The 53,678-nt window shown below is 32.8% G+C and overlaps 4 protein-coding genes across 4 annotated transcripts; 1 reads left to right on the top strand and 3 right to left on the bottom strand.

Annotated features, from left to right (window-relative positions):
• The first annotated feature begins 7,676 nt into the window (after nucleotides 1-7,676).
• LOC128205533 (uncharacterized) lies at nucleotides 7,677-15,736 on the top strand. The gene is made up of 3 exons (XM_052907264.1): nucleotides 7,677-8,072; nucleotides 12,388-12,531; nucleotides 15,029-15,736. Exons 1-3 carry the CDS (start codon nucleotides 7,874-7,876, stop codon nucleotides 15,214-15,216), a joined length of 531 nt encoding a protein of 176 aa, XP_052763224.1. The 5' UTR covers nucleotides 7,677-7,873; the 3' UTR covers nucleotides 15,217-15,736.
• Nucleotides 15,737-17,880: 2,144 nt separating this feature from the next.
• On the bottom strand, nucleotides 17,881-26,276 carry LOC128204666 (receptor-type tyrosine-protein phosphatase alpha-like). The gene is made up of 18 exons (XM_052906064.1): nucleotides 26,204-26,276; nucleotides 25,717-25,836; nucleotides 25,323-25,468; nucleotides 24,934-25,021; nucleotides 24,622-24,686; nucleotides 24,318-24,354; nucleotides 23,994-24,100; nucleotides 23,673-23,798; nucleotides 22,771-22,919; nucleotides 22,068-22,203; nucleotides 21,552-21,680; nucleotides 21,191-21,293; nucleotides 20,899-20,975; nucleotides 20,393-20,527; nucleotides 20,139-20,276; nucleotides 19,714-19,868; nucleotides 19,224-19,359; nucleotides 17,881-19,001 (listed from the first exon to the last, which is right to left on the bottom strand). The coding sequence occupies exons 1-18, from the start codon at nucleotides 26,274-26,276 to the stop codon at nucleotides 18,909-18,911; spliced, it is 2,013 nt and encodes a 670-aa protein (XP_052762024.1). The 3' UTR covers nucleotides 17,881-18,908.
• LOC128205529 (cell death abnormality protein 1-like) lies at nucleotides 25,713-30,696 on the bottom strand. The gene is made up of 6 exons (XM_052907261.1): nucleotides 30,684-30,696; nucleotides 28,856-28,926; nucleotides 27,181-28,725; nucleotides 26,834-26,948; nucleotides 26,580-26,665; nucleotides 25,713-25,836 (listed from the first exon to the last, which is right to left on the bottom strand). The coding sequence occupies exons 2-5, from the start codon at nucleotides 28,914-28,916 to the stop codon at nucleotides 26,587-26,589; spliced, it is 1,800 nt and encodes a 599-aa protein (XP_052763221.1). The 5' UTR covers nucleotides 28,917-28,926; nucleotides 30,684-30,696; the 3' UTR covers nucleotides 25,713-25,836; nucleotides 26,580-26,586.
• A 19,644-nt stretch (nucleotides 30,697-50,340) lies between these two features.
• Nucleotides 50,341-53,147, bottom strand: LOC128205031 (cystatin-like). Its single transcript, XM_052906424.1, has 3 exons — nucleotides 52,914-53,147; nucleotides 51,849-51,908; nucleotides 50,341-50,619 (listed from the first exon to the last, which is right to left on the bottom strand). The coding sequence occupies exons 1-3, from the start codon at nucleotides 53,097-53,099 to the stop codon at nucleotides 50,512-50,514; spliced, it is 354 nt and encodes a 117-aa protein (XP_052762384.1). The 5' UTR covers nucleotides 53,100-53,147; the 3' UTR covers nucleotides 50,341-50,511.
• Between the last annotated feature and the right edge of the window lie 531 nt (nucleotides 53,148-53,678).

Below are 53,678 nucleotides of genomic sequence, written 5' to 3'. Positions count from 1 at the left end.
CAAACGTTGCATATGTTTTAAACGAATGATCAATTTTATATCACATAACATTTAAAGTGACAAACTACTTATGTGGTAATGTCACTTTTGGAGAACCTTGGAATCATATGTCTTATTATTACCATGGCGGCAATGTTTATCGTTTTCGTGACGCCATATTGGGTAGTTGATTATGGTAATTACATCATGAAACCGGTGCATAATGTTTTTTAGCGAATTGTGCGGAGAACATGACTGTATACTTTTTTAAGGATGAGTGAATTATCAAAACATTTCTAGGTAGAGTATTGTTTTGGTTGTTGTAAGTATTGAATCATGTGACATTAGTTTAGAAGTTGACATCAAAGACAAAGATAGAATATCGCTCAAGCAGCTGGAATATGGTGTAAAGGATGGGTTTTTGAGCGTAGTGTTTATACCATTACTAACAGTGACGCTTCCCAATGAAACCTTTATATTATGCAATGTGTTCCTTTCATAGTTGCTATGACGTTTGCAGGATGCTGTTTAGTCCAGATTTGATCTAAAGAAACGTTTTGTTCTTACCATTTATATCCCGAATTGATAGACGTACTGCTGGATTGGCATGATCGTAAATAGTAAATCCTACAATCTAAGATACAAGCACATGATATGATAATACTTATTTTAAACCATACACAAGTATGGGTCCAACAGTTAAATAATAATAAGAGCTGCCTTATAATATAAAAACATATTCTAAGAAAATCGTTTCTTTTAACTCTGTTTCAATTGTATTGTGAAAAAGTATTCTCCCCACGCTGCTAATCTAATTACAATGGACTCACTTCAAACGTATGAGCATAACAGGACACAAATGTGTTTTCTGTTCCCTTAAGACTTGTGGTTCCGATAATGACCCAGGCCTGCATTGTTTAAGTTATAATAATGTCGATTACTAATACGTTTTAATGTAAAGCGAACTATTTAGTTTTTACAAGTTATTTTGATAAACGCTGTAGATTTGTTTTTGAATTCATTACTAATTTGGTTATCAAGGAAGAAAAACATTTAATTTAAGCAGTATGTTTATGAATCTTGTTTGTTTGTGTTCCAGATATTCAAACATCGCGTGCAAAAACAAAATAAAAAAATAATGGCAGAGTTTGTCTGCACGCAAGTATAATTTGTAATTTGTCAGGCATTGGCAATTTATTTAATTATTTGAATAAAAAGGTTACCTTTTTGTCTTTCATAAAGCGTAAATAGAATACCATGATGCAGAATAAACAATCTGCAATTACCATTTCACATCAGACGCAAAGGTTTGAAAGCAAATTTTGAGGAGGACATGTGACTTGGATATCCGTGTAACGAAAATAACTATCAAGAGCCGATCCAGGAGTTGCCATCAGAGGGGGTACAAAATATAGTGTGCGCCCCTTCGTCAAGAAAATATAAATAAGAACAAAATGGCTGTTTCAATCAGAAATTTAACATTATTTTTATTTGACTTTTTTTCAATGACATTGCATAAACATTCATTTGCAAAAAAGTTGACATAAATCCGCTGGTGCTTTTTTTATCTAATTTGTTTTCAAAGGACAAACGAAGGTAATGATACTGACAGAAGATTATTTTTTGTAGTTTTTAGTACTTGACCACTTGTGAAAAAAAAATGTTGTATAAAACGAATGACCGTAATGTAACATTTCCTACGCTCGTTTTATCGTTGTTGATAATATAAATCCTAATATTCTGTGGTGTTCATGTTAACACTATGTTAAGTAATATGGTGTTATCACGTTTGGCTTGCTCAATGAGTAAGTAATTATTCAAATTTATTTCTCGTGCGGCTTGCACAAGCATAGAGTAATTAATCAAGTGTTATGTCATTTGTGAAAAAAAGAAAACGAGACGTTGTTGGTCTCGATTCAAACAGTTGATTGTCTGATTCTTCAATCATTTTTATAGAGGCATTTCTTATTTTGATTTCAAACTCTACTGTAAGTGTGCTAATGTACACAAACTAAGAATTGCTTTGAGTCAGTTGAGAACATCGTCGCATCGTCAACATATAGATGTTTGTAGATAGAATTATACTGTTTTAGAACAAAGCTGTTGACCACATTGTAATGCCTAAAAAGACGAATGATATCTATGATTGAATGCAACCTATAACCAATTATTAGGTATAAGTATATTTCACGATTGTATCGTACTCGTCAAACTATGCATACAACTAAAGAAATGTCGAATACAGAAGACTCTTTACATATTAGGGTATAAAGCATTTGCTCAGAGAAAATAAATCATAACTTTGCAAACATGATTTGTTAATTTTGATTTAGTAACAACTATTAAAAAGATACAACAATCGTACGTTATACTATTTCTGAAATGGGGTACAAAAACCATATATGTTATAGTAAAGCATTTCAAATTGTCATAAAAGTTATATAAACCGCCATCATATCCATATATTTTATGTGTATAAAGGAAACTCGTTTCATCTGTTATATAATACTACAAGCATATGATGTAAAACGCTAAATAATTATGTAATAAGCCAAACGCAAGTTCGTTACTTTATTGAGGACTGTTGGGATCAGTGTGAGGTGGTGCACACTAACTTGATTTAACTCCCACGCCATTAACATGTTACTGCCAGTTCCAAGGCGGTATCAAACACTCCTTTATAGTCACCCCTTGTTTTATATATCATATATGTGGTGTGGTGTTAGTGTAGTTATGTGTTGTTGTTCCGAGATTCTGGTTTGCGAATGTTTATTTTTTCTTTCTATTTTGTGTCCTTTTCGTTGACGCTGTGCCATTGAACGGGTTTAATGTTTAAACGTTCTACTACTGGAGTTTTTTATGTAGTTTTTTTTATATAAATTTAAACATATGTGTGCCTGAATAGGAATTATTTGGAAAAAAGGTGACACATGACTGAAGAATGAAAACGGTGTTCCCAGTTGCCCAACAAGGTGAACTATATAAATGTATTGGGTCAACAAAAAAGTGCTATATAGTTGTGCTGGTATACGTTTATTGCAACGTTTTTGTGTCTTATTCTTAACGCTTGTTGATTGCTTACTATGGCTTAATGGAAATGAATAAGTTTATGACCTGCATTCTCATCCGACTTGTGCACGTATTCATAAAGCAGCTTTTAACTTATTCAAAAAATTCCATATGTTTTACGAGAGTTTGAATACGTATACAAAAGACCTATTGTTCGATTTGTTTTGTTTTTAACAATTTACATGTCAATGTGTTAAACTCAAAAATAATGTTAGATAAGCTGAAAAATTCAAACCCCCATAATAAGTTTGTGTCTCTATTTTGTCTATTCTCTATTAAGTTGCTTCCCGCACGGGGACCCTACCCCAATACGTACAATTCAGGTACCGACCCTGTTTTTTATCAATTCTGTAATATTGATTAATTCTTATACGGTATGCCGGGCGTGTTACTTTAAAAATGGCGTCCTACAATTTACTACTTTTTTAGAAATAGCCGAGCGTAAATTATCCTGACCAACACAAGGATGAACATTTTGAATGGTTAACCCAACAACATTGTGATAAGTGTGAGCACTTTAGTTGATGTTCTAAGTCACTGTGGTTTATTGTTTCTTTCATATAATAATTATTTGTTATCTTTGCCATAATTAAGCAGGATCTTTCAACCTATTTCACTGTAGCTCCAATACAAACTCCGTCTAAACATGAATACTTGTAAATGACTGTTACGTTCATATCAACGTGGTAATCTACTTCCAAATATATACATCTTATTTGTAGAAAGTTGCCTTTTATTATCTTTAAAATGTTATATACTAGTGTTAAAGTGTTGACTTAACATATTTGTAACTTGTTCCTACATGTATCTTTAAAAAAAAAACGAATACTACACGGACAAGTCAAACGCTGAAATAATTAAAATGGCATATTTACAGACACAATTTAAAGGCTTACTTTAAAGAACAACAAAGACAGCATGCATACAACCGTCATCGCAAATCATCAATAAGTGTAAGATATAATTATAAATAATTTTAGGGTCAATAAAAACACAATGAAATTAATTCGGAGCTTAAACCATGATAAGTACTCACTTTATATTTGTCCAAATTTTATAAATAAAATGCATGATTAACAATAAACGCATATAAACTCGATTGTTATTTAGTTCAAAGCATTTAAGGAATGTTCTTATGACCAGGGCGATACTTTCGGTAGTTCTGTTCAGCAAAGAGAAACTTATATGGTGAATCACTGTTTATCTCAACTTTGTACAACATCTAAATGCTTATACAGTTAAATACATTTTTACTAAAAGTTCACTCATATTGACTATCTTTTCCACATTTCATTCTCGTTAATTGACAAACTAGACATGCATATGTCATGACACTTGAAATTAAATTGGAAAGTCATAAAGTCCATGCATACTTTTACGACGTTTCTGTCAATGATGATTTATTAGACGCCGATTACAGACAACATCGGTTATAGAGTATTCAACCAAATCATCACTCTTAATAGAAGATTCTATTTCTGTTGATTTGTTTAACAGCGTTGAGACGTTTCTTTCCCCGTGAAATTTAGGTTCTTATAAAATACGAAAGAAAACCTATAAAACCTGACACTGGAGAAGTCACATGCTGAACATTTCTATATTAGCCATATGAGATGGATTTGCTATTGGACATGTTTGCAGATGTTTTCTCCTGTCAGATATTGGATTTCTTTCATTGTTATATTTTAGTCTTATGTTTACGGATCAATTTTATTTTGTTTTTAAAGTCATGAAACAAATAGAAAATCAGATAATTGTTGAGAAAAATAATTATAAAAATAAAATAAAATAAATAATATTTGCTTTATGTATATGTTTATTTTATTTATCACTTAAATGTGCGTTTTACTTGGACAGTGTTACTGTGTATGACACGTTTTCTAAGTTGTTAACAGATATTTTTAATTTGTATGATTTGATTGGTATATTGTTGTTATTGGATTAAGAACATTGACGTCACATATGGAAAATGTAGAATGTATATAACTGGCTGTAAATAGCGCAGCGATATTCGAAAGCGTTGTGACTTTATTTTATAACTAAAAAGCATAGCAATTATTGTAAGAAACGCTAAACATCAAGAAAAAGTGTGTACACAATGAAACATGACGTCATGTGTGGAAAATGTAGCTTTTATCTCACTAGTTATAACTGATGCAGCGGTATTCATCAGCTTCGTGACGCCATACTGGGTGGTTTCTGACGGTGATCTCACAACAGGTCCTGTCCATAACGGTCTTCTTGCCACGTGTGAAAAAGACTCGTGTACCGTGATTTACAATGACGGAAGGATTGGGAGTGAGTTTCCAGGTAATCTTAGCATATGTTCTTAAAAATATTGTATAGCATGGATATAACAAGTTCGTCTATCATTCGTTCAAACAGTTTAAGGTAACTATAGAATATCGTGTTGTTGTTGTTGTTTTTAAAAACATGGGTGCGACATGAGTGTACGAGGGTTATTCGAAAAAGATGGTACATTGTTTTGATTAACATTTTGATATTTGGCAAATAAATATTTTAAAATGTCTACAATAGTGATTTACCCGAATAAAGGAAGGTTTGGTACATAATCTTGCTTCTCAACAAAATAAAAAAAAATATAGCATACACACCTCTCTATCTTTTTGAGAGATGTTTGTGGGAACAAAACACTATTAACTCGCTTGCCATGATTTCAAAGGTTCAAAAACACGTTTAAATATGATCTCTAAAATCTTAGCCAATCAAGGAATAAATTGCGTTATTGATGTCATTATAGTTTTTTTATAGCAGTTTCGTTGACAAAAGTGTTTGATGTTCAAAAGGTCCGAGCGCACTTTAACCAGCCCAAATGTGTTCATACCCCCGATGACGATATCCGTCACGCAATTCGTCACTTATATTTACACCAATACTTCATTATTTCTTTCCATAATCGTTAATAAAATAAGTTATTTCATTTATAAAACGTTTCAGTAATTCCTTCTAAACATTACCGTAAATAAACGGACCCAATCGGTTAACACAATTTATTGCTAAGGACAAAACACAGTCCAATAATAAAATCAATTTGTAAAGTAAACTATTAACTATTAACGCTTATGACAAAAAAACATTTAACAAGTCATAGATTAAAACTGTTCAATATGTTGATTTAAAATATTCGTGGGCTGCTAAAAGATAACAAACAAAAGTACGCGATTAATATAAATACGCGATGCCTCGCGATCCGAAAATCTTCTAAGCTGATGCATTCATCGGAAAATAAAAGCAATTTCTGAAGGGCTGTTCATTGTAGCTGAGGTTTAAATATTAAAGCAAAAATATAATTATTTAATTGTTGAGATTTTTGGCTGCAACGTAAATACACTCCAATATGCTCACAAATTTACTTAAAAGTGTAACATTACGAGTGTTACATATCGATTATTCAGAGATCTAGCGTTAAAACGTTGTTTATTATTCAACAGGCGCACAGTAGAAGCCTGCTGCCATTTTTTCTCTTTTATTTCTATTTCTTTTTATTATTTCTAGGTGATTTTTAAAAAAAATGTATTCGATTTTGAAGACCCTTGAGCAACATTCAATGACCCCTCAGAACTTAAGAAATGGGTAATTTCACTTTAGATATGTAGGCAGTTCAGTTAAACTTAAGTATTAATGACGTAGTCGTAATGTTTGGTTTCCGTGCGATTTTCACTTTGTTGATACCAAGTCATGTGTATGGTATCGCTGTGTTGTTTGTATTTTTTGTGTGTGTTGTTTGTTATGCCACAAATATTAACCCTTAAGCAGAAAATGCAGGTTTGTAAAATAGCAGACATAAATATATGTTGTATAAAACCGACCATGCAGTGAACACGAATCGGTAGGTTGTTGGAGACCGCCTGGGGATAAAAAATACCTTCGTGCAATGCAGCAATGCTACGACATTAGTACAGTAGGCCTTGAAATGTCAATCAGCACCAACTGAGAACACCATTTACATTTGATTCCGCTATAATGCGAGGCCAGCACTATTAAGTGTCTATTTCGTCAATGATTACAATGATATTAAAGTGCTACATTGGCAATGTCCGCTTAATGGGTTTTCTGTTTTCAAGAATCACCGTAATAGACAACGATTCGAAGGAACTAAAAATAAGTGAATGTGAAACTTGATATCTTAGCTATGCCCGTGTAAGATCTTCTGTGTTTTATTTAGGTATTTGATAGTATGCTTACTTGAATAATTTGTTTGTTTATTTTATTCAATATAATCAATCTGGATACTGGTTTTTAACATTTGTTTATTAGCTGACAACAATTATTTTTGTTTTGAAAAAGCCGTTTCATACAACATGCATAGCTAAACAATCAAACAAAACGTTTGTTTTGGTCTTTTTCATGTGAATTATGTACTTCTACATATACATGCATATATATCATACAATCTTAAAATGAAATAGATCCGCTAGAATTTCTCTAGGTTTATCAGAACTAAACCTCTCTTTCTCTTTATGTTTTAAACTTGATGTCAAGGTCACTCTTTATTACTAATTTCCCTACGGTAAGAAACAAGGAAGTTGAAACAACACTGTAGTGTTTCGTTTACATTTTCAACTCCTGGATTTATTGTTTGTTTCGGATTCTTCATTGACAGCAGTTTTATTTTCCTGTGAAAGTTATAGGAGTGTTTACTAGTTTGTGGAATATTATGTGATTTAAAATAGAAACAAATCATGCAGGTCTCCTTTAGAAATGTACAAGGAAATATGTTTTGTACATTTATCTTCAATTAGTTAGTATGATAACATTAGAAATCAGAACCACAATCTGAACTATATTGGATTTAGAATAAATAATGTCAATTTTGGAAAACCTTGGATTTATATCTCTTGTTATTACCGTCGCGGCCATTTTTATGAGTTTTGTGACGCCATATTGGGTAAATGAGTATGATGATTATATCATGAAACCGGTGCATAAAGGTTTGTTGGTGAATTGTGAGAAGGACATGTGTTCTTGGTTCTTTAATGAGAGGATTAGCAGAGAGTTCCCAGGTAAGGTTATTCTTTGGTTGTTGTCAGTATTAAATCATGTGCAATTGGTTGATGTTATTTTCAGAAAAATAGAATGCCGCTCAACCAGATGCTAAAGGATAGAGCGTTGAGAGTCGTTTGTACCATTACTCACAATCACGCTTCCCAACTAAACCTATATATTATGCAATGTTGTTGTTGGTTTTTTCACAAATAATTTTACAAGATGCAGTTAAGTCCAGTTTATATTAAAAAAGGAACAGTAGCTTATTTGCTTTTACCATTTATATTCCGTATTAATCGATAAACTGATAGAGTGATATCAGTCTTGAAGAATACCTTCCTCGATCTGAGATACAAGCACATGGAATGATAATAATTATTAAAATACATACACCAAGTACGAATACGATAGTCGTCTAATTTCACAAAATAAGAGTTATTCTATAAAAGAAAAGAGAGTTTTAGATAAACGTATCTTTCATTTATGTTTCAATTGTACATGTATTGCGACAATTATTTTTCCCATACTTTCTCATCTTATTACAATGGACAATGGGCTAACTTCAAAGTAATAAGCAAAACCGGAAACAAATGTGTTTTTATTCCCATAATTGTTGTGGTTCCGATAATGGCCCAGGCCTGCATTGTTTCAGTTATAATTATGTCAACAACATATTAGACATGATGTATAGCAAACTAATTGATTAATAAGTGATCACGATATAGATGTCGATCATTGGGGAAAAAGAGGATAAATTTAAGCAGCATGTTTATGAATTTGGTTTGTTTGCGTTCCAATTCTCCAAACATCGCGTTCCAAAACAAAATAAAAATCAAAATAGATTTGTCTGCACGCAAACATATTTTGACATTTGCCAGGCGTGTTTCATTTATTAAATTATTTAATTAAACGTTTACCTTTTCGTCCTTAAAAAGCGTAAAAAGAATGCCAGGCTGCAAAATCAACAATCTATCTGACGCAATCTTTGTATACATTCTGGCATTGTAATTTACAAAAAGCGAAGGTGAATTAGATATTTTTGAGGAGGACATGTTGCAAAGAATATAATAACTATGGAAGGATCAATCTGTTGACGTTAGATTTTTCGCTAAGTGGGGGATGTGCCCTCTCTTTAAGAACCGAAAATTTTAGCAAAAACAAACTGGCTGTTTTGTCTGGAATTATTCATAAAAAATGCAACAATGTAAGCATAAATCCACGAATTATTTGCCGTAGTTTGTTTTCAAAAGGGTTGATACTGATGGAAGACTTTATTTGTTGTAAGGAAATGCTGCATAAAACGAATGCCAGTTATCAAATAATGTACCACCACCAAACGCAATATTAAAAGAGAAACCAGTAGCAAACTTTAAACAACATCATTTATTTACGTCCAGTTTAAGGAAAGGAATTCAGTTATTTGGAAATTTAAAAACCTAGAAATGAGAAAAATGTGCCAGAGGTATCTTCGCTTGTAATGAATAGGTTTAATATCCACATACTTGAATCAACATAAAATATTAAACACATTACATAAGCTCTATTCCAATATGTACTCCTCACAAACTAATTCATTTAGATCCAAGATTTTATAAATGTTTTAGCACATGTGAATGTTTAATAAAGGCTAGTTTACTTTATAAAGAAGAGAGGTTTTCCCTGATATACAAAATGAAAATGTTCCAATACATTCTACCAAAGAAATCCTCAGGAACTTTCTTTTATCTCCGGGTATGACTTTTCACCGAGAAGCAAGATATGAACGGTAAAGTATTGAACTACGCAAGGCAAAACACACGGAAGCCAAGACCAAAACATGCTCTCAAAAGGCACAGCAATTTTAACAGAAAACACTGAAATTCAACTTTTTTTCAATGGTTTTTGCTTTCTTTCTCGGGTTTAATTTCTGTACAGATCATTTGGTTTTTTAGTTAATTTCTGAGCTTGTTTCCTTGCTTTTCGGTGATATCTGTGCTTTCGAAACAAACAAAACCGGAAATATCGCGTACGGAAAAGCCAAAAAGCGAAAATCATGTATTTTCTACAAAAAGCTAGAAAAAAAGAACCAGAAATTCCAAACCAGTCAAAAGCTTGTAAAAAAAATGTTTAATTTGGATTTCTACAAATATTTTTGGTTATTTTTAGTATAATTAAAAACTTTTCATTTGCTTCAACTTCAACTGGCACCTGAAGGTTTTCGTTGGCTAAGTGGTCAAAGTAGGTGGTTATTTTGCCACAAGTCTGCACAAAACGTTAAAATGGCAAAATGTTGCTAATTTATGATGAAATCGGATTGTACGTTCTATGCATGCAATAAATTGGCATTTAAACATGCTCTAATCTGTTATGTGTATGCATTCAAAACATTGATTCGATGCATGGTCATTGACTTGATGTCTCACAAATGGTCGTCGTCATGGCCGTTTTGCCCCGTGCAAAACTTGGTACCGATTGTTAAAACTTTGTTTTTATATCAGCAAATTGCGTCTTTCTTACCTTGAAAGCACGGTATTTTAACTTGCCCATTTGTGTTATGTTATTGCCTTCCAAACAATAAAGTCGGTGCTTGATGTTTGATTTATTAAACCTTATTTGTTGTCACGGCTGTCTGCACCGTACGAAAACTTTGATTTTAGCTATACCCTATACCCTTTACTCATGTGTTTGTTTTGTGCAGCGACTTAGCAAGCCACAGTAATATAGGTTGAATCTTTTTGGAGATATTTCCTTTGGTCAAATGTGAATGACAAAATATTGCCATCCGCTTGGGGTGATGTTGTTGAACATTGTAGCGTTATGTCAAGTATTAAATTGTACTTCAAGCTCCCAATATACTGATTAAAGTACTTTGGGTGATGTTGTTGAACATTGTAGCGTTATGTCAAGTATTAAATTGTACTTCAAGCTCCCAATATACTGATTAAAGTACGGAACTGACTCCAAACTATCGATAAAAACTCCTGATAAAATGTAAAGAATCTCCATACGTCTCTAATGACATAAAACAACAAGCAAGCCAAGAGCGGATGAATATCAGCAACCAATTAACACACATTACACTTTTCAAAGCGCTGTAGAAAAAAACGCAGCATTTTAAAAGCAATATTTCAAATACAGCCAACGGATTTATAAAAACAACATGACAAGTGCAATTTTGTCAAGGACACCGATTGCAACAGCTTTTACAAGTATTGCGGTGAAAGGTTTTATACAAATATTGATGAGTTGCCATATGTCTTGAGGAAAAACACTTGTAATGTTATAGTTTTAATTGTATTGATATCTCGGCTCACGCAGTTGATATAAATAGATAACCATTGCATCATGCAATAAGCGTATTCATTCCATGCCAGTAAACCAAAAAATGAGTGTGCGTGTTTCCACGTACAATATAACTTAACATGTAAAAAAAAAAATTAAAGCGACCTTAATGATGAGTGAGCGTATCGTAAATGCATGTGTTTTTATTTATACAGCTGTTTTATTAAGCTGTACAAACATGTAGGAATATTACCTTGATCCGGTAACTGTTAAAAACCAATCAACGTTTCTTTCGATGTATCAAATAATGTCAAAATTCCATTACTTAAATGGCATTCAAAGAGTGAACATCTTTCGTTTCCACACATTTTAAGTTATATTAAAACTTATTTATGGGTACGCAGGAATACCCTAACAATATATGACGAATGAATTTATTGCAAGTAATTGCACAATATCGTGTTACATCAGCGTCTTTAATTACAACAATAAACAGTTTTGAACGATAAATGGAAATCCGCTATTTATTTACCGACCTTAAAGAAGCCAAAGTCTTTCGAGGGCCTTGACATTGAATCTTGTTGACGCCAAGTTCTTCCCTTTACATGAAGTTGTTCTGCTTCAAAATATCAGCTTCCGGATTTGTGTACTGATTTTGTACTTAATTATTTTTACCACGGTTTAACACTACTCAAAAATACACAGAAAACACATGTCCTTGGCATTGTTCATATGTGCCTAATTGATCTCCTTGTAGTATCATTGTGTTCATCATAGCTATCGCCAAAAAAGTTGTTTACATATCATAACTTATCGTTTCAGCATTATTCATTGCGATACAAAGTTTCATGCAGTTGGCCCAGTCTCTGGGAATTTCCGTTCTCCTATAGGCAATTATGCTTCCTGTTTTGCATGTATCATCGCTTTTGTGTCAATATATTATATGATAGTATGTCTTTGGCCCTTGCCCTAAGCATCAGCGATATACTTGTGGCATTTCCCCTATATGTCTAGCACTTGTTGCATCTGTAAATTATGTTTTAAACTTGCTTTTATTACTGTCTTTTTCAGCATGGTTCAAGGCGACGCAGGGTTTGATGTCCGTGGCGCTGGTCCTAGGCCTCCTGGCTCTGCTGGTGGCCACAATATCTCTGTGTTGCACGTGCCATCGATGTAACTCTCATCAACCCATCTGTGGATTTCTCATTGTCGCATGTGAGTAGTTCAATGGGTAATGACAATATCATTGTAATTTGTATTGCATTAGTATATGTAATTGCTAAAGATTGGTGCATAATCTTTGCTTGTCGTTATATCAGATTTGAACGATACAAATATATAATCAATGGCATAAAAACAACAAAGTTGTTCGCCATCAGCAAGTGTTAGGATTGTCAATTAGCTTTGTGAGTAACACTACAGAGGATTTCTACCCGTAGTCGAACAAACTTGTCTATAAACGTGCACATGCTGTCTCCATGAAACCGTCTAAGACACAATGAACACAACGGAGACAAGCCCGCAAGTCGAAATTTCAAAAATAAACTCTGTTTCTCAGAAACAACAGACGTTTTTTTAACGTTTCTGTCGCGCCGATGATGTGCCATAGTCCCATTACTTTAAGCGACTAGAAATAAGTTCACCATATTCTTTGAGCACTTATTCCTAAACTAGTACAATTGCTATCAATTGCTTTTCTCAAAGAATTCCTGTGTGTTCAGCTTCAGCAACGATGCAATTAGGTAGTGTTAGGAATGTTCTGTATGTGCACGAAGCACCAGTTAACTCATTTCTTCTTGGAAATGAATATTTTGTGTTGCAATGATAAAACATTTTCGTACAATTTCGGCGTAGAAGACCGTTACCGCACTCATTTAAATAGGACAATAGAAATAACGACTCCATGTATACGAACAAAACCAAAATTTAAACTTTTGACATTATGTTTTGTCTGTGAATGTTCTAAACCATGAATGTTCAAGTAAATATATGCATGTATAATGTCTCACTTTTTTGCAGGCATTTAGCCAAGTGATGGCCGATGTTTGGTTTACGATAATCATTATTGACCAAATAAGATCCTACTTAGTATAGCATGCACAATATTTGTTTTCTTGAGAGAGTCGCCGAACACCGATGAATATAATCAGACAAATACGCCGAAATATTACGCCGTATTACAATACCGACGACAGTGAAAACACAAAGGCCTTGAAAGCTCTAAGACCATGAATCTCAACGATTTATCCCTCTAAATGGACGAGCTAAAATATAAATATGAATCGTGGTTCGTGCGTTTACACGTGTGTGTATAAAAATATATGGTTTTATGTTTATGTAATAAAATCTGGTCACTGATACTTGATGTATTGAACGGGAAACTTAAGCTCTCAGATGCAAATTAGGTTTTAAGTATCATCACATGAAAGCATGTGTGAACATTAAAAGCATTATCTGCTTTAACATTTGAAAACTGACAAGTCCCTGGGTATTGCAATTTTACGTTGAAAAGTTAATGCATGTCTGGAAAGGTTTATAGTTATTGCAATCAAATGCAGGAACATTCTATCGAGCAGATGTATAAACGTCAAAGAAATAAAAACGAAGGATTAAGATTGCCTGAACATGCAACATGGAATTTTAATAAAAGTCTATAGTGTTGTGGCAAAGATCAAACTTACAGTTGTGATTTGCAGGCTTTTTCTGTTAGAGAAAACAATGAAAGGGTATAAAAGGGTATGTCAATTATGTAGTTGGCATCATTCTGTTAAAACCGTAATCGTTCCAGGAATTTTGCCTGTGCACGCTATAGTATAGATTAGTTTGGCCTTTTAATTTAATCTTGTAGGAACGCAATTAGTGTTCCAAACATACAAATTGAAAGCGCTGACAACGGCTCTGGGTGTGACATGAGAGATTTAACTCTTTTACAATTTTGTTCACAGTAAATAAAATACAATCCTAAATATATTTTGAGTGTAACCGATAACTGCCTGTTATTATCTAAGACAAAGTAAAGTATATTAATGAATTTTAATACAATTAATGTCATAACATTTAATGATAAACCAAAATATACTTAGGTGTATGACCATTACTTTCATCTCGCAAGTTTGTTGTTAGTTTAAAGTTAATTAGATAAAACCCGATATTGGCCGAGTACGTGATGACTATTTGCTGTAGGTAATTGAAGGCATGATCTTTAAGTAAACATTTTTTCCTGCGAAATAAGCTATAATTATCTAGTCACCTCGGTTCCGCGCCAAGAGTAATTCATGATTGATTGGCTTGCTTTTAAATTCACTTTAACGTTGCATACTTATGAACGTGTCTAAACAGAGTGGTATTTAATTTATCATTGTTCTAAACCGCTAACCCCATATGTTCCATTGTGTAACCCCGGTGAATTTATCATTTTAACATGTCACTTCAGATCAGAGGCTGTCTGATTTTGATTTTCGCCTTCGGCCTACAGCCTTAAAATGGTTTATCTTTTTAAAACGTCAGTTCAAGCAAAATCCATACATTTAAAAAGTTACATATAAAAACAGAAATTACGAATGTACAAGATTAAGATACCTGATGTCTTGACTGTGTAAATTCAAGCAAGTTCAAAGGCATACTTAACCATTAACTTTGTAAATAGAAAAGCACAACTTGCCAATAGTACAAAATACAAAAAATAAAATGCATACACTCTTTTATCTTTTAGCTGTGGCTATAGCGGTAGGCATCGTGATATTCGGGATCAAGGCGAAGCAGGATTGGGGCATAGACTTACAGGTGGAAAAAATGTCTAGAGGCCGGTTTGGATGGTCATTTTGGACAGCCATAGGGGCTGCGGTCAGCGCCCTGCTGACTTCTACCATATACTGTTGTATGAAAAGAAAGAGCCAATAAATGGAGCATTGCGTGAGATGAAAGTGGAATGGATGTTCCTGCATTGTACTAGTCCTAGCTTTATAGACTTTTACTTTCACACGGCTACTGTTGAGTCTAAGATTGATGGTGTTGGAAACTCAACACGTCCGTGTCCAAATTCAGTACACGCTGTTTTAGTATACATTTTGTACAATAAATTTTTTCGAATATTTTTTTTACAAAAATATAATTTTAATACAGACATTATTCACTACTAGAAGAATTTATGAAAGATACTTATTAAACACCTGTTTACCACTGGGTGGGAAGATTTGACGCACCGCAACTCATTCTGTAAACCACTTTCGCGTGTGTACGATTGTTTAAGATGTTATGTCGTGGTTATAAATAGCGACTAATGAGCTTGTCGAAAGCTATTAAAGCAATGATATTCACAACTTTTTTAAATACTTAATGCCACAATTACCTTGTTGATTTCCCTCTCATTTATGAATCGTCTGGCTGGATAGTTTAATGTTTTTACATTGCAGTTATTATTCTTAATATTGTTCATAAATGTCTCATTTTTTTATGAAAAAAAATGTTATTTTCAATAAATTGCTAATTTACTCGTCTTCTTCTTAGATACATTTTATATATTATGCCATGTGTTTTTTGTGTCTATACATACTGTTGTGACGATAAAATTGTTATGCTTAAGTCGAATGGAATTTCAGTTATGATTTGTCGGTTGTGTTTGTTTATTTCGCTCTGTATTCATATTGTTGACGCCTTAACATCGAGCGTAAGGCACAATATCTTGAATTAAATATTGAATTCGACTTAGTATCTATTCGATAGAGGAGTATCGTTTGGTTCTGTGTAGGACCGTATTATATTTCACCGATTCGTACATTAACCTGCCACTCTTTACACTTTATACTATCCAGGTAGCATACACACACACACGCACACACAGACACGGAGCCTATCCGGGCTATCAGTTCAACTTGTCAATGAAGTGCCAATGTTAGGACGATAATGTGTTGATAAAAAATAATCCGAATTAAATTATGGCAGTTCGCTGTGTTTTAACTATATGCAAAGGAAACTCAATAAAATACAATAATATGTATTACATGTCTTGGAAAGCATGTAAAAAAATCTGTTGTAAGTACTATATTTGTACGACTGCGGCCCGACGTCGTGCCGATATCATACAAGGGAGTCTACTGTTGAGCCATCACCGAACGGTTTGTATGATTATTCTATTATGTCCCTTGAATAACTATTACACAATATTTCAAAATTCAAGAAACTTATATGAAGCATATGTAACACTTATAACATTAAATATGTATTTACATTGTTGTTTTTAGATAGTATAATGACTTCAAATATTAAATCATATATGACAGGTATGACGGTGTTTTTATTTGATTTGGTTGGTTGGTTTGATACTGGTATCATACTGTAGAAATGAAAATGACATACAAAAATACCATATATTTAAAAGCAATTTATCACTAAATGAAATAATACAAATTGACAAACTCAAATCTACACTGATGTACTTAACAGTGTATAAAGGAACACACATTATTAGAAATTCATTATATTGATGACACCTTTTAACTTTAATTGCTTGTGCAATGGTAGAGGATGCAATGCAACTTCCAGACGAGTTCCCACGGATTTATAAACCAACTCTATTTATGATAAATGTAATGGCAAATCATCCAACTTTCCGTTGTAGCTGTAAGCTAGCCAAGCGTCCTTGAACAGCATTCTTGACATCGGCGTCCACATTGACATGAAGGAAACCTTTCCCCTATCCACAATCATGTCGTTATGTGGCAGGTTTTAAGCCAACTGGCTATTTGCCTTAACGGAGCAACCTCGTTAAACTAGAACAGTCTGTTCTCACACTAAATGATATCCCATGCAAGTAGGGAAACGCACAGCACTTAATTATTCCTTTCTGAAGGTATATTACTTTTCCTGATCTTCTTTAAGAGCAAATATTCCATGACATGGAACTTCGCAAGTATGCAGGTTTTTTGTTGCTGTATGATGGGGGTGCGAGTGGGTTGGAGCATTTATTTTTAGACTGATGCTATTTAAGCAGGCGGTCAAAATAAAAAAATAAAGCATTAGAAATTAACTTCTGAATAATATGTGTAATTAGTCCGACGAACGGAAATATACATTGAATGGTCTAAATGTAGTTTGAAAGGACAATGCTTATCACTAAATATATTTTCATGTAACTGTTAAAAAACATTGTACTCTGAAAAATTATCATCATTTCCTTTCCACGCAAGCTAGAATTTCTCAGCAAATATATTGACAGGAGAGAGATAGGACAGGAAGACAGATGTCTCGCGTGTATCGTTGGTTTAAACCGGGAAGGTAAAAACACAAGTAGCCTTTCCGGGTTAAGAGCTATGGTTCCTCAGGCATTGCCTATAACACGCTCAATTCCCTTCTTCCGTCTGTTAGGTAAAAACCAAATGACTCCATTGATGCGGGATACAATGTACTCGAATAGGCTAACTTTGATCGCAATATATAAATAATCTACTACATTCGTTCCATCACCGTTTGTTGAATAAAAGAACAATTCTGTCACATTTTGTTAAGCATTTATTTACATTTCTGAACGTTAATACTCTATTTTACACACTAGATGTATATATGCATAATAGTTTAGAAAGCCATTAGTGTATATGAAACCTTTTGTTCTCTCCTGCCGTATTTCACAACACTGAAGACACATAGCCAAGGAAATTCTATTTTACATTCAACTTTAAAACAACAGCTGGCTACACTCGGACGAACGGCCGAATCTCATATTTAAATCGTTTTGTTGATCGGACAGTTTTAATATGCCATTTGTCAATCTGGTACAAAACCAATTGTCCAAACTTTTCGACGGTTGCTAGTAGTGGGATCGTCGTTTCATGCTTCCTTTTCGGTTGCCTTTATAGACGGTATGCCTTATATCTGTTGTGACTTAATGGTCCTTAGGTCAAATATTCTCAACACAATTAATCAAGGGTTAGTAATTGAAAGAACATATTTATTTACATTCAAATTTCAATTATACTTTTACATATAACCTAAGGCAAATTAATGACCCAATAGTATTCTCTGTAGCAATCTTATCAATCTTTCTTCAGAAGTCATCCTTTCCTGACTCAATATTACAACAGCACAATTAGTTACCCTTAATTTTGTTTTGTTGAGGCTACGTTTGTATTTTGTTACTCAAACATTTCACAGCGCATGGAACAATGGATACTGCTTAAGCAAATAAACGTGGACATACATCATATGCAAAGCAAAGAGATTAAAAAAGACATGTTATCACGTCAATGAATTGATAAGACATGATTTATAATTCAAGTGGTGCGAGAGTTTTGCTGAAAGCTTTCCATATGCTTATTATAAAATTATATATCGATTACAAAATAATAGAAAATAAAAAACAGCAACATAATTAATCAATTACTCGCAATATAATAACAAATAAAAGGCGCTGTTTGATATATCAGTATTTTATATACAAATATTGTGTTATAGTTAAAATCTGTAAGTGTAAAGTATATAGTAAGAACACAAAACAAAGCAAAAATACTATTAATAACAAATGCAACACTGTCTTTTTGTTTGAAACTAGCGTTCCAAATATGTATGGTTTTGTTATCCATGTTCCTTATGTATCGTCTCTATTCATTTGAACCAGCGAAGTTAGCATACACATCCTTGTCAAATGCTCGCAAGTATTCCATGACGCTCTCGTGACAGAATATGAATTGATCCTGGAAACACACAATTACATGTAGTACTATTACTTTCATTAAAGTAAACGACATACAATTCATACGAGTATTAAATGGTTTTTAAATAAAATACCAGGAATGTAAATGATAGTATTCTTTAGAATAATTGCAAGGCGCAATCTATGAATAAACCATGCCGATTACTGTAACTTTTCTTAGCAAGGGCGTCTTACTATAATTCTTATAACGAAAGACAGTTACCAAATTCGGAATCGCCAGTCGACGCATGGTCTTGACCTTTCTAACATCATTGAGAACACTAACTTCGTGTTCTATGGCCATCTTCCTCAGCAGCATTGACACCACACAGAATAGACCCGTTCGGCCTGCTCCATCACTGTATTGTGTGATACAACATTTACTATATTAAGATAACTTTCAACCCATTTGCATAGACTTTAAATGTCTAAACGATAAATACAGATTTCATTTAAAATAATACACTATACAGTTATCCTTTGAAATGATTGGTTGTCGTGTTTGAACGATAACTTTGGAAACAATACACTTATTATAGCCCGACTGTGAAGGCAGCTTAAAGCTGATAATTGTTCTTCTAGAGTACAATTCGGGTAGTTACTAGAACTAGTGACATACTTTAGTGATATATTACAAAAGACCATTTGACAAAACCAGACCCATTTACAATTTAATATTAATGCAATTGAAAACTTGTACAAGTCATTCATACAAACAATGAAGAAGTATCGGTCCATCTTTCTGTTTGTTTGCTGTTTCCTCCACGTCATTCAGGAAGGTGAGAAAGTTTTTAACAGAAAGAGGGACATTCTTAATTTCATCCCACTCAGTGAACTGAATGTGGGACAGAGTTTTCTCAGGAAGACGCTGAAAAGAAATAATAAATTTCTATGGAATCAGTTATTGTCATGATGTTAATTTTTCGTGATTAGAGTAAATTTGGCGTTTGTACGCGTCAAACTGTTCCAATGTTAAACATTTAAAACGCAGCTCGCAATACAATTAAGTGTGATCAAATCGACTATATCCATTCGTTGTCTTATGGATCGTATTTCATTTTCTTATTCCTTGTCATCGATTGATATAGATACTGAAAGATGAAAGATGATAATGTTACTACATTAGTACTCTTATTACCCCTGTCGCCCCCGTATGACGTATTTTAAGGTTTCTCATTGCATAGTGGGATTTCCTTGTTTCACGTGAAGAGCTGACTTCAAATGACCCCTTCTTTAACACCTGCATGTTTTCCGCCGGGTAGTATATTCCAACATTCTGTTAATAAGCAATGTCAGGTAACATTATCAATATTACTCTTAAAGAACAAATTCCAAATAGCTGCAGCGTTGGTTATAATCGTTTAGTAAGGGAAGCATGTGTGTCTTACTCACCCTTTGTTTGTCCATGTCTGGTTCAAAACTGACAATGCATGAGCAGTTTTCTTGGACAACCAATGTCAGGAAGGCATTAACGGTCTCTGGCAAGGGAGTCTGTGCAACAAGAAATCGGCGTTTTTCTTTGAAACCCTGAAAGAGATATTAATGTTCATGTCCTTATCGGCTTGACTTGAAAAACATTTACAATCAGATAAACAACATCTTTGTTTTATTTATGATATAGGCATAGCTGTTGTAAACCATCCAGATACTACGCGACTGTTAATATTTTAAAAATATAAATATACAACAAAAAACATATAAAAATCCAAGTAAATATGTTTGATTTTAAAGCCTCAGATATGGATATGTTGTCGGAGAAGATTGGTACAAATCAAAATAGTTAGTTCATTTAGATAAAAAGCACATGATTGAAATAATTCAGATAAATTTAATGGTTAAGAAATGAAAGTGTATATATACATATATTGGAAGTCATCAAGCTTAACAAATACACCCACATGTATGTACACAGCATTGATGTAATCGGACGATCCACTTTCCAACCGAAGGTAGAGTCGTGGTCGATTTTCATCACCTACAATCAAAACCTTTGTTTGTTATAGGTTTGGCAATGTTTTTGTAGTTTCCATTGTTTTATCATATTTAAGTGGAAAACAAAGATTTGTTAACATCTGCGTGTTGAATAACAATGTCGAAATGTGGATGCAGTTCACAGTGTCTCTTTGTTTTATCATGTTATTTATCTAGGTATTTACTTTTTAGGGCTACAAGGAACAAGGAAATAAATACCTGGTATGTCTGCATTGGCTCGGTTTTTAGCCAAGTGTTCTTTATTTCTTTTGACTGCGTTTGCTTCCTGTTTTGATCGCTGTTCAACGGTGTGCTGAAGTTGCTGCAAAATATAAATCCGTCATTGTCTTGCACATAAATTTAAATGAAAGCTTTGTAATAATATCTTCCGGTTTGTTCATAATTCTCTGTTATTACCATCATTAACATAAAAGAAGATATTTATGTAGTAAAGATGTTATGATCAAACAAATAAACCCCAAACATTCGTAAAGTAATGATATTTTCAAACATTAATCAACTACAGATAATGAAAAGACTTGATTAAACTTAAACTTTAAATGTATATATTTAAACCAACTTGAAATTGCCTGTTTAAGTCAGCTCTTCTTGTTGTCTTCATGTATTGCTGAAACTGTTCTGCCTTGATCGGTGTGCAATTGAAAGTCAGGGAATACACAACAGCCTTGTGGAGATATTGATACTGCTCCTACAAACAAATGGTGTTACATAAACTGAAACAATTATATACGCTTAACACTTATCACTAAATTATTAAAAATGTAACCATTCAATTCCATGCTGCAAAAAAGGGAGGCATTCATGTATTCAGGGTATTACCTAGATTTCAAGTTCAAGGTCTGAAACAGAAAACTAAAGTTAAGATAATAACGAAATAAAGATTAACGCCAACTTTAAAAACGTATTAAAAATATAATCGAATATCTACATGGATATATGTGCTTGATTCAAGTACAATATGACATCATTCAAATCATATTGAAACGTTCATTTTATTCCATAACGCTAATAGCCTAACGCCGCAGAGCGAGTTCTGGGTATCTGACTGGAATAAAAGTGATATAATTTATCACACCATAGTCTGTATCATGTTCGGCCTGTTCTGTCGCATGTTGACCACACATCCAGGGATATCAACCGCTCCTTCAGTTTCACCCTCCTTCGTCAGGATGTCCAGAGCAATGTATGTGCCCGTTCGTCCCACACCAGCACTGCAAAGACCAATAAAAGACAAATATCAATAAATATATATCATTTTCATGAAACCATTTGGTTTCCACCCCGTGTACGCACACTTTGTATTTCAAATTTCAAAGGATCGTCTAATTGTTTTTATATCGGTCAAAACAATAGTGTTCGTACTTATTGGTCGAATTACAAAATATAGCTTCTTCGTATTTAAACTGTAACATTATGTACGTGTATTTGCTCGAGTTTTTGTTTGTAGATGATCTTGCAATGTTGAGTTGCTACACGAAGTAGACGGACATGAAATGCAATGAACAAATTAGAGTGTGAACGAAAATTCAACAAAATCGAGAAAACATTATTGGAAACATTATTTTGTTTAAAACAAAGTCTTACACTATCTTTGAAGTGAACATTATACGGCACATGAGATGTGTTTAAGTTACAGGAATTTGAAAAAAACATGTTTTGTTAATTTAATTATAGTTATTGAAACAATTTCAAGGGACACATTGAACACATAACTATTAGTTGTGCGATGTTATTACTTTACTTAGAATGGAATATTCAACAGTATTACAAAGTTATACCTGCAGTGGACCACAGTAGGCCCTTTATACGCTGTAGGCGTATTCAGTACTCTTTGTCTGAATTCAATGATTGCTGTGACATCATCAGGAATGCCTTTGTCTGGCCAACATGTGAAGTGCAGTTGGTAGATGGACCTTTCTTCGGATGACTGAGAACCATTTGTAAATACAAGCAGAGGGCTTTAATTATAATTTTAACTTTCCCACAAATTCTACAAAATACATAAAAAATATGTTATTATTTAGAAAGTATTTCTTGTAAATAAGAGCACTCTTTAATGAAATTCAATTTTCCAATGCTATTTGATAATAACGTTAACATAACAATTTATGCATTGTGAATATATGAACCTTTTGATATTTAAATGTTGTCGTTATAAGTGATAAAACTGTAGTAGATACAAATTCATTAGACAATGTCTTATATTGACTATGTATTGACTTAAATATTAACGAAGTTTAAAATATCGCATCTATATACCAAGCATGCATTAGCCCTATTAGCCCTATTGGACTTGTGTATGCTCTAATACAGCTAAAACGTTAAGGAGTGTTATGGTAGCTAAAGTATTTATATTCAAACTAAGATAATATTGTTGGCTCTGTCTAAATTGAGTTGAAAAATTATTGAATGGTTCACCAGATTAACTGTTTTACCAATGCAGACATGAATTCAAAAGAATGACATCTGCTTTCATAGTTTTTGCCTTCAGGAAAATAAACACATATTACAAGTTATTATGTAGAAAACTTCCGCATGCTTTTAAAACTATTAGGATGTAAAATACACTTAAATAGCTCAATTCATATTAATCACAAAATGGCTTACCTTAACATTTGGTTTATCATATTAGAAAATTAGAGAAGCATAAAGCAAACGCAATGTAATGATAAGTGTATACCTTTGCAATTGTAAGGGCTCTTCTCGTAAACTCGGCATACATGTCCTCCGAATGACACCTAATTCTAAACTCGCCATACATCTTGTTAGTACCAACGTTTGGCCAATACTGTTCACATTTACCCGTCTATAAGAAAATTAACATATACAGTTTGATTATGGTTAAAATATATTCTCATGATTTCAACGTAAAGTTCATGTATGTTAATGTATGTAAACAATTAAAACGTGCATACTTTCAGGTTTTTAGTGTAAAAGTTTTGTGTTGTATTTTAAAATGACTGCTAAGAGTTTACGTAATATACGATCAACAATGATTTACCCCATTTTCAATCAAGTTTGTGACCATGACAATTTTCTCAACCTTCTGTTGCCAAACCATTCGCCAGAAGGGTTCGAATTCATCTCCCAGTTGCTGCGACATTGGTCCTGAAAGATATTATAGCAAATTGTAAGCGAAAGCATGCAGCAGTTTGAATTTAAATCTACACGTTTGCAGCCCGAATTTCACAAAAAAAATCCAGCACAAGAGCTGACAGAGTTAACTTCTACATATTATAAAAAAATGGCCCAGGTATGATGCATCTATCTTTAACCATGATAAAATCAAATTGTATTAGTTTTTGTATTATAGGAATAATTTTACCTAAGGTCGCGATGTACTCTTTCCTCTTTTTATATCCCTGCAGAAAAAGAAAACAATATCAGTTAACCCTAACCTATGTGAACAAATGTACCTAAACCTAATTTATAACGATTTCACCTCAATTATTTCGAGATTTATTTTGTTTTGAGCGTATATTACTTGTTAACATTTCATGTATTATTACCTCAGAAATTTCTTTATTATTGATTATGTTTTAATTGTGTGCATTCTTAAATTCTTTTTTTTAAATAACTATTGTTTAAAATACCATTTTGTGTATTCATAGAATCAAACACACTCTTACATCAATAAAACTTGCATTGATGTAATCCGTATCTTCATCCCGAATCTTTACTCTGCAATCGTCATCTATAGCAATACAAAACTATAATTGTACTTTTGGGTTGGATTTTATACGTTAAGTTCCGGACAAGTAAAACAACAATAAACATAATTACAGCGGTACAAACGCATTTCCAGATTTCTAACATTTTTGACGTTATCAACGAATATGACTTATGTAAAGGAGAAAATAACATGTTCACTTGTACGAAGAATATGTAGGACTCTCTTTCGCTGACGATGTCGTATTATTGTATAATTAGGTAATACATACATGGATAAATGCCCTTGTATCTGTTTCTTTGCAAGTTGCCACTTCTTTGGGAGTGAACGTACGGCTTAATAAGCCCTTGGGGAAATTTCTAGCAAATCAAGATTGAGATAATTTAACTTAAGACAACTAAAGTGGAAAATAGTTTTTGTAAATGCAAATAAAATTATTGACAAGCATTATTATTTTACGAAGGCTTACAGATATATATAAATCTATTAATGAATGATTTTGCGATAGAAGCACAAAGCTCCAAATTCCTGAGTTGATCGGATACTACCCAGAAATGTTTGTAATTTTTCTGACATCGAGTTACACATCGCGGCTGTTGTACTATTGTATGTAATATTTAACTTGAGAAGACGCTTTCACGAATGTCAACGATTTTTTACCTCAAATGCAACTTTGATATCATCCTGTGTTAATGAATCAACGTATTCAACAAGACCGTCAACAGAAACTTTAGGCCTCTGCAAAGCGACCGAGTTGTTGTAATATACACCAGGAGTACTTTCAGCTTCGTGAATAGAATCTTTATCTGAATAAAGAATCGTACACATAACTCAAATAAACAACTAGTAAACCGATCCCACATCAAAAAGCTTATGCCGGAAAATAAATGAAGAGAATGTTAAATGTGACTAGGCTTACATTTGTCTGTGTTTCTATTCCTTGTAAACACCTTCCATGATCGTTTTGCCGAAGACAGTCACTTTGCGTACTGGAAGGCTAACTGTTACTTTAAATTTCGTAATAAATTTAATATCGCTTCTTACAAAATCTTACCAAATTCCAGATCAATCTCGCATATTGATGTTGGTTGATTTACTGAAGAAGACGTGCTTGCCTGATGCCGTTGATTAGAATCGATGGAATCTCGGTTGTTGCGCTCATTCCCTTCGTTTGCTGTAAATAAGTTAACAAAACAATACATAATAAGCTGCCAAACGAATATACCAACGAGTTGCTACAACTCAAAGAAGACAAAGAGGTGTGAACAGAGACTAGTGTTGATATTTGTGATTTGTGTTGGTAATTTCTTTATCTTCAATTACATGGCTTTGAGTTGCAAATTAATACCAAATACTGATCATGTTCATGGGGTACAATAATTCAGGTAGCAATAGCGTCTGATGGAATTTGACCTTAAACATCTAATAGAGATCATGACCCCAGATACACATAGCACAGGCACTCTGAATGACCGTCTCATTAACCAAATAAATATATCCATGAATGAGTTCAAGATTATTAACAATAACGTATTTCTAACCTAGGACATACAAGCATGAGCTTAAATTAACACATGACTGTTGACTATTGAGTTTGACCTCGTAATTTGACATTTCAATTGTGGCTTCTCCATAAGTCGTTCTGATAAAGTTGCAATTTTGTATGTTACAACCGGTGTGGTTGATGCTGACATCGGAATAAACAGACACTATGGCAAACCATTCAAACTCTTATTTATATCTAAATCGTTCAATATATTCATGCATACCTTTGTCTTGACATGCGTGTAGCCGTGAAGTGTCTAATAAAGTATAAAAGACATTTTAGATGAGTTGCACCGACAACATTTATGAAATTCCTCATCGATCATTATTTAATGACGAAAACGAGAATACGTTATAATAATGTAGACTTACAATTGTTCTAGTTTTCGACAATAACGTCAGCTTTGACAGTTGTATTCATGCTTCCGTTTGTGTGTGAAGGAGACAGGCGAGCTAATCTGTTAGAAAATAAACATCATTTAGTCTAAATTAATTGAACACATTCGACACAGTCGCATTATTTCCTAGTCGTCTGCTAGGTTATATATATTCGCACAATCGACGATATAATTACAATTCGATACCTTTACTATCAAACATTTTTTTATAACACGATATGTAAATACCTTCGACGCAGAAAGAAGACCGTAACAACCACACCGATGATGACTACAACGGTCATTACCCCCACAATATATCCTACTGGTGACTCGGCAGCTACATTAACTGATTTATCGCTCTCTTAAATAGTACATTAAAGTAATTATTAACTCTTCCGATACTTGAAGATCATATAGAGTGTTTTAGTAGCAATTATTTTTTTAACAAACCGAAATATAAACTTAAATTAAAGATAAATTTATTTAAGAAGTTGTGTAATCAATAAATAAAGTTATACACTTCATGTATAGTTTTATGTACTGTTTCATTTTATTTTATTAAATAGGATTTGCAATTTATATAGGATCTCTACCTGTGCAGTCATCCCCTTTGTAGCCATCAACGCATCCATATATACATTTACCTTCGTTGTTACAACTCGTATCGTTTTTATCTTGCTGACAGTTTTCAGGACATTTTGTATCACATAAATATCCGTAGAGATTTTTTGGGCAGCCATTGCAACTGCCATTTTCATGTAGGGAATATCCCTTACTGCACAACGAGCACTTTCCATCCGTCTGGTTACATTGTAGACACTCAGCACTGAGGAACGAACAGTTTCTAGAACAATTGAGACCGTAAAAGCCGTCCATACAACCGGATATACACTCGGGTCCATTCTTGCAGACATCATTTCTGCAATTTTTTGGACATGGACAGCACGCATTGTTATCAACATAAAACGTCTGGTCACTACATTGATCACATTCACTCCCGATGCAATATTTCGATTGACACGTGCATTGTTTTTCAGAATTAGCATACCCATTTGTACAAGAAATACAAATTTCAAATCCAGTCGAACAGTTGCAGTTAGGAGGACATTGGCATGTTGTTCCAGTGTAGCCATTGTTGCAAGACTCGCAGTGTGTTGTATCATTTTGTAGACATGTTGCGCATGTATTGTCACAAGGGTTTGTGCAATTGTCACCCGAATAACCATCAACACAACCAAGTGTGCATTTCCCTTCATATCGTGAGCAAGAGCCCCCTTTGCAATTATACGGGCAATGTAAGTCACATGATTGTCCGTAAAGACCGTCTGTGCATTTTTCACATTTAGCCCCAGTAAAATTAGGAAGACATTCACAGGAGCCGTTTTTTCTGTAACAATCCATTGCTTCGTTACAACCGACACTGCACATTTGATCGCAATAATCACCGTATCGTCCATTCGAACATGTATCACATGTTGTTCCTTCAAAGTAATCTCGACAGGAACAAGTGCCATCTTTATTACATTGTCTTTTTTCGCAGCCTACGGAACAGAGTTCATCGCAGTTTGTCCCATGATATCCGTACATACATTCAGTGCATGTAGTTCCATTAAATCGTGAGGTACAATTACACGTTCCATCGTCATTACAAGATTGATTTTGACATCCAATGGAACAAGATTTTTGACAGAAGGTGCTGCTCTCATAGAATCCCTTTTTACAGGAAATGCAATCTCTGTCAATCGTACATCGGCATTTCTGATTTGAGCAGTTTAAAATACAATCAGGACCATATTTTCCTTGTATACATGTAGTGCATCTAGGCCCTTCGAAATTTGCTTGACATGGGTCACATGTCCCATCGTCATTACAGGTTGCATTGTTGCATCCGACAGAACAGCTCTTGCTACACGAACTGGTGTTATCATAAAATGTATCTTTACAGGTGTGACATATTTGGCCGTAATTATATTCGCACGTGTAGCAGTTTTCGGGACAAGAGTGACGACATCTATGACCAGATATGGTTGCTACACATCCGCCTGTACAAACGTTATCATATCTACATGTTGTTCCTCTCTTACAACACGTACAATTTTTTTCGCAATCCAACTCCTTCCCGTCTATCATTACCGTCACTGAAAGGATTTTTTTCAAGGTTGGGAATATGCTGTATTAAATGTTTTTTTTGTTCCTCATACTTAAGATAAAACCTTTGCTTTAACATATTCTTTATTTAAACTCTAAAATGATTTTACATTTACATACCTGCCATACATGATCGAACAACGCAGAGTATCGTAAGTATCCAAAATATCATTTCTGTCATGCTAGTGCCTCTGAAACGACATAATATAGTTATAGGTTTATTGATTGCATGTTCATTTTCTCAAACAATTTCAATTAACATCTAGGTTACTTTCAAATAGCCGGTAGTGTATTCTGTGTAAAAGGAGCTCCATCGTAGTCATAAGCAACGTCATCACGAACATTGCCGGTCAAACTAACACGATCTATTGATTGGCGATTGCTAAAGGTAGTACAATTGCTGAAAGTACATATACAACATTAATCGATCAGGGTAATAACTTCCATAGTTACATGATTTATTAATAAGCTGTTTCTGATTGGACAGGGAGCAATTTTTATAAACATAATAAAACGCCATATTCACTATCAATAGAAATTGGTATTGCTATGACTTATATTTTAATATGTTCATATTGTCGTATCAATAAATTAGTTTTGAACTGCAAGCAATTTATCCAAAACAATATTTCAGACTCTATCTCAAATGCAATTTGCTTTAACTACAATCGATTTTAGAGCATGGCTCAATAAAAAGTAACGGACTCACAGACAAAGATAGTACATCGGATTCAATGGCATGTTTTGGTTCTAAAGAAGCAGCTTTAATAGTTGACCGGAAGAGTAACGTTTAAGATTTTGAAGTCAAACTAGTATCTACCATTTTCAGGCGCTAAGGACGAGCGAGACGTTAGTTACAAATAAAAACAAATGTGATTTTATAGTTTTTAAATAAACTGCGAATAATAAGCTTATATTTTACTTCTTCTGTAGAGTCATTGTTTTTGATGATTCCTTGGGTTTTTTCCAATGTAAATAAATAGGCAGAATTGTTTTCAAAACAGGAAGTTAAGCAAATTTTGCCTTTAATTATTTAGAGTGCTAAATAGTTTTGAATGCTTTAAAGAATTTATCTATTTAATAAACTGCGCCATTTAGACTAAACTGTGTATCTGATTTGTTTTTTGTCATTTGGCGTAGTGTCCCGTAAAGTGTATGTTGGGCTTTAATTAATGTTTCATACATTGTTTTATATACGTTAAAGTGACATTCTTATTTAAAATCAATACATACACATGTATTACAAACATATATTTTGAGTGATAAACCTTTAATTAAATAATACATTTACGTACAATATTAAGTACTTATAAAAATATTATAACCGTGTATTTAATAGCTGAGCACGCACAAATATTAAATGACTTGTGGGTCCTAAAAGATTTACAATGATCAGCTATCGTCTCATAAGGTAAAAACACCGTGATTTCTGCACCTACCTTTCAGTAAAACACGGTATCCTTCGTCGAACCATTGTTTTTTATATGAACTCATCTTTTTCGGTAAATTAAGACAATTGTATTTATCGTGGTACATATTATTTCGGAGTAGTAATGCATCTTTAAGTGTTTGAATACTTGCAAATTTCTTGTCGTTTTGATGTAAGAAAGAACCCACAGAGTGTCCACTTCAATCAGCTTATCATTAGACTGTCAATATCACAGTTTCAACACTAACTTGCCTTTTAACTGACACATGACAAAAATGATTTGACCGTTAAGAAATTGGGTCGGAATACAGAAGCATCTTCATTTCAATGTTTAAGGAAGAAATATTATGCCAAATATAGAAGTATTTTTTTTTAATATGATAAACCATTTTGGAGTCTTTTGTGCAGTAATACACCTTTCAACAACTACACATGCGATACTGGTGCACTTTCGATACAAAATGAAAAGTAGCTTCAATATTACAGCCTCTGACTTATTGTATAATTAATAAAACTCACTTTGATGAAAAGAGCCAAATCCTACACTACCACCGTATTACGACTATGAAAATATTTATTTTCAAAACAGGAAGAAAAAGATGCAACATAACTCACGGGGTTCCAACTCTGTAGCACGAGAAGAAGTTGAATTAGTTGAAACCATTGTTACAAACAAATGTTCTTTTTCCTCTTAAAACTGTGTCTGTGAAAAAGGATTTTTCATACCACGTCTTTATTACTTAAACGTCGTCATTGACGTGTCGTTAAATGAAATAGCAGTATGCATGTTCGTTAATTGTAATAGTTTCTTCATAAAAATATACCAACAGCCACGCTCCAGTAATTTAAAATTAAATTATCTTTACAATATTGAGCAAGGTTGTTAATCAATAAAAGTAGTGCGCAAAATGACCTGCTTCAAAAAAGAGTAAAACATAAGTGATTATGTATTATTACATGAAATAATGGGGACAATGATTTGAGATTGAGATTAAGAAATACTATGTTCGATTATTCGTGAAATTGGAGTCTAGTCAAGTACTTACGCAACTGAGTATATTGTTTACATAAACAAAAGGATTTATAATTGTATATCTTAAATCAACTTCTGTGTCCCTTTACGGTACTTTTTCATTATGTTACAAAATAATTGGGAAATACTGATATGAGTAATTTATTCAAGTACCTTTCTTACTCTAAAATGAGTTCTCTAATATATTGACCAAATAATCAAAATAACAAATGTATGTAATTTTCTTCAAAGACATTCAAATCCTTCAAAATGGTTAATATGTTGAAAGAGTTTTCGAGCAAATACTTGAATATATGTTGGGAAAATGCATTGGGCCTGGTTTAACCCACATTCTTGTATTTTGGTCATTGCTAGTATCAACATACGACTTGGGCCTCTTCGTTCATCCCAGTGGTAAAAATTATGTGGAATCATCACACGTTAAACCAATTATTCCTTTTTATGCAGATGTTATGTATTTCAATCAAACCAACTATACGAGTATATGAAGTGAGCAGACATATATTAAACTGAATTGTGATAAGAAACGTAACCACAAAGGAAAATGTATTCGTTATGCTCAGTCTCGTTTATAAGAGTTCATACATTAAACACTTTTACATTTTACATATTTGTACAGATCCATTGTTAATGCTGTAACACTTACGTGTATGTAAGTTCTCAAAAGATCAATTTTATAAGGGCGCATTTTTAAAGCTTAAATGTAAGTTAGTCCGTAACGCACGTGAAGGCAAACTCATAATCCATAGGGTGAAGCTCCTGTACGGGACGTTCCTTGTCCATGATTTGAACACACGTGCTGACTTCCTTTTTTGCTTCAGCTTGCGTTGCTTTTAGTTCAACACAGGATACCTGAAATAATAAAGTAAACACATACATGCATGTTCCTGTAGTAAAATGGGTGAATTGCGGATTTAGTTTGCGCTCATTTTATTTAATCGAATTTGATTTTAAACTGGAATGATTTTGCAATGTTTAATCATATATCGATTATAAAGCCTTTAAAAAATTAAACTTATAGTTCTTACCTTAACATAACATGTACAAACAAAAACGAACATCAACTAATCAATGCTTTAATCACAAAAATCGAGATTGATGCTATGAAAAGTAATCGATTGTCGCTATTTTCATGGTTTTTTTTAACCAAGTTTGAAATGACAACAATGTTATATTAAGCACATATATTCTTGAATCAAAATATGCAGACAAATGAATGTTGGTGTCAAGTAACAATTTATTTTTACCATTAAGATGGAGTCAATATTTTTATTTGTTGTGGACTAGTAAAATCTAAGACACTTTTTGTTGGATTCTGTGACAAAAACTCCACATTCAACCTCTTCTCGAGTTACCGAGTTGGAACCCTGTGATAACTACCTTAAAATCTAAGGACATAGACGACGAACTAAATGAAGAAAACAGATATAATCATATACAAATGTTGAAATTTATTTCCGTCTTTGTTGAAAACTTTACAAAACAAAAGGCCGGTTTCTATACTCCCCTGAAAAGAAAAGAAAACTTAAAAACTTTCATTTATAATGACTTTTGCGGATATTTATTTATATATGATTTATAAGACGAAGCATACAAAATACCCTTGGTTATGCTGCCAAAATTATAAGGCGTCTCAGGCATCCAATCAAACAGTTACCAAATAGATCGACGAAATGACAAGCTTATTCCTGAATCGGACACCCTACTACTATTCAAGGTATAACGTATCAAACCTTAAGCCTTATTTAATATTAAGATTTACCATCATAGGTGGCATACCCTACTTTTAAATACCTAGACCCTGCAATAACTTTTACTGTTATAGGCAGATATTGATTTTGATAAATAGCCTGTCATATATAATGTTCTATTCTATATCTTAAACCCCGCTTTTTTCACATTTTCTGCACTCGGTTGAAATGAATGAACCTTTCAATAAGCTAAAGGAAGATAATACTCCACCAAGTTTCTCCTGACCTATTGTAGTGCATTTTCATAGCTTAATTATAGTATAACTACATGTATTTATCTTCTAGTATGAAACACTTAATATGCTTTTACACATTGGATGTAAAACAATTTATGCTCAAATCATCTTTTGCTTTCGATCGTTTTTTTTTTCAATAGACTTGGAGAGTAGACCTTGCTGACCTGACAAACTGGTGCATTATAAATTATATTTGTTTTGTTTGTAATGTCAAACTTGTCTCTAATATTTTACTGTTAACGCAATATCCATATCCGAACATGAATATCGATCAAATATTCGATTGGAAATGTTTATGCAGTGTACAAAAACTTCAAAAATGTAATATAATATTTGTTATAATGATGATTTAAGTAACCAAAGCTGAATTTCTTATATTGTAGGAATATAAAACCAAATACAAATTAATATTAATGAGCATAAGTTTATCTATATTTATGCTTAATAGACATATAAAGACACTTATATACAAAAAGCTTCATACAGCCATGTTAATAAACACAATATGTTAGGCTGTAAACTAAGGGAGAGTACACTAATTGCATTTTATTTAACTTCATTAAAAGTAACGGTTTGGCCAAATCTTCAATGAATTTATATAAGATGCATTGGTAGATTTTTTAGTTCATATTAGAACAATATTACGTCGTGTAATAGTTTGACCTTGTTAGTTTTACACCCTTTTATGTAATAATGATTGACATTACTTCTAAAGAATTTATAAGACACGTCCAAAACATAGCAAGTACAGAAAAGGCAGTTCCAGAAGAAGCAAAGCATGATGAACGATAATGTCAGTATGAGACCTGACGCTGATATTTAATACACGTACTATAGTTAAGCATCATTTTTCAGTACTTAATCCGTGAAAATATATATACAAAAAAGATAAAAAATAAACAGAAGGTGCACATCTATGAAAGAACATTTAAACTACATTTAGTAGGTAATGAATTGTGCTTTAAAAGTTATTCCAATCAAGTGCAATACGACCGTATTCCACTCTGCTGAGGTAATACTATAACAAGCATCATTGAGCGATTTTAAGATGACGTTACAAAGCAAATAGTGCGTCACCAATATGACATTTATTATACAATCCTTTGTCTTTAAGGTGATTTATACCAGTAACAGTCACAATAGACGGCTAATTATTATTCCGTTTTGTTAAGGAATGTCATTTCGTCGCTCTTGGATTGTGCAAATTTGGATTTTACTCGGGTATCTCCTCATGAAAGCCGATTCTGAAAACATTCACTAGTGTTTAATATCATATCGCTGATCAAAACGCAATACTAAACCCATATTATAGAACCGTAAAGCATGCACAACTAATATTTCTTGACTTCCAGCGCGAACGTCTACGCTGTTAAGAGATCGATCAATGCAATGTGCTGTTTGTGGAGTTTTGTGATGTTCTTCCATGCTAAAATACACTTAAATATTGAGAAGGCCAAGAGCAAACAACAACGACACCAAACCCAGCGTTACTTTGAACAATGCTAAAGTTGGATCTTCTTAAATAAAAAGATGACTTTAACAATCGTTGAAATTGCTTATTGTTAAAATAAAGTGTTTTGGAAATTTCGCATATAAACCATTTCTCTGGCCATAAAATAATGCAAACATAGTACATATTGTTGAAATTAAAGACGAAGACAATATTGTACTATTTTCCTCTGAACAAATTCAAATCAAATTCAAATTTTATTTGTAAAGAAAGGCCTCCGGCCCATAATACAACACATACAATACAAAGCATAAGATCTTTAGAGTTGTGATTCCTTAATGACATTCATTTTTCCTTATCTTTTTGTTTCATTATTACATTTACAAAGAATGCTATATTTTTTATTCGGTCATCGTTTCGACTTTGCATAAGATTTATGAAGTTATGGAAGTCTTGCCTACCCGTGTACCATTTATAGATATAAAATTGCCTTTCTTGCCTGAATTTGTTACATTGAAAGAATACATGAAATTCATCTTCTACACATCTGATATCAAAATTAATTAAGCAATATCTACACAGTCTATTTTCCCTTTCGATACCCAAATGTCGATCAGTCTCAATAAACAATTTATGGCTAGAACATCGGAATCTCGCTAACGATTTTCTCACATAAAATGGTAGATTAATACATAAATATTTTTCTGGATTTAACAAAGTTTTAAAATGCTTATATGGGTCACATCGTGTTGAGTCTCCCACATTTTCGAACCAGTTTTGTCTTTTACAATCAACTAACCTTTGCTTAAATGATATTAAAAAATCGCCAACATTTCCAACTTCCTGACTTAGCCAAACAAAACCAAAACCATATTTGAATAATAGATTCTTTACAGATGTAACCCAATTTTTTTCTTCCAATATCATGTCGTTTAAGCATTATAAAGCAGTTTCTTGGATAACGTTCATTGGACATGTATAGCAGTTTACACCAGTACTTAATACATTTTACATGATGATTAATACACAGAGGAAACCTCCCGCATTCCCCCAATGCAACACAATCGTTAACATAATTATTTACCCCAATATTGAATTTGTACCTGTTCAAGAATATCAGATATTTCCGTACCATATATTTCAGCACCGTAAATAAGTATAGGCTTAACCATTGAATCAAATATTTTAAAGTATTCAGTGTGAGAAAAGTTTTCAAAAGCCATCTGGTAGGCCTTTATAGCATAAATTGACTTCCGGGCTTGCGCAGCTAATTTTGATTTTGCCTTTGTCCAGGATAATTTAGGCGTGAATATGAGTCCCATGTACTTGTATACCGATGTAACATTCACCGGGGTGCCATTAAAATACCAATGCTCGTATGACCGCAGAGGCCCGCCATTTCTAAACACGATTATTTCTGTTTTCCTCTGATTAATAGTCATACCAGTATTTTCGCAGAATTCCGAAATTGAATTTAGTTGTAATTGTAATTCAATGGCAGTGTCAGCGCAGTTCGCAACGTCATCTGCAAAAAGTATGCATATTATATCCGCGATTTGCTCAGTAATAAAGATACCAGTATGTCCCTTTGATCGTAGGAAGGAAGATAACTCATTAATATACAGATTAAAAATTATTGTACTGGTTACGTCCCCTTGTCGCGTGCCAACGTTACAAATAAAGGGTTGCGTAACTGTGCCGCCGCCAACTCGTACACAACCGCGTAGATTTGAATACATAGACGTTAATATACGGTAGAGCTTTCCCTGAACTCCTAATTTTATGCAAACTGGTGAACAAGTTACGGTGTATCAATCCATCAAACGCCTTTTTAAAATCGACGTATAATACATAGAATCTCCCCCCGGGCTTACTGGTATATTTCTGAACCATACTTTGCAAAGTAACAGTATTATATCGGCATGTAAGAATAATTTCTTCTTTAACACACATACACACACAATAGGTTTGGATGAAGCCAAAGTTTCCAGCCAACCGTGTGGAATGTTTTCACTTTTGAATGTCGTATATATGAAGATCCATCGATCTAGGGTAAACATTTTCCATTTCTACCATAACAACATTAGAATATAGTATTTTTGGTATGGAATTTGCTGAAAGTAACCGGATCAATGTATCATTATTTTACTCTGTTATAGCTTAATGGCAAGGCTTTGTCAAGAGCCAATTTGCATCCATTAGCAAAGCGATATTCTTACGTGTTATGAAGGTCGCTTGAGAAGTTGGATTGTAAGAGGAAGCATGCAGACAGTATTAATGTTTAATGTGTTGGATTGAATGATCAATGGCCATCCATCCTATTCAACTGCCTGCGTGTAAGATGCTGGTGCAATGTTAGCTAGGACATTTCTGAAATTCAGTCAAAACACTGACCGTACTCCATAACACTTGTAAATGCTGAACTTGTGTCCTTGCCAGAAATGCACTTGTTATGGCAATGTTGGTTCTATTTAACCTTGGGTTGTACTTAAACTTATCCTTTAGTTGATGCAGTTGTTTCTAAAGCGCTTTGCAAAGTGAAGTGTGTGGAAATTGATTAATAATGTTCTGTCCATGGGTTGCTAAGCTATTATATTTCATTTAGAGATCCTTTACATTTTATAATTTAATGAAATAATCATCGATGATTTTCGTACTTTGAACAGTATGAAAGGGGCGTAAACCTTTCCAAACCAATAAAATAGCAAATAATAGCTGACGGACATGTGTTGTACAACAATATCATAATTTCATCGAGCATTATCATCTACAACAATAGCACCAAAAGCGGATCCAATCATTGCATCATTAACATTTGACTAAAGAGCATCATTTCAAAAACGGGTTAAGTTGTATTAATATAACTTTATAAATTGAAACGCATGTACGGATTTTCTAACAGTTTACAAAGTGTGATATGAGCGGCCATCTAACGGCCACGACAACGACTTAGCCTTAGAACATCAAGTCATCCTTATTGTTTTGAAAATAAAAAAATAACACAAATGGACAGGTTTTAATGCCAATTTTTGTGCATGTATTAAAAGAAAGATTCAATATCATTAAAATATAACAACGTTTGGGTATGTCATTCTGACGTTGTGTGTAGATTTGTCAAATTCACTATCAATCTAAACCGCTTTGCCAAGAGAAGACTTGAAGTGCCAATTACCTCAAATATAATGTAAATTCAAACATAAGAAACTATGTACATAGACAAGTAGACCGTAGACAGCTCTATTTTCGATACCAAAACAACAGTAAATAGTGCAAAAAAGCAATAACGTGCAACATTAGTCCTTTCATAATTCGTTTTATTTTGCGACGTATTGATATTTTGCGACTATTTTGAACAAGAGACATTAGTAACTTAAACTTATTATACTGACATTTTATCCAAACAATGTGAATGCTTGGCAAACAAATTTTATAAGGATAATTGTATGTGGTATTCTTAAACGATGGTAAAACATATTATTCCTTAATGATAATAAAATGTTTGTTTATATAGTATCATTTTCGAATTTTTTTTCTCTTTGGAACTGCAATTACTCACAGTCCGTTTATTTCTTTAGAAGAATACACAATCGTACAGCTATACATATAAAATGATACATAGAACTGACATGAATATACATATCTTCAATATATTGTTAAATAATGTGTTTAATGTTGTTAATAAACTCATTCAGAAAACAAACATTCACATTTTTTTCTTTAAGAACGTCTGTAAAGTAAGCAAATCATAAAATAAAATAAAATAAATTTTCGATTTTTTAATCCTCCTTGATGAAATACTTTTTTGGAAAAAAATAGCGGCGCTTAACCCGATGCTAGGGGCTATTGTCTGTGTTACACGGACCGTTGTTGTCCTAGAAAATGTTAAAGCTAAAACTTATATAAATATTTCTTTTCAAACTCTGGATGAATTTTGTTTTTTCCTGGCCAACCTTTCACAGTTAACGAACCGATTCGAGTTGCAATCAACAATAGGAAGTTTGAAAAGATCCACCTTTTATCATGAAAAAAATCTAAAGTCGCATTTACCAGAACCACGCGAGTAATTTCGGATACCGCATATGCATGCATATGTTGTTGGCATCGAATTATACGACCTAAGGCGGGAATGAAGTGCTCGATAACCATAACTGGCCCCAGCTGTTTGTATACAGTGCTTATGCAGTGTTTTTTTCCTTCTGCGATGCGTAATTATTTGTCTGCATATTGCTTAAATAGCATTCAAAGTTTAAAGAAATCCCTAAAGTATCATCACGATTAGGTAATTTAGTTAAATACGACGACTTTAAACACGGTTTTTTTCAGATAAATTAAAAAAAATATCTGCTGTGATTCCCTCGTGCAACGATAAGCGGATTTATATTGTCAAAAACGGCGATAGAAAATGTTATTTAGAACACAACCTACATTTTCAGGCAATGCAGAAGAAGATAATTAAGTACTAAGCTTAATCATTAACTATTTCAACAATTGCTGGTGTTAAAAGGTTCGCCTAATTCCACTATTCCGATACACAATCTTTGTGTCAGACTTTGAGTTGACAGTATATCAGCCAATGAGGAATATTCTTAGACAGTTAGATGACCTGAAGTGCTATGTTAATGATTAAGAAAGGACACTTTTTCAGGTGCACTGCAAAACATCCATTATCACTTTTCCGGTTCCATGGGAGGGGGCGCAAAAATATGCACCCCTTGGTAATCCCTAGATCTGCCCTTCAACACGTCTTCCTCTGAATTCACTAACACAAAATTGCGTATTTTAAAATTACAATAAATTTTTTTGCCAAGAACAAATGTTGGATTTACCATTTACTTGAATCAAATCTAAAACATTTCAATGTATTTTAAATTTCATCATATTTGCATGCTGACAAATTTGATTTAAACAATAGTTTGATTGGTTTTGTCTCGGATCGCGGTGTTTAGAGCTAAGATTTTGTTTGTGTTGACCTTTATTACCCCCGTAAATGCGGTAGGCGTGCTGCGAGCACATACAATGAATTTACCTTACAAACAGCTTGATAAGATATTAGCTTATGACTATTAATACTTAATTAAAGTTACTACTGCATAGAATATTTGTAAATATCTTAAGGTCATTACATATTTGTAAATCATATAAAGTTTGACTTAATTCGAAAAATGAACCAAGTAATATTTTAAGAGCTAACAGTATTTTTCAAAAAAATATTTTCATGCATTTGGTTATGGCTTTTTGCATTTTTTTATAAAGCTAAATAACTTGTAAGAGGTCACGATGAGACACAGAGCTTAATAAATTAAGAAATAACAAAAGAACCTCAGCATATTTATAATATGTTCTTGTAAACAGCTTAGGGTTGTTGACTGAATTAAGAATTTATAATATACATATTATATACACACTATATTCAACCTGTTTTACCTCATATGGTCTGAATAAACATTTTTACAACTGACCAGTTAATATTTTCGTTTTCTTTAATTCAGGTCTTTTTAGATATTCCAACCCAATTTTGAGCTACCTTTATATCAATGCACGACCTATGGTATTCCCAAACACGAGTTTTCTGGAAGAAATTTAAGAACAAATTTGAAACGAATCCAAACATTTCTCTAGATACCTTTTTGAGCATTTCTGACATCTTTCCGACAATTTAAATGCTGAAAACAACGAGGGCATTGAAGCATTCCTGCAAACATTTGACGGGCAACAAGACACATATGAGACTATGTATAGTAAACTAGACTCACGATTTACAGAACGTGACATTCGAAACGGCATCAAACATTTAAAAAGGAATAAATCGATCGGTATAGAGACTGTTTTAAGGAACATTTTATCGAATGTGCCGAGCAATTATCCTGGCCGCTGCAGATATTGTTTAATAGGATATTTGACTCTGGAACATTTCCAAATGTATGGTCAAATGGGAAATATTGTACCAGTACTTAAGAAACCACCCTCAGATGATGTGAATAACTATAGGGGCGTGACACCAATTAGCTGTTTCAGAAAGATGTTTACAAATGTTTTAATCAACAGACTTAAAGGTTGGCATTGAAATATGAGAAGCTAACGGACGCACGATTTGATTTTAAAGCTAACTACTGATGCGATCTTCGTTGAAATGTATCAAGATGAAAAGAGAAAGGTATACGATGCTTGCATAGACCATTCTATGTGTTGTGACCGGATCTATAAAAGTGGCCTATGGTTTAAACTAAATAAAGAAGGGAAACTAAAAAATCTTAGTTCAATGTATAATTATGTTAAGTCGTGTGTTAAACATACGAACAGGCTATCAGACTTTTTTGAGAATGGCATCGGCTTATTTCAAGGGGAGGTCAATTCGACGATATCGTTTAACCTATTCGTGAATGACATTGAGACAATGTTACACGATAATTTGAACTCAGGATTAACGCTAGACCAGCTGTTTATGTTCTTGATAATGTTTGCCAACGATTATTTTTTTATTAAGCGAAACGGCCGCAGAAGGATAACGAAGTCATATTGACATGTTACATCGGCACTGTGAACAATGAAAGCTAAAAGTTAATATCAACAAAACCAAAGTAATGGTCAGTTACGACAAAGTAATATATTTACGTATAACGGTTAAAGCATAGAAGTAGTGGACAATTACAATTACTTAGGGTTTGTTATAAGCTCTGGGGTCCTTTCGCAAAGGTTTCAATAATATTGCGAGTAGAGCATTGAAATCAATTATGTCACTTCGGAATATGACAATCGACTTATATTTACCAATACATATCACATTTGATTTATTTGATTCTTATGGTTCCTCGATCCTTTATTATTGTGCAGATTTGTGGGGATTTTCTACGGAAGATAGCCTAGAGAGACTGCATCGTAAATTCCTAAAAAAAAGACACTTAATGTGTAAATGACCACAAATAACCTAGCTTTATACGGTGGAACGGGACGTATCTCTTTTTTGTTATCGGGAAAGTCAGAATTGTAAAATATTGGTTTAAACTTATGAATTGTTACTTCTAACCATATAATGTACACTATGTCTATCTTTGCTACTTAGATGTGATCAAGGCAAATATAATTGGATGTGAAATGTTAAGGAGATGTTACAATTGACTGGATTTTGTGATGTGTGGACATTCAGAGACTCTGTGGTCAATGTGCTGCTTTACATCGAACAGTTTAAACTCAGATTAAAGAACCTCAACATTAGGCAATGGCGAAACATCGACAAGAGTTATGTAAACTTTGTTATGTTAACTTAGATTATCTTCACACAAACTATTCGTAGAACAAGGACGATATACGAACATTGCAAGAAGTTATCGAAAGTGCATTATTTGTTGAAATAATGACATAGTGAGACCATTTTGTTCTTATTTGTTCAAGATATAGGGAAATTCGTGAATAATATATTCCTTTGTATTATCGGAGAAGACCGAATATGTTCAAATTTGTAAACATGCTGAACACAACGAAAAAAACACATTCTACACAAAAAAAGCATCTTATTTAATAAAGGCAAATAAAGTAAGAAACTCTGCAATCAACATTCCTGTGTGGTATGTTAAATTTGTATTATACACTCTCGTGTCAAAATTCACATATTGGTTTGCTTTCTGTGTTTGTATCATTATTTATGTTATTGTTTGACTGTGTACCATTTACGTACAGGTATGTTTGAAACAAATCTGTAATTTATAATAAGCTGTACATGCTTACATCAGAATCAACTTTATGTTATGTTATGTTATCAAACAAAAGTCTGATTTGTTTTCCTTTTACAAAGATTGCGTTAACTTTAATACATGCCTTTGAAATATTCCAACCTAATTTTTAGCTACATTGATATCAATCAAAATAGTTGTTTTTTCCTTCTACAAAGATAAATGTTATTCTTGATTTCATTATAATGTATATTGTATAAATCAGTATTTTCAAAAGTGGATCCCAACCTAAATGTCTTACAGTCATATGGGAAAGATAATTTTCGAGTAGATAAAACATTTTAACACTGTTTAATAATGTTTGAATAACATTACGATTCCAAAATAGACGCACCAAAATGTCCTCATCTAACAAACAAAATGTTCATAATCTGTGATTTACAATATTCATTTTAAACAGTATTCAGAATTTAGCTAAAATACTATGTATAATCCATGTTTGGAACCATTGTATATAAGTATCCTGACTAAGTATCCTTAATATCAATCCACCAATCTTCTTCCATGTCAACATCCTGTAATAAATTGTTTCATTTAAGCATGACAATTTGGAGTCTCATTATTATTTAAAAGTACTTTGAAACATGTTTTACGTCCATTGCTTTCAAGCAGTGTTACTCTCAATACAGCATGAAATGATTGGGTTTTAAGTCCTATCATTGTCATTTAATTAAAGTTTACACTTGGTTGTGTAGTTCCTAACAAGTCTTATTAAACCATCATCAGATAAATAGTTAATATTTGTCCTTGTATTATTTTCTTAGGCTCTCTTTGTTACCAATGTATCTGTTTCATAACCAATGTCTCTAGTAGAATGTTTACTATTTTTATAAAGTCTTCCCTTTAGTTCCAGTCTTTATATTATGAAACAAAAGCAATGGAGTATCAAGTACATCTTCAATTGCATCAGTTGATAAACTTTCAACATAACCTACAAAACAAACTCTTAATACTTCGATTCAAATATTGTTGTCTTTTTAATTTAATTTCTTTATTGAACATTCAGCAATCAATTTGCTTAAATTAAAGTCTTACATACATTAAACCTATATATAAAAACAGTATTGACTATTTATAATTTTTCTAATCCAAGAGAGATTAAAACTGTTACAATAGTTTAACATATATCATTTTTAGACCCCATCTTTATAGTAATTTACTAACCCCGAATTTGTAATTGTATTGGGACTTTCCCATATATATGTCTCTTGTTGACTCTTAAACTCTACTAGACTACCAATTTCATTGTTGACATAAGACAATTAAAACTAATGATATAGCTTCAATTCATTGTTATACTGTTAATGCATTCTTACTCATTACTGATAACGAAACATTAATACAATAAATAAAACATGGGCATGCCCAGTAGTTAACATATAGACCCTGTTTACATGCACAAGATAAGATTCCAAACAACGCCGAACGAGAGACACACTTACAAACACCACGAACAGACCCGACACGCATCAAAATAGCTTTATCGATATATGATTGAATAACCGCTTAGGAACTGTCATTGGAACTGGAGTCCAATGGTAAAAGAGTCTACTGAAGATTTAAACTATTACATACGTCATATCAAACTTAGTTCTGAGTTTATTGCGAAATTGTATTCACTGCAGCAAGCTGTCTGACGTAACTTTATCACTTGGATCCAAACATGGTACAAAAATTGCTTTTTTCATATTTTCAATAATGGATGGAAATCAAATCCGGTATTCCCTGAAAGAGGTATACGTCAGGGATATCCACTTTCTTCAATACTTTTTATTCTAGCTGCAGAAATTATGGCCCTTAGAATTAGATCTAGTTGCATTGTAAAAGGTATTGAGGTCACAGTAGACAATATTACAGTTCCACTCAAGAGATCTCAGTTAGCTGATGACACGACTCTTTTTGTAAACTCTGTACATGATATTGAAAACGCGTTACAAATAATTGAAGAATATGAAAAAAAATTCCGGACCAAGGTTAAATAACACTAAAACGGAAGGTATGTGGATAAGAAAAGCCCAGGAGTATTGTATAAAACCTTGGAATATCAACTAGTCAAATAAACCAATTAAAGCACTTGGGATTTTTTATTTTGGTCTCAACTCGAGAGAGTGCGAACCTTTAAATTTGGATTCTAAAGTAGGAAAATGCAAAGAGATAGTACAAAGTTGGTCAAAAAGAAAATTAACGTTTCATGGAAAAATACAATTTATAAAAACGCTACTAATTCCAAAATTCACGTATGTCTTTCGTGCAATGGTCGTTCCGAATCATGTGATAAAACTATTAAACAAAATCATATTTAGCTTTTTGTGGGATAACAAAAATGAAAACATAAAACGACCCTTATTGCTGCAAAAATGAAAGGTGGTTTAAATATGATAGATTTTGAATCTTACATTCACTCAATAAAATAAAATGGGTGAAATCTTTAATTTCAAAAGAAAAAGCTCATTGGAAAGTTATACCTAATTATATGATGCAAAACTTTGGTAAGGATTTTCTAGTTTTTTCTATGAATTTAGATAGTCCTAAAAGCATTGCAACCAGTTACTTATCTGCCTTTTATAGAGATCTAATTAATCTTTGGATAAGGCTAAAAAATGTTAAACCCGAATCTCCAAAAAGTTATGACATCAGGAACCAAGTTCTTTGGGGCAACAAATTTACTAAATTTCACAACAAATCACTCATTTTAACTGGATTAATTCTGACATATATTATGTAAATGATATACTAAATGAAGACGGTGAAATCGGTGGGGAAAAATATATCATAAATTACGCTATAGGCAAAATTGGATATCATAAATAAATATTTTAAAACATGTTTTCCCAAAAAATTGGTCACGGATAACCTCTAGCGAAATATAAATATAATCAAGAGTGTCAATAAATAAAAATATTACTATCAATAATAAATCACTTATACAAATGACAAACAAGGATATATATTCGTATTTGATTAAAGACAAGGTTATCAAACCTCATGTCCATCGCTTTTGAAAACATTACTTTGATAAACAAATAGCTTGGATTTTATTTTATAAAACTATCTATGCCATACCAGACAACAGAATAATACAATTCAAATATAAAGTTTTAAACAACATGTTTCCGTGCAACGTTATAAAGCACAAATGGGGTATGATTAACTCACCAAACTGCAATATTTGCAACACATGTGAGACATATGAACATGTTTTCATAGATTGTTTAGCAGTAAACACTGTTTGACAGACCATTTCAAATGCCTTTTCAAAATACGGAGTAAAAAAGAATATAAGAAATATTGAATGTATTGTACTTGGATATTATATTACTAATCCTGAATATTTTTATTTAAACCTAATATTTGCCACTCTAGGTTATAGTATATATAAAGCATATTTCATCAGCGATAATAGACGAGAACATGTCGATATTATGCATATCTTTAAAAATGATTTTTTCATTCTATTCTCATACTATAACAAGAGTGACACTCACAAAATACGCCCATCAATAATTTCTTGGATTCTAAGACAACTTACTGTCACATTGGCCCTTTGAGAAGCAAGCTTTTCAAGAAGCAAATGATTAGAGAGCGGACAAAGCTAAAATGGCCAATTTTGACAAATTCAGGGGGCCATAACTCTGGAGTGCCTAAAGCGATTTGGCTGTTATCGAACTTGACCTAGATATTTCACCAACAAGCACTTTCATGAAGTTTGGTGGAAATTGGATGAGAAATGTTCAAGTTAGAGAGCGGACAACATTGTGGAACCGCCCGCCCGCCCGCCGCCCGCCCAATTTTGACAAATTCAGGGGGCCATAACTCTGGAGTGCCTAGAGAGATTTGGCTGGTTATCGAACTTGACCTAGATATTTCACCAACAAACACTTTCATGAAGTTTGGTGTTCCCATAATACGGCCATCGTAAGATGGGCGTATAAAAAGCATAAAGTCACAAACAGATGTTTGAATAGTTTTGCCGAATATTTTGGCATCATATAATGATTTAGTGTATTTCATGTGTTATAACATTGATGTTTTAGCTACATAAAAAAATGTATTTGTACCAGCTGATAAAGCAAGTAATAATGTAATCATAGTTTGACGTTTATATTATGTAAATACTATTATTGAAGAGTTACAATCTTCTAGAACGTACATTTCTAGCCAGCTCGATGAAGAAAGTGTTATTAAAAATCATATTGATTCTAATGCTAAATTTCAAGTTCTTTTGAATGATGATCATAAAAACATTCCTACAATACACTGGTTGCCTAAAATGCATAAAAATCCGTATAAATCACAATTTATTGTTAATTCCATTTCTTATTCTACTAAACAAGTCTCAATTATATTAACATCCTGCTTAACTGCTTTAAAGTTCCATGTGAAAAAATACTGTAGTAATGAGAATTCTAGAATTAATCTCTTTTGGTCTATCAATAATTCTTTAGATTTAGTTAATGATTTTGAAAATAGACGGTATAAGACCTCAGTGCTTAATACTTATGACTTTTCAACGCTCTATACATCTATTGCACAATCTTTAGTTAAAAATAAATTGACTCCTCTTATCGAAAAAACTTTTGCGAGGGAGAAAACTACTTACATGGCAGTTAATGCTAAAAAAGCTTTTTTTACTAATGATCGCTCAGATAAATATATCTATTGGACATGCACAGATGTCATTGAAGTTTTTTTTTTAATTTTGTACTGAATAATTCTTTCTAAAATTCGATAAATGTTTATATAAGCAAACGATTGGAATTCCAATGGGTGCCAATTATGCACCTTTACTTGCAGACCTCTTTTTATACTGCTATGAAAGTGAATATATGTTGAAATTATCTAAGTCTGGAGATCTAGTTCTTGTTGATAAATTCAATAGCACTTTTAGACATATTGACGATATTCTAAGTTTAGATAATCCTGTGTTTACAGATAACATTCATTTGATATACCCTTCAAAATTGCAACTTAATAAATCTAATACATCCGTTTTAAAAGCATCCTATTTAGATCTGCAACTCGAAGTAAAGAAAGATATATTGAGTATCAATCTTTATGATAAACGTGATGATTTTAATTTTAAAATAGTTAATTACCCTTCTTTAGATGGTGATGTTCCTAGTTTTTATTCCACAGTTGATAAGATTTCAGATATTATAAATTAAGGAAAACTTTCTCAAAATTTGTTAATGGTCATTAGAATCTCATATCAAAGTACAATAGTAGTCTTAAATCGCTAATTGCTAATAGTATTGCTCATCCCGATTTTTATGGTGATGTTTTAAAGAAAATTCGTAAAATTAAAATGTTTCCAGCAGGTAGTTGGGCAGATAGACCTAATGAATAGCTTGGATTTTATTTAAACCGTGGATATAAAGGCAATACTTTGAAGAGCATTTGCCTACTGGTTTTTGAGGATGAATACCTGAAACAAAATATAGGGTTGAATATAGCATCCTTTCATAACTAAGCTTTCAGTCTTTTGATTTTTTTTATGAAGAGTTTGCTAATTCACGTTATCTTTAAAACCGTATTTGGCGAACACGTTTTTGGCTGACTCGGAGTGTTTTGGCATGTGACTTCATTTTCTTCAAATGTTTTACATTTACAAATCATTTGGAAGAAAATATTAGCTAATACATGTCGCTTTTATGTTTAATAAGGTTTTCCTTATTTGTTCCCAGTTTTAGTACAATGATGCTTTTTATTATGAAACTCTATGATCACACAGTTTTAAACATTTTATTTGATAAGGCAGACTGTGTGGGATGTTTATAGTTTCAAACAATGACTGCATCGTATCTTTGAAAAGTTTTTGCATTAGGTGCTCTGAATTGTATCCCTCCGTCTGCAGATGGAGTTGGGATCTCTAATCATAGACGTACTTGGGGTTTACCTATACGTTTATTATTATTTGTTTTATTGATAAGTTTCCTCAAGTTAATGCATACTTTAATAAGATTTACCTTTTGCGTTTTATCTTTATTAAGGATTGCTGTGATAAGGGTGAGGTTTGTGCACATAAACTGGTTTAAACCCCTAGTAATTTTACATTTTACTGACCGTTCCAAGGCGGTACCTAACAATTTTTGATACACATACCTATTTTTATATGTAGTATGAATACATATGCTGATGGTGGAGTTTTGTGCTGTTCTTCTATGTTTCTTATTTGTGAGTTTATGTTTTATGTCTTTGGCGTTTACCCAGAGCCACTTAACCGGGTTTATGTTTGAACTTTTTGTTACTGAGCTTGTTTCTGTAGATTTTTGCATAAATGTGAATGTGTTGAATTAAATTTGAAAAAGAAGAAAAAAAAATGACTATAGAGATACATTTTCATTCGAATGTATATATAGTGAATGAGCATTGCAAACAGATAGATTATAATTTTATATTTATACGCAATAAACGAATTATTCTTCACATTTGAATATAAACTTTTCAGTATGCTTGGCATACTCGGGCCCACCTCAAAAATCTTATTATTAAGTGTCTGATGTATAGTATTCCCTGCATACTATTGAGACACAGATTAAAGACCTAATATCAACGTTTCATAGGTATTTGTTTTTATAAGTATCCGAAAAAACGAGGCCGTTATTAATATCTGTTTGATTCTAAAGCTTTTTAATTGTTCTCGTGGATGTTTGGGACGGGCAACCTCTTCTGGTCACAATAGTATCAATAAGATCATTGTTTAATCTTTAAGCTAAAAGATACCTACATTAGATTAAAGACAATAACGTTTTAACCAAATGTTCACGATTTTATCAGTAAACTTCAAGTACTGAACGTCAATACTTTAACACGGTACATGACGACTTGATTTTAGATGACGTTTCACAATTGTGGTTGTTTTATATTCTGATGTTTAAAATAGTCCTTTTATTCATCCGTTGTCGACATTTGAATAAATATGCAAAATTTAATTCCGCGCAATAATGCAAAAAGTAGTTCAAGGCAAATCGAAAATGTTTAAAAATATGAAAATCAATCTACAATGAGGTTTAAAACCAACGTCATTCCGGTATTTTTTATTGAAAAATAGTGACGTGCTTGACGCGGAGGCATGGAGTTGTTTGTTAGTTAACACATCCTTACAAAATATAGTTTTCATTAATAAAGCTGATATTAAAAAAATGGAAATCAAATCAGACAGTTTTCATTACCAACATTTCATTGAATGATATTAAAATACTAAATACACTAATTTTATTGAAACACACAACCATCGAGATGTTAAAAGAGTGTAAAAAATGAATTCGTATGATGGTTGTAAACTTTAAACGATATACAAACATTTGATATTGTGGTGTCTAATTGGATCAGATTACGGAAACACTACACTATTTTTCTTGTCGTTTTTCGTATATGGTGTGTTGTTATTTACCTCGGGAAAGCAACACAATGCTGTATTTATGAATTCTGAAACAATCGGCTCTGCATTTCACTCATTATTAAGCCACAGTAATTTGTCGGATAAACTACATTATTATTGTTATTATTATCTTTATTTGGGATTGTTGGGATACGAGTGAGGTGTGTGCACTTAAACTGGTTTAAATCCCCAGTAAATTTACATTTTACTGACCGTTCCAAGGCGGTACCTAACAATCCTTGATAAACCTACCTAGTTTTTTTTGTGCTGTTCTTCCATGTTTCTTGTTTGTAATGTTATGTTCTATGTCTTTGGCGTTTACCCAGTGCTATTAAACCGGGTTTATGTTTTTGCTACTGAGCTTGTTTCTGTAGCTTTTCGCATAAATATTAATCGAAAACGAACCTATTCGACATTGAAGTGTTTGTAACGTAAACTTATCGAGTACGGTTTTATTTGAATCATACTTTCGTTTGAATGTAATATACCCGATAATGCTATGTTAAAGCATGATTTTTCAATAAAATGCAGATATTAAAATACCTCAGAGCATGACTGGCAGAAATAACAAAGGCAATTTAATTATCTAGTTGTTGATTTTTATTTATTCGTTTCAAAATCATTATGAGTTAATTTTTCTGAAATACAAAGGTATTTATTTACATCTGATTCAAAAGAAACAATGGTAAATATTAATTGTCTCTTTTTATTGATGTTTGATGTAACTTTAGCGAATTCCCTTTGTTCATTATTTCCTGGAAACGACGAGCTAGGCTGGGGTTATTGTGGTCAGGTCGCAACACATCTTGGTCAACTCCTTGTAGTTCTTCCATTCCGCCGTCACTGTCTCCAGTGTACAAGTATAGAACTTCTTGGACTGAAATGAAACAAATAATCATAAGGTCATTTTTGCACAAAATGTTCACTGGTTGTATCAAGTGAATTGAAATGAAATTGTGTGCTTTGAAATGTTATTAAAATTGGCCGAAACCTGATTTTGGTTTCTCATGGCTCAATATTTTTGAAATTGTAAATCACTATCATATTCAAAAACTACGGAAAGTTAGTGAATGATAAAACGCTTTTTTAATGACAAATGTTTAAGAATGAAGTTATGTATGAAGTTTTGCATTATGTCATTTGAATGATAATTGGTGTATCAATTTCAATATTTATTTGAAAATTCTCCGTAGCGTTGCAAAAAATAATAGTTCATTAAGACAAATATTTAAATAAAAAAAAAAACATGATTTAATTTGGACAATCCTTTTTGCTGCTGTTTAGAAAATATATAGTTTTGCCCTAAAATAATCAATAGAAAAAGACATGAAAAGTGATGAGAAAAAATGTATATTGTATGTCGATTTAAAGGCATCATTGTCATGCACCAGGTTGACGGAAAAACACTAATAAAAAATCTAGAGCAGGCAACATAAATGACTGCACGATTTCTTGGGAACATCATGCAAATAAAGCTAAGCAATGTAAAAAGCTGAAGTAAATAAAAAAATCGATGTAATGTGATCATTGGCTTCGTTGTCATAGTTTTCCTCGACGCTCGATTGATTTTAACATAGGCTACAATTAAAAACCCATATACCCATAAAAGATATTCCAATGTAAATTGGTATAAATGTTGCAAGACTAAGGTTATGCCCGTGAAACTGGCTGTGATTCTCCCTAAGCGACTATCTAGTAAATGTTTATGACGTTTTTCAAAGACAGGCAAATGGAACATAGGAACTTAACAAAAGAACTCTTACGTCTATCAAATTGAAATAAATCATACAAAAAACACTTTCCAAAAGTGTATCCAGAAATATGATGGTTAAATTAGCTGAAGTGTTTTGTTTTTTCCGTTCAATAACATTTAAGGTGTTGATCTATAGCGTAACATAAAGAAGCGCAGCTCATTCAAAACATTGAACATTTTATCATATTAAGCGTATCTTTTTTCTTTTAAGAACCATTTCCAATGCCCTATTTATAAGTAAATATATACATATTCATCATACAACAAAAGTTTTAGATATGTATGTAACAAATCGGAGTACATATAAGAAATAAACATTTAAACATCCAATTTGTATTAAAACTGTTACTCACTCCGTCTGCCATGTCTCGACGAACGTTAGCCTCCAAGATGTGTTTGGAGCCCGCAACAACCTGCAGATTTATTTGTCATCGTTGAAATATATTGTATCCAGCACTTGACAATTTTTATCATATATGAGTGTATTTGCCAACTTTCAATAATGAGTGTATATAATGTCTAAGACCATCAGACTTCAGGTATGAAATATGTGGATCTGGTATCTTCATAGTTTGATTGATTTTGTTTGCACAAACACTAGATAAAAACTATTGTTTAAACGTCAGGCCCCAATTTCTCGAAACTTCTCAAGCTTAACAGGCTTAAGTCGCTTATTTCAATTAGCCAAAATACATACTGAAAATGGATTTTGATAAATGAAAAATGGTTTATTCTGATAATCATACAGATTATTCCTACATAATTTCTACAAATTCTTGAAGAAGAAAATATAACACATTTTATAGAAAAACAAAAATAGTGAGATTAGCTTAATCCTTTATAAGGGACTTAAAAAGTTTCGAGAAATTCGGGCCAGGTGTTTTAAAGAGTTCTTAGCAATAGAAACTCAACATAACTTTTTTCATACACAACAATTTAAATCTGACGAAACTTTCCAAACAATGAATCCGAAAAAAACTAAGAAATTATCAGAGATTACGATATCGTTGACATGCAGCATTTGAAAGACTGTAAAACGTTAAGATATAGATATAGAGAATAAATGTTTGATTCAGTGATTTATCGTTAAATCTAACCAAAAGCTTTCGTTGTATGTCAATATAAGAGAAACATTTCCAAAAAAGAAAATGATTTAAGAATACAAATAGATACACATGTTCTATGTTGGGCGTACGAGCTCCAACAACACTACCTACTATTAAACCATAAACACAACTTGTCACCTTCGGGTATGAAAAATCGTTCTAACCCATACTTCCATAGTATATTTTGAAACTGTATTCACAGTTTGTCGCAGTAAAGTTGTACTAATTTGTGTTTAAAATGACGACATAAGATGAATGGTAAGCTATTTCTGCACAAGCTTAAGCAGCACTACCTAATATGTTTCAACATACCTGGCGGGAGGCCTTAGTCAGTTTTACTAAGAAATACTCCGAACCCAGTTCCCCAATTGCAAAAGCAGCGGCGGCCTGCACCTCAACGTCATCTGTGCCAATCGGTGACGCCCCGCCTGGAACTCCCTGTGTCGTTGCGTAAGTCAAGCATACGGCGGCGAGAGCGCAGTAAGTTACAGTGTTCATCTTCTCTTTTTAGTGTAATAGGGGTCGGTGTTTGACTAGAAATATACACGCTATTGCAGTAAAAACAAAGTTAGTACTGTGGTATTCTTGTTATGACGGAGTTTTTATATGTTTTCATATGTTCATGTATTACGACAGATGAGACAGCCTTGAGACAGATGTCGCCTTATGCTTTCCCTAGGCGGTCGTTCTAGTATGTGGCAAACAATTAGCCATTTGTTTTTGTCAACTGTGTTTTTTTCGAGGCGAACTCGACTGTGCACAGGTGTTTTTGACAGTCAAATGCCAGTTGGTAAGATGACTCCGGAGTTCAGCTAGAAAAGTTACTGTGTTATAAATCAAAAACTGATGCTTTTGTTTTTTTATTGTTGTTTTTTTTTTGTAAAAAAATACATAATTATTTAGACCTTAATTGTAATTGCAAACATAAATTCCATCTTTTATACAATTGTCTATATTGTGTTGTTTATACGTATCGAATTCAAAAGTATTTAAGATATTATTATAATTAAACAATGGTCGTTTCCGTTCTACAGTGTTCCAACACTACTGTTGTTTTTTATGATAAATTCGGAAAAA

The sequence above is a fragment of the Mya arenaria genome, chromosome 10 (assembly GCF_026914265.1).
Source record: "Mya arenaria isolate MELC-2E11 chromosome 10, ASM2691426v1".
In the NCBI taxonomy this organism is placed as follows: Eukaryota; Metazoa; Mollusca; class Bivalvia; order Myida; family Myidae; genus Mya; species Mya arenaria.
Note: the sequence above shows the minus strand (reverse complement) of the source record. Positions and strands in the feature narration are given on the sequence as shown.

What these genes read in the sequence shown, in the direction of transcription:
- LOC128205533 (XM_052907264.1), top strand. Translation starts at nt 7,874, where the DNA reads ATGTCAATTTTGGAAAACCTTGGATTTATATCTCTTGTTATTACCGTC. An exon ending in GATTAGCAGAGAGTTCCCAG is followed by an intron (nt 8,073 to 12,387) that starts GTAAGGTTATTC and finishes TGTCTTTTTCAG; the next exon opens with CATGGTTCAAGGCGACGCAG. An exon ending in TGGATTTCTCATTGTCGCAT is followed by an intron (nt 12,532 to 15,028) that starts GTGAGTAGTTCA and finishes TTTATCTTTTAG; the next exon opens with CTGTGGCTATAGCGGTAGGC.
- LOC128204666 (XM_052906064.1), bottom strand. Translation starts at nt 26,276, where the DNA reads ATGTCAAATTACGAGGTCAAACTCAATAGTCAACAGTCATGTGTTAAT. An exon ending in AGCCAATGCAGACATACCAG is followed by an intron (nt 20,976 to 21,190) that starts GTATTTATTTCC and finishes TTTTGATTGTAG; the next exon opens with GTGATGAAAATCGACCACGA. An exon ending in GACTGGCGATTCCGAATTTG is followed by an intron (nt 19,002 to 19,223) that starts GTAACTGTCTTT and finishes GTGTGTTTCCAG; the next exon opens with GATCAATTCATATTCTGTCA.
- LOC128205529 (XM_052907261.1), bottom strand. Translation starts at nt 28,916, where the DNA reads ATGACAGAAATGATATTTTGGATACTTACGATACTCTGCGTTGTTCGA. An exon ending in TGTTCGATCATGTATGGCAG is followed by an intron (nt 28,726 to 28,855) that starts GTATGTAAATGT and finishes AAATCCTTTCAG; the next exon opens with TGACGGTAATGATAGACGGG. An exon ending in GTCTTCTTTCTGCGTCGAAG is followed by an intron (nt 26,666 to 26,833) that starts GTATTTACATAT and finishes ATTTTCTAACAG; the next exon opens with ATTAGCTCGCCTGTCTCCTT.
- LOC128205031 (XM_052906424.1), bottom strand. Translation starts at nt 53,099, where the DNA reads ATGAACACTGTAACTTACTGCGCTCTCGCCGCCGTATGCTTGACTTAC. An exon ending in TGACTAAGGCCTCCCGCCAG is followed by an intron (nt 51,909 to 52,913) that starts GTATGTTGAAAC and finishes ATAAATCTGCAG; the next exon opens with GTTGTTGCGGGCTCCAAACA. An exon ending in GTCGAGACATGGCAGACGGA is followed by an intron (nt 50,620 to 51,848) that starts GTGAGTAACAGT and finishes GTTTCATTTCAG; the next exon opens with TCCAAGAAGTTCTATACTTG.